At 33.0% G+C, this 72,089-nt stretch overlaps 3 protein-coding genes across 10 annotated transcripts in view; all 3 read right to left on the reverse strand.

The window, feature by feature from the left end:
* Positions 1–7,820: 7,820 nt before the first annotated feature.
* On the reverse strand, positions 7,821–18,448 carry LOC111049061 (protein stunted). Of its 2 annotated transcripts, XM_022335060.2 has the most exons (4): positions 18,214–18,398; positions 14,146–14,276; positions 10,563–10,582; positions 7,821–8,143 (listed from the first exon to the last, which is right to left on the reverse strand). In XM_022335060.2, exons 1-3 carry the CDS (start codon positions 18,240–18,242, stop codon positions 10,569–10,571), a joined length of 174 nt encoding a protein of 57 aa, XP_022190752.1. In that variant the 5' UTR covers positions 18,243–18,398; the 3' UTR covers positions 7,821–8,143; positions 10,563–10,568. The 2 variants fall into 2 exon arrangements, with proteins under 2 accessions (XP_022190752.1, XP_022190750.1); XM_022335058.2 differs by lacking the exon at positions 10,563–10,582 and having other exon boundaries at positions 18,214–18,448.
* Positions 18,449–27,575: 9,127 nt separating this feature from the next.
* On the reverse strand, positions 27,576–59,199 carry LOC111049059 (DNA ligase 1). 5 transcript variants are annotated; one of them, XR_005570554.1, is made up of 17 exons: positions 59,116–59,199; positions 58,285–58,373; positions 57,312–57,384; positions 57,025–57,152; positions 55,851–55,966; positions 53,817–54,004; positions 49,749–49,947; positions 45,490–45,665; positions 45,051–45,221; positions 44,593–44,763; positions 42,462–42,652; positions 41,245–41,766; positions 39,902–39,970; positions 38,686–38,810; positions 37,028–37,095; positions 36,065–36,231; positions 27,576–29,333 (listed from the first exon to the last, which is right to left on the reverse strand). XR_005570554.1 is itself a non-coding variant. In XM_022335054.2 (16 exons), the coding sequence occupies exons 3-16, from the start codon at positions 57,363–57,365 to the stop codon at positions 29,247–29,249; spliced, it is 2,364 nt and encodes a 787-aa protein (XP_022190746.2). In that variant the 5' UTR covers positions 57,366–57,384; positions 58,285–58,373; positions 59,116–59,199; the 3' UTR covers positions 27,576–29,246. The 5 variants fall into 5 exon arrangements, 3 of the variants coding, with proteins under 3 accessions (XP_022190746.2, XP_039277658.1, XP_039277659.1); XR_005570555.1 differs by having other exon boundaries at positions 37,028–37,171; XM_022335054.2 differs by lacking the exon at positions 37,028–37,095.
* Positions 59,200–62,690: 3,491 nt separating this feature from the next.
* The window catches only part of LOC111054847 (E3 ubiquitin-protein ligase TTC3-like), a 25,949-nt gene continuing 16,550 nt past the window's right edge, over positions 62,691–72,089 (reverse strand). For all 3 annotated transcript variants that reach the window (XM_039421726.1, XM_039421727.1, XM_039421728.1), the window contains 7 exons: positions 71,929–72,012; positions 71,318–71,467; positions 68,914–69,024; positions 68,217–68,407; positions 66,052–66,184; positions 64,320–64,447; positions 62,691–62,841 (listed from right to left, as the gene is read on the reverse strand). In XM_039421726.1, the coding sequence (XP_039277660.1) occupies positions 62,706–62,841; positions 64,320–64,447; positions 66,052–66,184; positions 68,217–68,407; positions 68,914–69,024; positions 71,318–71,467; positions 71,929–72,012 (933 nt within the window). In that variant the 3' untranslated portion in view covers positions 62,691–62,705. The remainder of the gene's footprint in view (positions 62,842–64,319; positions 64,448–66,051; positions 66,185–68,216; positions 68,408–68,913; positions 69,025–71,317; positions 71,468–71,928; positions 72,013–72,089) is intronic.

Raw genomic sequence — 72,089 nt, forward strand, 5'->3', positions numbered from 1 at the left:
CATGTAAAATAATGTTAATGATCTAGTTTTCTTTTAGTTTCAGGATAGAAAATTTAAATAATGCGATTTAAAAAATGATGTACTCGAGGGAGGCTTGAGACAATTATTGGTTTAGGGAGACTACTTGAGACACAGCCTCCCTTGTGACATGCTTACTGTTTCAAATCTCCCTCTAATTTTTCCTGTAAATGAATTGATTAAAATTAATCCTTCCAATTTGCTATTTGAAAATGTAGGCCTATGCAGAACTGCTGTGCCACTATTGCAGTCATGGAGAGTCACACTAATACCATATGATAAGGTAAAAAACACAGAAAGAACAATAGAATAGTAATCCTGTTACTGAGAAAGAAAGAAGTTACTGAAGTAGCCTTTATGAATAGTGACTTCTTCCTTACTTAATCTCAAATAATCATCAATTATTTCCCCAGTTTTAATTGTAATTCTTGTGAGAAGATTGGAGGCTACCTAAGTCAATCGATTTTTGTTTATAAGAAGAATTAAGTTTATATAAATTCATATTTTGAATGACTATTGCTAAATGTGAGACATTGATAATAATATCAGTACGGTAGCAAGTGTTTTTTCAATTTATTCCAATAAATATCTCAGTTTTGATAGAAATTGAGTTTTCTTTGTGATTTCAATTAGTGGCTCATTCCTCCTTTCATTTGTCCCTTTCCTTTCATTTTTTTACCTGTGGAGCCTTGAGATAAAAACATGAGGTCGGTGAATATTGAATAAAAGGAATTTAATGATTCATGTAACAGGAAGGAAATACACAAATGATACTAAAATGTTCACTGGAGAGCATCCAACGGATAAACAGTTGAATTTAGATATGGCATAAAACATGAAAAATGTCAAGCCTTCTCCCCTATATTATAATAATAAATTATAGTCTGCAGCCAATAGCAGCTATACAGCACTATGTTCCAAGAAATAATCTTATTCACGCACATAATCAAATTAAAATAATGTAATTTGATTGTATGGTGCGAGAAGTTGTGGTATTTCTCCATAATTGAATGAATTTCCTGTTATTTGAATAATCACAATCATTATCAGTCCAGCAGAAGATGTGGCAGGTACTGCCATGTTACCTGGTTCTGTAATTTGATTTTTCTTTGAACAAATAGTGGTATTGACAACATCAACGTCTTATTCTTTCAATTAAAATAATGTATTGGCCCTAGACTAGTAACTGTATTCTAAATTTGATTATTATTAATGAAGAAGATTGAAATGCAAGCAATGCAATGTGGATTTTGGACTACCTACTATAGTGAGGGCTACGTTATATGGCAGTGAAGAAAGATAGGAGAACAGCGTTGCCGATTCTCTGCCTTGCCACTGCCTTCTATAGAGGATAGCTGATACCGGTATATATGATGTAATATTAATTGTTCTTTCTTATTTCAATGAATCAATTATATTTCGTTTGTCAAGAAAATATTTTTTCAATAATTGAATAATAAATTTCCGTAATTGAGATTGAATATTTTGTTAATTCTATTTCTACATTGTTAAAAATCTGGTAACATTACAGAGCTAGGGAAGAACAGGGCTATCTGCTTTGTGTAATAAGCAAGGATAGCAACACCAATGTTAATAGAATAATGCTATTATAACGTGAACCTTACTATAGTCTCTTATACTAAGTATCTCAGATTTCTAATATACCAAAAGTTCTACTCCACATTCACATACTTTTCTTTATAAAACGTATAAACGTACTTTTCTTTATCTTCTCTCAACCTTACTCTGCTTTCAACTCGGGCTGACCAGTTGACAGTATAAGGTCCCAACGGGCGACTTAACGCGCTGAATTTATTTTACACGTCTTCAGAAAATACATGGCCTCTTATTTGGAGCGTCTATTTCGCTCATATAGTTTATTTACCCCATAAGAGACAATGTATCCGGGTGACGAACAAAAAAATTCAGGGCATTTAGTTAGGGCCTTAGAGAAGGCTGTGGTTTATAACTGCGTGAGGTCCACTGTTCACAGAACTACTATTATTTCTAAAACTCCCCAAACACTGGTCAATGCAACTATTTCCAAATATTACGTTCCAAATCAAATGTTGTGTGTATTTTTTTCAAAAGTTTTAATTATAATTTGTCCTTGTACACTCTGCCACGGGCGTAGCCACCATGAGAGACAATGGGGACGCGTACCCCCCTCACAAAATTTCAAATATAAAAAATATAAACGACTCTTGCAATTTAGCCCAATCAAATAGTACATCGGACCGAACAATAATCAAGGTAATTGATTTTATTGTTTTAATCGGTCCATTTGGGTATGAGTAAGAGTAATCTATGGTTTCCCACCAAAATTTCTGAAGGCATAACTTTTGGCAGCCTGAAAACCAAGAGATTTTGGTACTTTTTTTCAGTTTCTTCACGATATCTCCAAAAACCAATTGTTCAATCAATATTTTTGTTCTATTCTTTTTTGAAGATCATTAAATTCTCTACAATTTCCATACACTAAATGTTTCTCTATCTCCAATACGAAGCGAGTTCTATTGTGGATCTATTGAGTTATTGAGTTCAGCTTGTGGATCTATTAATAGAGTGGACCAGTATAAGTATCTTGGGGTCATGTTTGATTATCGTCTGAGTTGGGTTCCTCATATTCAGTGTTTAAAACAGAGACTGAGAAGATTGTTGTATGGGTTTTCCCAATTGAGCCATGTGCTGAATATCAGACTGTGCAGAAGGATCTATCATGCCTATGCACAGTCAGTATTGGAGTATGGCATTATTGTTTGGGGGGGAGTGTCATCTGCAGGTCTTGATCCTCTTGCTGTCACCCAGAGAACAATTTTAAAAACAATTTTGAAAAAGGAATCAAGATACCCCACAGCGCTGCTGTTCTCGGACTTCCCTGTGCTCAACATCAGACAACTATACATCAAAACATTACTCAGTTATATTAGGAAACATAAAGCAGATCTATTCACCAATATCGAACATAATTATCAAACACGACATAGGAACAACCATGGATATTATATACCTAGATTGATACACGGAACTGAACTCAAAACACCATACTATGTAGCTCAGATTTTATACAGGAATGTTCCAGATGATGTGAGGGAGGCCGAGAGCAGCAGCAATGTGATTTTTAAAAGCTCGTTGATGAAATGGCTCTTCATCATAGGCTGGATTGGAGCTGAGAGGCTAATTCACTCACCTTACACCTAGCAAGAGTAAATGCATTGGGGAATAACTTTATACATTAATATTTCGAAATGCTTAATTCATTAATACACTCATACCTTACGTTCAAGTATTTAGAGTTTCAAAACATAATAGAGGTTTATAAAACAATAAATTACCTCCGGTTTTTGGGTCCTCTTGCTCTCCCACTCTAGATATCAAGCTACACCCAACACTATATTATGTTATCACTTATAATTCACCTACTGTTATCTGAATCTTAGTTGTGTAATTTTAATTACACATATTGTAATTTATAGTAAATATAATACCATAATTATAACTACTTATTGAATAATACTGCTTGCAGGAACTGTCCCCCAATCTCAGACGCATAGTCTTACTGGGGGAATTCCACTCAATCAATATGTTCTTTCTACTGTTTTTTGTAAAAATGTGATTCTTATTTTGTTGAATATCAAATATATATGCCAAGTGGAAATATACGAATTGAATCGAATTGAATTGAGTTATAGCTTGTCGAAAAATGTTAATTTTTTTCAACTTTGCGAAAAATCGCTAAATCCATGATTTTTTCCCTTTTCACTTCTTATAAAGTGATATGAGGTATTTGTTGATCATAATTAGAGTATTACTAAGTTGTCAATACAATCACTAATGATAGAGTTGGAACAAAAATAGTTATTTGTATATCTAGAGTGAAAAGTACGACTTTTTCTCCCTGAGGGAAAAAGTTTGAAGCCCGAGGCGAAGCCGAGGGCAACAAATTTCCTGAGGGAGAAAAAGTATTTTTCGCTCGTGATGTACACAACATTTTTCCTCCATCTACATTTTTTTATAGAAACTGCAAATAAAATCATTCTAATAACTTACGTATTGGTGACAATGTTTCCTAACAACATAACCTAAAATCTAAAACCTAAAAACCGGTCGTCTGATTGGCACTGCCGATTGCGCTATCTATCAGCAAAAGTTGTAAGAATTATATCAGCTGGGCAGCTACCAAAAATGGCTGACTCCAGATCACGCGGTTCAGATTTGAATTGCAGATCAAAAATATTTGTTGGCTGGTATTTTGAATAGAATAAAATATTTTAAAAATTGTATAAATTTCTATCGTCTACTAATATTAAGAATATCATATCATACAAACATATATTTCATGAGTTGATCAAATTTCTGGTTGTGGTATTGATTTCAGTTGACTCAATGACATACACCTCTATTATGCTTTCTCATCTGAGCTTAGACCTTCTAACCTATTACCATGTAAGTTTTTAATATAGAGATGCTTCCCATGTTATTTAAATGGAGTCACTTTTCCTCCCTAGGGAGTTTTTCTGTTTTTTACTACCGAGAGCGAAAAAGTGACACTTTAGTATTATGTTTCAGGGAGTAAAGTTAGTACTTTAGACAGTAGGTGGAGGAAAAGGTATATTTTAGGGTGGTGATTTAATTTATGAGACTCATGATTTGGCGCTAACTTCTTTTGGGTGAATTCAGACCAACTACAGACCTATTGCTAAAAACGGTCAATGTTGGAAATAAAAGTGCACGTTATACAGTGTTATAGTGTGAAAATTATAAAGTATTCACTAGAGTAGATTTCATAACGTGCGATTTTTATTTCCAACAATGACTGTTTTAGCAATTAGCAGTTGGTGTGAATTCACCCAAAAGAAGTTAGCGCCAAATCATGAGTCTCATAAATTAAATCACCACCCTAAAATATACCTTTTTTGTTCCAACTCTATCATTAGTGATTGTATTGACAACTTAGTAATTCAAATTTTCCAACAATAATATCAAAGTTACACTCATTCGATGTTGTGCTACTAAGGTTCATTAGCACTGCATTGAATATAACGATATGATTATTCTGTTTTAATTTTTGTGATGGTTTCTTGATCCATTCCGAGCTGCTTTGTATTAACACACTTTTTTATGTATTTGAACAAGACATGCAGTCAATTTATTAAGTAATAATTAAAAACTTTTACTTACTGACTGAAGCACTTTCGACCGTCTAGCGATCATTTTCAACAGTGCAGACCGAAAAAAATATATTTTTTTAATTTTTGTTTTGCTTTATTTTTACAGTGGCACTGTTATCATCTCCTAGCGATTGCAGTCATCACCCTCGCTATTCTAGTACAGTTACAAACCGCACCACACAAAATGTATTAATTTATAAGGTTAGCACAAACCAATGTATAAAGATGTGGGTCGACCTATCATACTATTTAATGTTTTTCATTCTTAAATATTTTCCTGTCTTAATTTTATATTGTTTAATGTATTTATTTATTTATTCGGTTAGCACAAACAATACAATGATCGGAAAAAACAGGCTATTGTCCAAAACTTCAATTTCCTAATTTAGTTTCAAATTGTCCAAATATTATACATAGGTTATGTCCATTTCAATTTAAACACCAAATCACAATCTGAAAATATAAATTAGAATAAAACAAACAATTTTAAAACCGATTTATGTAATAAGAAAGATTAACGATAAGAAACGGTAGACTTGGATTTATTTAATGATCCTCTATCTATTTCTGATATTTAATTGCATATTACTGTGTCAGTCGTGTCCATACTGTGTGTAATTGTAATTAGCCAAGATTTCAAAGTACTCTCCATATAACGTCTCATACTTCTTGATTCTCTCACTAATTGTTTTGCGTAAAAGAACAGTTATAGATTATTCAGTCACAAGATATAGCTGTGGTTTCAAGCTTTTCTCGTGGCTAAAGCATCCATAATTGATTTATTTCTAATCTTGAATATTAATAGCATATTATTTTTGACTGTCCATTAATATAATCTAAAAGTCTCATGAAAATCAAAACGGAGAGAGTAGACATTTCTGAATTATTGAACTGATTAACTTGGAATTTCGCATAGATTCTGAATTTGTAGTAGAGGATGGTTGTACGTCATTATTAATCAATAAAATAATCCTTTATTATATTAATGGAAAATATTTTTTGAGATACGTGAAGAGAAGAGCCCTATCAAGTTGACACTTCTCCCAGTATGCTGGTGATGCCCCTTTAGAACAGTAAGTAGAGATGAGAATATTGAAATCATTTTCCATGCGTAAATCTATACGGTATATACTAGTTACTCCCTGGGTTGGAGAACTCACTCATGAACTGTTGTATTGTAATCTTTAAAACCCGCAATTTTTAATTATACATAATTGGTGAAAATTATGGAAACAGCTAAATATTTATTTTAAAAGAATAATTTGACAGTAGGTTTCATTGGGGATCCTATTTGAAATGAAAAATTACTCTGGCGCTTCAACATCTTTGATCCACCATTCATAAAAATGAAGCCAAATTCCTGGGACCTGAATGGTGGTAATTATAGCCTACATTTATATTTTTTTGAAAGCAATCTCTATTTTATTTTTTGTAACTGCTGAGACCTGAATGGTAGTCATATTTTTATCTCTGTCTTATTTTAGTTTTTCCTATTGGAAAATCTTTTTTCCTCTCTCTCTCTCAGGATTCGTCATCACTCTTTTGTTTTTGGCAGTAAAGTATTTTTTCTTGTAATCAACTTGATTCTGTATTGTAACTTGTATTTTGTTTTTAGTATTTATTTTGAATCGGACTTTTTGTGACTGCCACCAGCGATCAAAGACTTTTCTTTTGCTGGTGTTGCCTAAAACAATTTTTAGTTTTTTAGTTCTGGTAGTTAATTTTATTTTATTGTGATAAGTGTTGAGTTATTAACCTTTGATTTGTTGCGTTGTTAAATTCTTGAGATAAAGAATTGAATTGAATTTTTTTTTAATGAGGTGGTCATCTGAGACATGATTTCAATATAGAGTTCCAAGAGAAAATGAATGACGAAAACCACACATTGATATCTCAACCCGTATCAGTTTGTTGAAATCATAATTCAGTGCATGAATGTAAGCTGTCTGATCCAAGGTACCTAGAATACCTTTATTCGAAGTAGCCTATTTTTAATTTAATCTGTATGATAGCTCACAAATAGCTTCAGCTGTTTGAAGCTGATTGATCAATTCTTTCTAAAGTTATTGTGGAACATACAAACAGACGGACAAAGAATTTGACATTCAGCAAGTCAAAAGTGAGAGCTTGCTAACGCTTTATTGAGAGCTTGAAGCTTTATTAAATTCAAGTTTATACATTGCTCAGCTGGTTTCATCAATGTCAATTAATTTCATATTACGTTTTTCTCTCTAAAATTGTAATATTTTGTTGTAGTTCCATAGTACTTTCCTTTTCAGCTATCATTTCCGGCCGAAATTGAGAAACACAAGGCCGATGACCAATATTAATTAATGATCAGCCATGGCTAGAGTGTCATCTTCAAGAGGTTGGATGTTTGGTATTGCCATGACATTATATTCTAAGCATAAATTCTTATTTGTATGCTAAATAACAGTAATAAAATTGTTTTCATCGCCATGAATGCATTTATCATAACAATCTAGATCAACATTGAATCAGTATCTTGAATCTGATTAAGATTGATTTAAACTTGATTTGCTCTTTGAGGTTTTCTCTTATTTGAATGGGCGGTTATTACAATACTGGTGACAATGATACAATGTGCATCGATAGAATAATCTGACAAAATCATTTTAGTAGAACAATTTTATTTCAACAATTATAATAGACATGGCAGTCAGGAAACTGGAAAGTATACACAATACTCTATTGTACCGGCATTTTTAAATTATGAAGTGTGTATGAGATTTTTTCAGTTTTGTACCGCACAATATTGATGAGACCAAGAAAATTGACATGAAATAGCTTGGGTGTTTAGGCTACTAAATTGATGAGATGCATTTAAAACTAGGTAAATTAATCTTATCTCACAGAAGCTCCAACACTTTCAATATCTTTCATAACTAATTTCCACCCTGAACGCTCTTCTTACTTAGCAGCGGCTGCAGCTTCTGAAAAAAATTACAAAATTTTAGATAGAATATTAGAAATGGTAACTTCCAATTTTCACAGAAAAGTTTTTGTAATTACAGTATAAACATTAAATAATATTTAAGTTCAAATCCATCACTATGAATAAAACTAATAATTCAATAACAATTCAAAAATTAATGGGTCACATCTGTATAATTCGCTATAGATTGACTTGATTTTCTCAATTACGTACAATATAATAATTAGGCAGTACCTTGTTATATATGTGTAACTCTACACAAAAACTGTGAATTTAATGAAGAATTAATATACAGAGTAACACAAAAGTTACTAAAAAGGTGGTTAACTCCAGTCAACATTTTTTCTTGAAGCAGTATTAATTACAATATTCTGTATAAAATGACAAGTCATTGAGAATACCATAAAATATTTCCGTACCAAGAATCAGTTGCATAACTAGTGATGAGAAAGGTTTCTTTAATGATTTGAATGTGCAATGGAAGTTTTACGGCTCAGATTATGAAAAACTTTACAAAGTAATCAATCAAAAGAATTAAAACACACGCTAAAAATTGAACAATGCACACACGACTCACATTTTACTGATTAGTTCAATATTATTTGGAACTGTATTCTGAGTAACAGTTCTGTATCAGAACTGTATTCCAGTTTGTTGTATTGTGTGTATATTTTCATATGAACAACTTCATTGATAAAATGCGATTCTCAGGCAAACACAACGCTAACACAGGCAAACACTTGTTATGGTCACTCAAATTAGAAATAATTCGTTGCATTATTAGTGGTTTCAAACAATTTAGTTGATTAAATTTATAAAAGATCTGGAAGGGCAATTACTTCTTGTGACGACAGATACAATCTAGTTTCCATATATTATATTACAGTTTGAATTCTTTGTATTTTTAAGAATTTGTGTTGAATCGGACATAGCGGCTTGAACTTTCCAATCTTAGCTTAACATTTAAGCTGTCATGAGGCCTGTCTAAGCTGAGCTTGGACTTGAGAGATTGGAGCCCGGTTGCAAAAAGTCCTACACAGGAACTTGACAATACACTTATAAATAACGATTTTTGGAATCTTGGTTTATGCACTTCAAGATAGAAATAATATTGGAATATTTTCAAGGAAAACCCCAACATCATCAAGAGAAAAATCAAAAAGGTTGGGAATTAGAGCCAAATTACGTTATTACTATGGTTAGTTGACTACGGTGATCGCTCGACTGGATTCCACAATTTTTGAAATATGAGTTGCATCATATTAAGATGCGTACAGACCTGAGCGCCACAAACACGCGCATTTCACTTTTCATCAGCTGATGGTACGTTTATTGTATCTGTACCTTACTGTTTCTGTACAAATACAGATATAATCAGCTGATAAGAAGTGATATGCGCGTGTTCGTGGCGCCCAAGTCTTAGGCTAGTTTCACATTCATTCGGTTCGTTTCGTTTTCGGCAAATTCCGATAAGTGTGAAACGGTAATTCAGTTTGAATTCGGTACCGAATAGCAACCGCATAGCACCGAACGCCCCCTCGACACGAATAGGTTTCATCATATTCGAATTCGTTGCTAGGGAAACGGGAAAAAACAAAGTCTTTTACACACGCTTGCCTTTTTTTGTTTTTATTTTAAACTGATATCGTGATTATCTGCTTCAAAATTTTCCAAGTCAAAATCATATGGACAATTCATTTCTGTTAGATCACAGGAACATTTTTTTTTCTCAATGAATAGTTTGCTAAAAAATATGAGAGATATAAATTAAAACTCAGGGAGAGTTTTTATTTATTATTTTTATTTCTATTTTTCCACGAATATTACATGATTTCATCAATGGAGAGAAGAGATGGAGTTTATATAGCATGTGTCAAAACAAGAACAAATTTTCAATTCAAAAAAAATCATCTCTCTGAACACCCAAAATTAACATAATCAAAAAGAAACTATTCAAATAATTCACAATTTTTAATTAATTTTAAAATCTTGTTGTTCAAGAAATAACATATCACAATTTAACACAAGCTGTTATATTTAAATATACCAGCATGAGCTGTGAAAATCCAAACACAGCTCGGATTGTGAAGAAAATACCTGATTAGAACCGTACGAATTAAAACCTGACATGTATGAAAGCCTCATTCGTTTTCGGTAACGAGCCGAACCGAACCGAAAACGTACCGAACCGAATGAAACCGAAAGCGTGTGAAGCTAGCCTTACGCAGCTAAGGAAACCTAGAAACTGAGTTACTGTAAACAAATGGAGTATTAGCAAATCAAACACAGCAGTATATTGTAAATATTATTCAACCAGGAATTAATGAATACAATTATTTTGGAAAGAGGCATTCACTCTGACACACATAACACAACTCAAACGTAGCTTCTAGACAAAGCTTAGTTTTGTGACTTACTTAAATTTAGGCTTTCTCATCTGAAAATAACAACAATAGAAATAAGAATTGATACTGAAATTGAGTGATGAACCAGAGTCTCAAATCAAGCACCTGTACAAAGAAAGTCCCAACTTTGAATGGAGTTGAGGAAATGCATGGATAAAATGGCCCCAAATTATTACAAGGGTCTATTAAAAAAAATATAAGAATACAATAGTTATTTCATGTTCGATCATTCATGAGGTCCAGCTAAACCAGTGTTGCAACTGTAATATGGGGAATATTGAGAGGTTTGTATTGTAGTTTTTTGTGCCTTTCTTTCAGGTTGTTGAACTGATCAAAATTGGACTAAATTTTTCCAATATGTACTCACGTGAACCTTGTTCTTGATAATTGAATAATTTATTCATGCACAAAGTAAGCACCTAAATTTTGTGTTGCCATAAAAGATTTGCTAACTTGCTTCTTATCCATCCAAATTATTGTAGTCTTCTAGCATTTCCATAGTACTAGCTTGAATTTCGTAATGAAATTAATGCAAACGTATTTAGAAATGTATTTGAACCGTGTGACCCCACGACGTTTAACCTGAAATTATTAGGCCGGGCGCTCCACGTTTTTTCTTGCAAATCGGAAAATTTGAGTGGAAGAGCGGCAGTTCTAATCGAGTCGTCACCGCGAGAAGAACCGATGTAGTCGCAGAACAAGTCTCGGTCTCTAATTTAGGCTTCGGCCTAATTAGATGAAAAATCTCCTTATTATTTTATTTTGTATAAATTAGAAGCATGTATTCTGAAATATAGTACCGTAGTTGAAATATAATCGTGAGTGATTGTGAGTGCCGATTTATTTGTTATATTTTCAATTCAATGGTGAGTGCCAAAATTATTTTATTAAGCTCAAATAGATTGACCAGATAAATTGACCGAGGCCCTAAATTTATTGTAGAGTGAGTTAGCAAATTCTTGACTAAACATCAATTATGAATAATTGCGATAAAGTAGTAATTTGAGAAATATTATTTGAAATTAAATTTTTTAATGTTGTAATATTGAAACAAGTAATAGAATAAATAACCGGATTAATTACAGTGAATATTATAATTCGATGTAACAGAATTTCAAAGATGACCGATAATTGTATAATTCAACTAATAAATCAGTAGCATTCTACAAAATCTTTTATTTTACGTTCCTGGCTAAGTTACTTGTTTCTAAAACAGGTGTTGTTAAACAATAGTGAAGATATTGGCATTTGCATGAACGAATTCATCCAAAGCTCCCAACCGCTCTCCCTAGCCGTGGATTCAAATAATTTAAACAGTTGAGTGGAGATTTTCAAAGCAATTATTATTATATTTTCCCTTGTTACAAAATTGGGTCCTCTCACAAATAAAATCCCCCCTGGCTTCCCACCCGTTACAAATGAAGTCAGGTATGGGGTAGTGTTATTAATACCTCCACCCGTTACAATGAAGTCAGGTGTGGGTATTGGTTATATTAATATCTCCACCTATTACACAACAGGTTCAACTGCAGAGCCAATGACGTTATGCTCTAATCTATTTGTTGTTTGAGCTTGATCAGCTTGCTATTCAGTTAGTGTGTTAACTCAGAGAGCGGTCAGGCGTTCCAAGTTCCAGTAGTCTTAGGAGGATATAGATATATGGATATGTATAACTACAACCTCTTAAGACCGCTCTGACCGTTATCTGTGTGCAAACACCCCAAGATAGAAAACAGATGATAAATAAATAATCTGATAGGAATGGGTAATAATCCGTTACTTTCATTATATCACATAATTAAATTACAATATTATACCTTAATGTATCTATCTCATCAGGATCCAACAATTAACTGGACACTGCTGTATAATTTTCAAACTTTCTTCAAATTACAAATGAAAACTAACTATTCAAAAATACAGCATATTCACTTGTTTAGTTGAGAAGGAACAAATATTAGCCTATCTTTAGGAACTACTTATACCTAAATTTGGGAGGAACAATTTTGGGCTGAGCATGTTGCCCCTCCCCAATCATTTATATTATGATTTGTGCATATTTTAGATGTGAATAAATCAATATATGCCTACGCATAAATAAATTTAATACCTAAATAACAATTCGTTACTGGATGGCAGCTTCCAGTTTCTGTTACAGCTTTTATATGAAATGTTGCGGTCAGTATGAGAATCTTATAAATAGTACAGGTCTGATTTTCATGTCAGATGAGTTGAAATCTGATGAATCATGTTTATGGAGTTGTTCTAGTACTAGTTGTCCCATGGCAGTGAAGCAGGAATTTAATATTAGTTTCATGAGACAAATCGTGTACATTTTTGAATAGCCTTATCAAGTACGAACAGAAAATTTTATCTGTAGCAAGTAAGGTAACAGGAATTAATCATAAATAAGAGGTTTAAATCTAAATTGAAATAATAAGATTCTACATTACATAGTATACAGTGGAAAGACCAGTATTTCCTATTTCCTGTCGTATATTTTAGGGGAATAAACAGTTTAGCTGTCCCATTCACAATTATCCACCTCTACTTACGAAGATTGTTCCAAAATTAAATTACATACACTATTTATTTATAATCCTGTACATGGCAAGAAAATGCTGAAATTTTCAGGGAACTTTTTCCCAGGTTTAGTGGAGTTGCTGTTAAATTTTAATGCGGCTCCCATGATTCATAAGCAATCAATACGAAGCTACAACTCACTTCTACCGCCGATTGAAAAATGCGTAGTTTCTTCCGTTTTTAGCGGGAAAGAATAAAAAGGTGATACACCACGAGTTGTGTAGTGTGTATGGTGACGATTCAAGTCAAGACAAATTGTTTTTCGTTTGTATCAATCCCCTGTTGGAGAAAGAATAAAATAACACAACGAACAACGAGCGTCCGTCCAATCACGTGACGTACCCCAAGCATTGTCGAAGATGTCCGTAGACACCAACCATAGCCTTAGCGCTTGACATAATTCATCATCAAATCTCTACACATATTGAAATTAGTCAAACACACTACACAACTTTCTGTGAATTTTAGTCGCACTTTTATTTTTTACCGATAAAAAACTGATAACACTGGGTATTTTTCAATGAGCGGTAGAAGTGAGTGGTAGCTCCATATCGGATTGCTCGTAACTGTCGAATGGACCATGGCTGCCACATGAAAATTTTACAGCCCTTCCACTAAACCTAGAAGAAATTTTCCTGAAAATTTCAGCCTTTACCCGCCATGTACAGAGTTATAAAAAATATTGATATTGAATTCTGTAAAAGTCCTCGTATAATCTGAAAATGTATTTATATATTTCTACAAGAGAAGATTAAGTACCTATATTGATCATTTCAGTTATCTTATAGCATGATAGCCCAGAATTCTAATGAAATTAATAATTTTCAACTCGATAATAAGATGGATGTTCTTATGTGGATAATTTTTGGAATCACAATTCCATAAAATAATAGTCCCATTGAGTAGGTCAAGGCTTAGCATATTGCTTAGGATTTTCTGATTTTTTTATTTTTAATTTTCCGATAATTTGTTCGAAAAATACCTCAACTGATCATAGTCTAAGAAAACTTACTGGCTGGTCTTCCGTCTTTCCATGCTGTGAACCTGACGGTTGTTTCTTCTCTCTTAGCTGCATCAGCCTTGAATTCTGATTTCAGTGCTTGCCTCACGACACGGGCAGCAATATTTGAGTATTGGATGTAGCTGAAAAATACAAAAATAACATATATGTTACCGAATGTCTTATGAACATCCTATTATCTCAATAATGATAGAATTTATTCATTTAGTTTTAGCGGGAAAGAATAAAAAGGTGATACACCACGAGTTGGTGTATACAATGGGAATCGTCATTTTACAAAAAAAATTAAAAATAGCCTAGTCAATGCAATGAAATCCTTCATTGATCTCATAAAATAACAAGAGATCGTTAAAAAAAAACACAATTTATTTTGTTACATCCACATTTATTAGGGTACAAACACACTGGAAGCGGAGCGGAGCGTGGCGTGGAGTTGAGGAGCGTCGTGAACAATATAATGTTAAGTAATGAGCTAAAACACACTGGAAGCGTCTACTCGCAGAGCGGAGCGGAACGTTACGTCAAACTTTGGAGCAAGATGGTTTGTTTTTTGGAGCGTCTACGATCGGAGCGTCAAAGTGCGAGTGCCCTACTAATGTACATACTAGTGGTCTACTCTTTTACAAAATGCACTTGTTCTACAAAATTTTCCCACAATCTAGTACACTAGTATAATTTTAATGTTTGCCCAACTTTCCCTGCAATGTGTATTATTTGATTATTCAAATGAGAAAACTCACCTATTGCGTTTTGAAATCAAAAGTAAGACTATTCTAATCCATTTCATTCATATTTCTATGGAATATGGTTACCTTAGTGTTATTACAAGTCTTTCTTCAGCAGATATATTGGATTCCTTCAATTAGTGACTTGTTTTTCCAAATCACACTTCACTCTCGTCAAAATATAATCAAAGGTTGAAGTTGACATTCGCAAGTATTCAAAAAATACTCAAAAATTATATATTCAAAAAAGTACTCATTCTTTCTTAACACATAAAGCTTTCAGGAGCAGCCCATCAGCAACTCTTGAAGTTGCTCCTGGCTTACTGCCATTGAACATTTTTATTATGGCAGAGGCACAGAAATCAGCCTATCGACTGAAAGTTGCAGGCCAATGGAGAGAAGGCCTGTCTGGAACAGGCCACTGCACAATCGCCAAAGCTGTTGCTCACAGCCCTGTGCTTGAAATGACGTCAGATGTCATGAGCACGGAGTTGGTTTTTACTACACCTTTCTCTGTTAAATTCTACTCTAGAGAGGAGTGGAAGTCTGAGGAAGGGCCCTATCCCAAAAGAGGCAACCTTGTCTGGTATACAGACTGTTCTCTCATTGAAGGGAGATCTGGCTACGGGGTGTACAGTGATTCACCTAGAACACAAGTCTATGCAAGTCTGGGACAACACTGCACCATCTTTCTGGCAGAGATTTGGGGCATCATGGCTTGTGCCAACATAGGCATTGCCAGGCACTACTGCAATAAGCATATAGTAATCCTGTCAGACTGTCAGGCAGCCCTCAAGGCTCTTGACTCCAACGAAATCAAGTCCAAATTGGTGTGGGAGTGCCACAAAACGCTCAGCAGGCTTGCAACGCTCAACTCTGTGCATCTTGGTTGGGTACCTGGCCATGTAGGCATAGGATGTAATGAGCGTACAGATGAGCTTGCTAAGCGGGGTTCTAGTATGCCATTCCTTGGCCCAGAGCCGGGCTGTGGCATAAGTAAAACAACTGCCTGCCACACAATAAATAAATGGTCCAGGGACTTACACCACCAGCAATGGCAGGGTCACCCTGGCCAATCACTTGGCAAGAGACTGCTGGCAGACACAAGCCCTCGCTTCACCAGGTGGCTGGTGAGTCTGGGTAGAGGTCAGGTCAAGCAGGTAATTGCCCTGATAACTGGACATGGCCATTTCAGGAAACATCTCCACACAATTGGACTCAGAAATGAAAGCCAGATGTGTAGGCTTTGTAATCAGTCTGAAGAGACTGCTAAGCATATCATACTGAATTGCAGAAGTCTTGGAGCTAGAAGAAGGGCTCTTTTTGGCTGTAAGCAACCAGGTGAGGAATGGGATGTTGGTATAGGGAAGAAACTCCTGGATCTTGTAAAGGACACGGGAGTTGGTTTGCCTAACTAACATACTTTGGGACACACAATAAGCTTCGGTTGACGTGTTAGGTTCTTCGAATCCGTCTCTTCAAAACATAAATATAACACATTAAACAGATGGTTAATTTCATTAACCCACTCTCTCCTAGCAGGCTTAGCTAATATCCAATACTACAAATAATTATCCTCACAAACTAAAGTCCGTGCAAACATAGACAACGCCATTCTCTAGGCCCTTGACGCTTGACGCTCAGACGCTTCCTGTGTGTATCATGAACGCTCTGACCACGCCACGCCCCGCTCCGCTCTCAGTGTGTTTGTACCCTTAGACTTCTACATAGGACTGCAGTTTCGTGTTGAAACACGCACATATTCAGCTGTAGTGTGAAACGTTTTTGTACACGGAACTGCAGTCCTGTGTACAAGGCTAATAAATGTGGATATGACAAAAACAAAACTGAGTTTTTCAATCATAGAAAAATATCACAATATCAATTTTCAATCAACAAATTTTAGTGGCAAGAGATAAAAAATAAACAATCATAACAAATACACAATACTAGGTACATTAGTACATATTAATATCAATATTATTAAAATTTAATATCAGTGGTTGCAAGATTGATCTGATTTGAAGTTTAGTTTGTAAGAGTGGGTTTGTGATGGAGAGTTTCCGGAAGGTGTCGTGTACAGCCTTTTGGGAAAGGACACCTTTTCTCCATAGTGACTCACGAAGATGGGAGATAGATTTTCTCCTTGGTGACTCACCAAGATGGGAGGATAGGTATATTCATATCTTTACTTCAGATAGCATGATTCTCTCTAGGAAAATTCCAGTCTTACTCTTGAGGAACACTAGGGAGTTTGGTGCGTTTTCATCCAGAGTTGAGAATGGCTGTGCCGGGGACCCACGACAGTGCCGAGCGCCTCTCACATGGAAATCAAATTATAGCCATACTGGGAACACACAACAGTTTTCAATGCCTCCTGCATGTTTGGCTTTCAATTCAGAAATTGAGAGTCTCAGACATGGTGGTCTAAGGTTTATTTCAGAAAATGTTTAAAAAATTATGTTAATCTATACTTTTTCATGTCAGTTTACATAAAGGTTAGAATGTTATAAGATTAGTTTTCATAAACTTATATAAAAATTTGGTAAAATCCATGCTTCTAAATTACGGTACATCAATCAATCAATATTGATGAGCTTAACTCTATAAAATAATGTTAAATATGTTTTATAATACAACACTCAATTTACACAAAATTTCAGCCAAGCCAGTGCAGTGAGTAATTGATGGTGTTTAGTCTAGGCAATTTTTATCTCACTTTCCAAATCATTTTACTAAAAAACATAATTCTCTACCGCAAACAACCTTTTAAGTGGAGGATTATAACTTCTCTGAAAAAAGGGTTGGCAAAATATCGGAAAACCAAATTGTGCGCAATTGCAAACTTCTTATGCAAGCCCATAATATGATTGGCAGTGCATCTCCAGTACACTAGTTTCAAAAGCATTTGTGGTGCTGCCACCAATTTTGGGAAGATACAACACTTGGCCACCAATTTGGCAAACATCGCCTAATTGCTTTTTAATCACAACTCAAGCTCTTTTTATAAAATATATTTGATGACAGTTTAAAATATTATAAACTTTCAAATAGTTACATTTCGTTTTGTATAGTTATGCACCAGCTACATAAAACTTTGAAGGTTATGTTCACTTTCAAAGATTGGGTAAATAATTTTTTTTTCGAGTATTTTATGTGTACCTGGATTTGCATCAACTCTAAGTAAGAGTATAATTATCTGATAATTAATCAAGAAATATTATTTTTATTTGTGAGTTTATTCAAAATTAACATTCTCAATGTCAACTAGGGCACGGTTGGGTAAAGGGCCATAGAAGAATCTAAGCTCAACCAACAAACACCAAATACTCACTTAAGACCAGCCGCACGCCAAGCACTCATTTTATAAATCAAGTTTGGAAATTAAACTTGAATAAAAGAATTCAAAGATTGATTTAGTCAATCAAACAAAATGGTTTTCCAGTTTCAGTCCGGGCACAGCAGACAGCAGAGATGATCAGATGAACAGCCATACGCATGCGCTGCAGAAACAGTGTTGCCATTTTTTGAACGTATTTGAAGAGCTTTTCCAGAGCATTCTCTGGAAATTAAGTCAATCTACAGATTCTCAGTCATTGTTTGATTGTCCTCAAATGTTTTTGAAAGCATACAAAAATACATTGCAGTTTTTTATAAAAATCTGCATTTTATCAATATAGTTCAGTCAATTTATAGACATAAAAAAAGAGTGTGCTTGCAATTTATATTGTAGTTCTGATTTTGTTATATATTGTTTAAATACATGAGTGAAGTCCAAAACCAATTTTTTCATGCAGAATTTCCTTGTGTTAGATATGGTACGGAATGGCCCAAAAACATGCCTAAAATTTTCGGTACATTTTCCAGTTTTCAGCTATTTCCGCCAAATCCAGTAATCGGACAGAAAAATTTGCTTCTGCCTATTTTTTAGATTATAAAATTCTGAGTAAAATGAAATTATTCAGAACTCTCTATTTCTAATGAGTACTGAGTTATGATTTTTCAAAAATGAGTAAAATTTTATGAAAAAATCAATGTTGATAAATTTTAGTTTTATATAAACAATATCATCCGATTGTTACTATTAAATAGTCGATTGTTACATCTAAATTTTAGATGTATGATTGAAAATCCCTCTGGGCGTAATTTTGTGTTCTACAATCTGACGAGACCAGGAAGAGCACTGTATCTCATATAGATTTCCAGGTACACCTGTCTCTCTTCTATAGTGAGGTCCACGTTATAATGACAGTATTTGTTCAACTTTGGTTTTGCTATCCTTGTCTATCATTCGCCAAAGCCGGTGGTACTATCCTTTTCTAGGTCCACAACAATGCAAATTATGTTTTTGGCAGTGTAGAAATATAACTAATTAATGCAGAGAATCGGCATCGCTATTCTCCTATCTTTATCCACTGCCATTATAACGTGGACCTCACTATAGGAAATACTGATTACTAAAATCTAAGTGCATCTAACGGGTGATTCTCATAGAACTTATATCATCGGACAATGTAGTTGGTGATGATGGTTAAAGGTAAAAATTCTGTGTTTTTCAGACAGGTGTACCTGGAAATCTATATGAGATAGTGCACTCTTACTGGTCTCAGATTGTAGAGCACAAAAATACGGCAAGAGGAATTTTGTATTATACATCTAAATGGTAAAAATCGGATTAAATTGTTGATATAAAACTAAAATTCATCAAAATTTATTTTTTCATAAACTTTTACTCATTTTTGAAAAATCATAACTCAGTACTCCAGGGGTGCCCAGCCCCCCCAAGGCCAATGGCGCATGCCCCCCCCAATTCAAGTGTTATGCCCCCCCATCCATGTGTAATGACCCCCCCCCCAAAGTACCCCAACTCCCAACTCTTTAGTTTTTAACATTAGTCAGTGTATGACAATAAAATTCACATCTTAAGGTGCTTACAGATATACGCACCGCGAACATGAGCAATTCACTTTTAATCAGCTGATGCCAAGCTTTTTATATCTGTATTTTACCGTTTCTGTAAAAATACAGATATAATCAGCTGATTGAAAGTGAATTGCTCATGTTCGCGGCGCGTATATCTGTACGCACCTCTACATTCTAATCTTCCAAAGGACATTATTTACCTTTGGTCTTGTGAGGAATTCTTTCTGTTTTCATAATATTGTAAAAATATATACCATCGTTTCTTATCTCTTTAAAATAGAAATAAAGTATTTTTTTGATATTATTTTTGGGACTAGCAGTGCACCCGTTCTTGTTCGGGAGGACTAGAAAGAACTACCTACATGAAGAACTATCAGGAAAAACTACATGACACATATTTTAATAGGATATTAAAAGATAAGTAAGGGAGGCTTTGCTTTTCAAATGTTAAGATTACTTATAAAAAGTTGAATAATAATATCATTGATAATTCTTTATTGCAAAAGAATATTGCATAGCAATCTTGGTAAACATTCATACAAATTTGGAACGATTTTATTCATACAATATATAATGTCGGCAAGTTTAGGTACTGTATTCTAAATCTTATACTATTAAACGAGCAATTTCTGTTTTGATGTTTAAATTTTTAGATGTTTATATGTTTGTATTTCACCGGATCTCGAAAACGGCTCTAACGATTCTCACGAAATTCAGAACATAGTAGGTTTATAATATGAAAATTCGATTACACCAGGTCTCATCCTTGGGGAAACTCGATGAAGGACATTAAAAGAATTTATTCATCCTTGGAAAAACATCTGATAATTTCGGCGTCTGTTGATGATGGAAGTGAGTGAGCGAGTGCATGTGTGTGGGACTGAGACAAAATTATGACTCAGCTGTTGAACTTTTGTACATAATTCAATCAGGTACTTAGTGACAGTTGTACAAAAGCCGGTTAAATTTTAATCCTGATTAATTCCAGTAGAACCAATCAGATAAGCTATCTTTTTGAGATGGTCTTCTGTGATTTGGTTCACGTGACATGAATCAGGATTAAAATTTAACATGCTTTTGTGAGAGAAATTTTTGCATTCCTCTGCGAATTAATCTCAATCCACTGTGATTAGATAGAACCTTTCTGTATGAACTATGAATATTTATTATAATTTCTTCTTACGTAATAATTTGTATATGCTTTTGTAGGTACTCTAGAGCGGAGCTCGGTGCCCCGATATTTATCATGAATTGGAATAGGTTGTCACTGATGTTGTGTTGTTGGTAGTATTTACTTTTTAACATTACAGGAGTAAATAACACAAGTCGAACAAAATGTATCTTTAAATGGTTTGGTTTTTGGAATAAAGATATCATCTGAACAAGTACATTTTGTAAATTCTATCTATTAATACCAAATATCGGGGCACCGAGCTTTGCTCGTTATTTATTCATTGATAAACAGATTTATTTCATTGATAATCATTTCTTTAAAATGATTGGGGAAGTACTAACAGGCACAGCCCAAAACTGTTACTTACCCGAATTTTGATTTATTCACTACGAAAAATATATTTCGTCTGTGATTTATTCACAGACGAAATCATCATCTGTTTTTCCAAGGATGAATTATCCTTTTCATGTCCTTCAGGGAGTTTTCTCACGGATGAGACCTAGTGCAATCGAATTTTGATACCATAAACCTACTATATTCCGAATTTCGTGAAAATCGTTAGAGCCGTTTCCGAGATCCGTTGAACATAAATAACCAGATAGCCAGATAACCAGATATAGAAATAGAAAAATATAAACAGATGTACATAAATTGCTCGCTATTATAATAGGATAACAACTTATAGTCCAGTCAAATGGTCGTTTTTCAGGAAACAGCCCCGAAATAATTTTTTTCGATGGTCGTATATATATTTTGGGTCGCTGAATTCTAATCTGAAATTTGCTGACTCACCAGAAGGCGACTTCACCCCAAAATTTTGGATTTTTTTAAGTTTTCCATTTAATCTCGAGAACCTTGAATTTTTCGAGAAAAAGCATTCTCTATATAATATTAAAGATAATAAATTTCCAATGAATTGAGTGGTCGCGCAGGACTACTTTTTGGATTCTATATCTGAAGTGTTCCACAAGATACGCAACTTTGAATGTGCGAGAAATTTGTGATATTTTCCCCATTCTCACAGTCTGGCATATGCAACGTTGCGTATCTTGTGGAACACTTCAGATGCAAAATCCAAAAAGTGGTCGAGGTTGTGATGAATTTTCTCCTCTTTTCACTCCCATGAAATATAATTCTGTTTTCAATACGTACCGTTCTAAAGTTATATCTTTATTTTCTCATTTTTCTTGCGATTTTACTGTTATTAAAGAGTCTCTAAAATGAGTACAATGCATGATAGAAACTTGCGATTGGTCTTAAATGAGAGAAAATTTCATGCTCTATAAGCTGAGTTGCCCTAAATTGATCTTGCATTACTGTTATATCGAAAAACTGGCGAGACTGTGAAAATGAGGAAAATATCGCATATTTCTTGCAACAGCAAGGAAACTCAAACACAGGACCATTAAAAATTAAAATGAAGCAAAGGAAATCAGAATAATAGTGGATGATGGAGTTATAATTTATTTTTGTCAAAGATTTACCTTCAAACTCATAGGCTTAAAAATTACTAAAATCCCTGCATACAAAATATTATCAATTGTGCTTATGCTTTATATTGAGTTACACTTAGCAAAATATAACATTGTAAAGGTGAGAAAAATTAACTACATTAGGATATCTCTATTTAATACCTTGATTTTTTAATCATAATTCAAAATGTTGACATAAAATATACAAAAAATCATGCCCCCCCCAAAAATGTTGATGGCGCAAATTGCGCCATGCCCCCCCCTTGTGGGCACCCCTGCCTAATGTAGTTAATTTTCTCACCTTTACAATGTTATATTTTGCTAAGTGTAACTCAATATAAAGCATAAGCACAATTGATAATATTTTGTATGCAGGGATTTTAGTAATTTTTAAGCCTATGAGTTTGAAGGTAAATCTTGACAAAAATAAATTATAACTCCATCATCCACTATTATTCTGATTTCCTTTGCTTCATTTTAATTTTTAATGGTCCTGTGTTTGAGTTTCCTTGCTGTTGCAAGAAATATGCGATATTTTCCTCATTTTCACAGTCTCGCCAGTTTTTCGATATAACAGTAATGCAAGATCAATTTAGGGCAACTCAGCTTATAGAGCATGAAATTTTCTCTCATTTAAGACCAATCGCAAGTTTCTATCATGCATTGTACTCATTTTAGAGACTCTTTAATAACAGTAAAATCGCAAGAAAAATGAGAAAATAAAGATCATCATTCAATTGGCTGTAACTTTTGAACGGTACGTATTGAAAACAGAATTATATTTCATGGGAGTGAAAAGAGGAGAAAATTCATCACAACCTCGACCACTTTTTGGATTTTGCATCTGAAGTGTTCCACAAGATACGCAACGTTGCATATGCCAGACTGTGAGAATGGGGAAAATATCACAAATTTCTCGCACATTCAAAGTTGCGTATCTTGTGGAACACTTCAGATATAGAATCCAAAAAGTAGTCCTGCGCGACCACTCAATTCATTGGAAATTTATTATCTTTAATATTATATAGAGAATGCTTTTTCTCGAAAAATTCAAGGTTCTCGAGATTAAATGGAAAACTTAAAAAAATCCAAAATTTTGGGGTGAAGTCGCCTTCTGGTGAGTCAGCAAATTTCAGATTAGAATTCAGCGACCCAAAATATATATACGACCATCGAAAAAATTATTTCGGGGCTGTTTCCTGAAAAACGACCATTTGACTGGACTATAAGTTGTTATCCTATTATAATAGCGAGCAATTTATGTACATCTGTTTATATTTTTCTATTTCTATATCTGGTTATCTGGCTATCTGGTTATTTATGTTCAACGGATCTCGGAAACGGCTCTAACGATTTTCACGAAATTCGGAATATAGTAGGTTTATGGTATCAAAATTCGATTGCACTAGGTCTCATCCGTGAGAAAACTCCCTGAAGGACATGAAAAGGATAATTCATCCTTGGAAAAACAGATGATGATTTCGTCTGTGAATAAATCACAGACGAAATATATTTTTCGTAGTGAATAAATCAAAATTCGGGTAAGTAACAGTTTTGGGCTGTGCCTGTTAGTACTTCCCCAATCATTTTAAAGAAATGATTATCAATGAAATAAATCTGTTTATCAATGAATAAATAACGAGCAAAGCTCGGTGCCCCGATATTTGGTATTAATAGATAGAATTTACAAAATGTACTTGTTCAGATGATATCTTTATTCCAAAAACCAAACCATTTAAAGATACATTTTGTTCGACTTGTGTTATTTACTCCTGTAATGTTAAAAAGTAAATACTACCAACAACACAACATCAGTGACAACCTATTCCAATTCATGATAAATATCGGGGCACCGAGCTCCGCTCTAGAGTACCTACAAAAGCATATACAAATTATTACGTAAGAAGAAATTATAATAAATATTCATAGTTCATACAGAAAGGTTCTATCTAATCACAGTGGATTGAGATTAATTCGCAGAGGAATGCAAAAATTTCTCTCACAAAAGCATGTTAAATTTTAATCCTGATTCATGTCACGTGAACCAAATCACAGAAGACCATCTCAAAAAGATAGCTTATCTGATTGGTTCTACTGGAATTAATCAGGATTAAAATTTAACCGGCTTTTGTACAACTGTCACTAAGTACCTGATTGAATTATGTACAAAAGTTCAACAGCTGAGTCATAATTTTGTCTCAGTCCCACACACATGCACTCGCTCACTCACTTCCATCATCAACAGACGCCGAAATTATCAGATGTTTTTCCAAGGATGAATAAATTCTTTTAATGTCCTTCATCGAGTTTCCCCAGGGATGAGACCTGGTGTAATCGAATTTTCATATTATAAACCTACTATGTTCTGAATTTCGTGAGAATCGTTAGAGCCGTTTTCGAGATCCGGTGAAATACAAACATATAAACATCTAAAAATTTAAACATCAAAACAGAAATTGCTCGTTTAATAGTATAAGATTTAGAATACAGTACCTAAACTTGCCGACATTATATATTGTATGAATAAAATCGTTCCAAATTTGTATGAATGTTTACCAAGATTGCTATGCAATATTCTTTTGCAATAAAGAATTATCAATGATATTATTATTCAACTTTTTATAAGTAATCTTAACATTTGAAAAGCAAAGCCTCCCTTACTTATCTTTTAATATCCTATTAAAATATGTGTCATGTAGTTTTTCCTGATAGTTCTTCATGTAGGTAGTTCTTTCTAGTCCTCCCGAACAAGAACGGGTGCACTGCTAGTCCCAAAAATAATATCAAAAAATACTTTATTTCTATTTTAAAGAGATAAGAAACGATGGTATATATTTTTACAATATTATGAAAACAGAAAGAATTCCTCACAAGACCAAAGGTAAATAATGTCCTTTGGAAGATTAGAATGTAGAGGTGCGTACAGATATACGCGCCGCGAACATGAGCAATTCACTTTCAATCAGCTGATTATATCTGTATTTTTACAGAAACGGTAAAATACAGATATAAAAAGCTTGGCATCAGCTGATTAAAAGTGAATTGCTCATGTTCGCGGTGCGTATATCTGTAAGCACCTTAAGATGTGAATTTTATTGTCATACACTGACTAATGTTAAAAACTAAAGAGTTGGGAGTTGGGGTACTTTGGGGGGGGGGGTCATTACACATGGATGGGGGGCATAACACTTGAATTGGGGGGGGCATGCGCCATTGGCCTTGGGGGGGCTGGGCACCCCTGACATTAGGATATCTCTATTTAATACCTTGATTTTTTAATCATAATTCAAAATGTTGACATAAAATATACAAAAAATCATGCCCCCCCCAAAAATGTTGATGGCGCAAATTGCGCCATGCCCCCCCCTTGTGGGCACCCCTGCAGTACTCATTGGAGATAGAGAATTCAGAATGATCTCATTTTACTCAGAACTGTAACTATAGCCTAATCTAAAAAAAGGCAAGAGCAAATTTGTCTGCCCGATTTCTGGATTTGGCGGAAATAGCTGAAAAATGAAACCGAAAAAAACGAGTTTTTAGGCCATTCCGTACCAAGCACAAGGAAATTTTGCATGAAAAAGTTGGTTCTGAACTTCTCCCACGCATTCAAACAATATATGAAAAAAATCAGAACTACAATATAAATTGCAAGCACCAATGTATAGATTGCCTGGACTAATAATTGGAGAAATAGAAGCATACTCATTCTATGGCAAAAAAGTTTCCAGTTTATCACATTACTTTTTGTTGCGCTCATTACACTATAGTGAAGTTTAGTACGTTATAAAATGACATGGGTGTATCTGATTAACATTAGTGTCATTCCACAAAAGTAAGCAGATAGCGCTACTCTATTTACAAGCTCTGCAACTATACCAGATCGTTTTTTTACATAATGTAAAAATATAATTTATTGACAAATAGACGTATAAACTTGCCTGTAGCTGCTCACTGAACGCAACCAGCAAAGCACGCGTCAATGTGAATGTTCCTATGGCTCTTTCCAGTTTTTGTTTCTTATCAACCTTCAATTTCTAATTAGAGGGTACTGGTGATCTCAGAAGGACAGTTCTTCAAATTCTAGTCAAATATTCTGAGAACACTTTTCAAATGGTTTCCACTTTTTTAAATTTCAAGGGTTTTCAGTCTCTCACAGTAGCTCTATGACTAGATTGATGCCAGTTAAACCTCTGTCAGGTAGTTCTGTCCACTATCTGTATAATTCGAGGCTAAGTAGCCATCTAGAATAGGTATTTTGGACACACGTGCACAATAACAAAATCATTAAATTTAAAAACAAAACATTTTCCAGTATGAACTTCTACACCAATAACTTCTTACAATCATTAAAACTTTGCAGTTTTGAATTTTTTTTCTTGAGATTATTTATGTGCACTATCAAAATCCAATTCGCTACCGTATCCTATTTTTTTCTGAGTGGAGTAGGGTGCAGATTCTCGAAGGTCGTTAAATATTGGAAATATATTCAAATTGGTGAAAGTGATTACAATTCAAGAAATGTTTACGTGCTGCTGCACACATTATTATATGATGACCATCGATGGATGTTTCAGACAAACTTTCTTACATACTATAATCTTTAGTCCAAAATATTGACACTATCCCAAACGAGAATGTTGTTTTCAAGTTTTCACATTAATTTACGATCAAGACCACGACCACAAACACGATAATTCACTTGCAGCCAGGACCAAGATCTTAGACCTCTAACCCTTCCTATTTAGACCTGTTTTTTCTATACATTTCCAGCCTAGACATGAGTTCTACAGACTAAATTAATTGAAAAACAGCGATGTATGGATGCACTTTTTTAGAGCATTTATCCTTCAAAAGCTACAGTACCCGAGGAACTTGCATTACTTGAAAATGTTGTACTTTATGAATACAGAAAAGTAAAACTTTTCTACAAGACAAGTTTCAAACTCTCAAATTTTTGCAGCGTAAGATAATATCATGAAAGCATAAGATAAGATAGCAGTAGTACCAACTTTTTACATGAATTCATCTTTTCGAATTTAGAGAGATTTTCCAAAACGAATTACTAGTAAGATAAACCAATAGTGTAACTTCAATTTCGAAGGCATATAGGCAAATAAAAAACAAAACAACAATGTAGAAAATATAATGTATCCTTCGAATTAATGTTGAATACAAAAATGCAATTAAGTAATTCATTAGGAAGTATACAGAGAATAAACCGTACACGATGCAGAACGGTCTCAAATTGATACAATAATACATTCATTATGACAATTCTCTTGATAGCACAACTTACATTATTAAAATGAAACTGTAGCTCAATACACATTAGTACAATAATTATAATAATCACACAAATAGACAAGTTTGAAAAACGTTCACTTTTCGAGACATGAATAATTAATTTTTTTCAATTGGAAATTTCAGTTTCTGTTTTGTTGTAATTGAAATTTATTGTTTACAATTTTTACGAGTAATAACGATAAATGTAATAAGTTGTAAGAGGATTATTTGAGATTACCATAGTCAAGAAATAAATCTATACGTGTAAGTAGGCTACTGTATGAATAATTCCGAATAGACTGAACTTCAATTTTGTTACTTCACTATTAGCCTACAGCAGTTTCAACTCAGTTCCCAGGAAATTAATATTCTAATAAATTGGAAAGATTTTTATTGCATATTTTTCTCATTAGGCCTATTGCATTTGGAAACATAGAACATCAATATAGTTTCTATATAAACTCACAACACTCAATAAGCGATCAATTATCAAAGTTTTAAGGCTTGAGAAATTTCAAAATTAGTTAGATTATTCTAGCTAAATAGGAAGATATTTATTTTCGTATAAATTGTAGTAATAGTAGAATGATTTTCTTCATAGGAAGCGCCTGATCCCAACATAAGATCAAAATAGAAAGTAACTTATAATAGCTTATAATGTATTCTGTGTATTATTGGGATGATATTCATTATTAGTATTATTAGATAACTGATGTAGAAATAATATTATAGATATTTCTATAATACATTATAGTAATTGCAAAATGATTTTTCTTCATAGGAGGCGCCTAATACCACCATAAGATCAAAATAAAATGTAACTTATAATAGTTTATAACGAATTCTGTATATTATTGGGATGATATTCATTATTATTGGTTCCACTGATGTAGAAATAATAATTTTATGTTAAATAAATTGAATAAAAATTGTTTTATTCAGAATTCACCCTTTTCTCATGTTAGATTATGAAATGAGAATAGTAGAGAAAATAAAAAAACTTTCACAACTGAAAATATTCAATGATTGGAATATTGATAAATATAAAGACTAAAAATTGATAATACAAGCATACATCGAAAATAGTTTCTAATTGAATACTTGAAATTTATTGAGAAATGATTTTAGTTTCGATTGTGGCACAGATGGTGAAACATAAAATTCAACTTCCATAAAAATAAATCGAAAGTATTATCAACTCGTCAACTCTACAACTACAGTAACATTAAACTTAACTCTTATCCTCATGTAATAGTCAAACTTAACATAAATGCCAAGAAAAATAGTCAAAAATTAATTTCACTTATTCAGAGCTTCTAAATTCTCTTATATGATATAAAAATAAATGGTAGATTCCAAAAATAGTCTTAGAATTTATGCGTGGATACACATTATCATTCAAGTAATAAATGAATCGCATAAGTCTACTTTCATTATGAAACAGGAAGAACATAACTGAAGAACTAAAGATAATTAATAAGTAAATTGAATAATAGCAAATCTACTATCACATGATCACAGCGCAGGAAATTCATCCGGCATTTTGGTGAAAGTTGTGCACAGTGGGCAAATACTCTTCTCTTTAAGCCACTTCCGGATGCACTGAAACAAAAAAAAAACATAAATAATTCTCATTATTTCCAGAACTTTTTGACTCAGTAACTTAATTCATGTAAGGATTACTGAGGATAGCTGAGTTAACACTGCATTACAAGATTTTACAGATAACTCAGGATAGTGAGGCAGAGAGGACATGTAGGCCTACTGATCTGCACGTATTATATGCAATATTAATGAAATATAGAAAACAAAACAAAAATATAGAGTAAAAAACTTATAAACTTACATATTTTTTACTAGAGATATTTCGGCAGCTGAGCTGCCTTCTTCAATCTTAAAGACTGAAGTATGTATGTGTAATGACTGTCAACACCTACACAGTTATCTCAAGTAAAAATGTGTAAGATTATAAGTGTTTTCACTCTATATTATTTGAGTTTTGTTTTCAATATATTCTATTATAAAACTATATTATTATAGTAAAGTGTCTATTATGTAGGCTACTACATATTATAATATTATGTTATGTACCTACATATCTGATAGCCTATTCAACACAATGAACATGATCATAAATATGTAGTTCTTCTTAGAAGGCAACTTTACTACATTAGCAGTAAATTCATAAATATACTAGAAAGTGAATTTCCACTTAATAATTTCCGAAATAATAAACACAGAAAAAGAGCCATAGAGGCATGGCTAAACTTGAATTATTTCCAATCGTTGACTTTTATACAATAATCAACTTCATATTATAAATTATATTTTCGAACACTTCATACGCTAGATTCAAGTTTATATATTACATCCCTGATTAAGCTGATTTACGACTCACACTGGCGCACAAGGAATCTTCCTTTTGCCGGTGTTTTTGCCTCACCTACTGTACTTATGCATGTGATCATAAATTGAATCTTCATTTTAAAACTATTATTTATAATATAAAGGATATCATTTCGTTATTATATCGAATTAAATAAATGTATGTATCTTGGTTTAAGTGCAGTAGCATATACTTATATTTATTTTTGTAAAGCTTTTTTGTATTTTGTTTTTGGCAAATAAAATTCATTCATTCATTCATTAAAAAAATGATAAAACACTGGTAAATATAAATTATAAGAAGCGAAAATATGTACAGTGCTGATCATAATTATGTCTGATGCTTCGCTTCTTCATCCTGCTTCGCTGCGCCTGGTCATGGGTTCAAATCCCGCCAGAGGGCACAGTTATTGATCATCTCATTATATAATACACGCACAAGCAAACGCTTAGGCTTGTCGCAAATTGAGACGCGACTGACGACGTTACGCAGTTTGAATTTTAATAGCACTTGTAAAAGTAATGGATCAGCGTAAATTTGCAACACGAAATGATGCAACACGCGTGGCGCTTGGCAAAACGCATATTGGAACGAGACCAGCACTTGTGGCATGCGCTACCTAGCACGAGTTTTTGTAACTTTTGTAAGAGAATGGATCAGCACAAATCGGAAACACGTGCGATAGCAGTGCTATTTTGCAAGACACGACTCACGTGGTTTGTAGAAGAGGCATAGTTTAACGTGCCACATGCGTTCCTATGCGACCATGATTATACATAATATGATTGTATCACACAGAAATAATATCACAAATTATGTTAAAATCATGTTCATAATATGATGGGAGACACATGTCTATAGTGAGGTCCACGTTATAATGGCAGTGGATAAAGATAGAAGAGCAGCGTTGCCTGTTCTCTGCCTTAATTAATTATATTTCCATATTGTCAAAAACATATTTGGCATCTTTATGTAGCTAAAAAAGGATAGTACCACCTATTTAGTGGAATGATAGACAAGGATAGCAACATCAAAGTTAATCAAATACTGCCATTATAACGTGGACCGCACTATAGCAAGAAATATTTCACCCACAAAACTGTACAAAGCTACGCATTAGGCGCGATTCTGTACATTATTATCAACTTGATGTCAGGTCACAAGTGACAGCGTCGTCTCAGTATGAACATTATAATATGATCAAATATTTACTCGTCTAGCAGGCTATTCGTGGCACCTGCTCATGTCACGTTGTGTCACGTCTCAACACGTGCTTAGCTTGATATTCTGAACTAAACAAGTTGAGACTTGGACAAATATCCGTGTTGCCAAATTTCAATTTTTTCTTGCAAGCCCAAATGCCCAGATATCAGGAACTATTTATATCAAAATTTTGAAGAGGGACAGTGTTTGCCCTTTCCCAATCGTTTATATTGTTAGGGGTCGCTGGCAGGAAGTCTCGCTAGCCCAAGGAATGTTAGAAGTCACTGACCTATCGTCGCTATAGATTGTCAATATTGTCATATGGAAATATTGAATTTCGCAAAATTTGGCAACACGGATATTGTTTCAAAGTCTCTACTTGTTTTATTCAGAGTTCAAGAGGACATCATCATCTATAGTCGGTCCCGGCTGCCTAAAAATAAGTCGTTAGTCAGAGACCCTGAAATTGACCAGTTGCGACTTGAAAACTCTGACACAAGACCTGAGCCAGCCAGGTCACTCGATATTATTATTATCATCATCTATGATAATCAAAATTAGTAATTCATGCATGAGCACATACAGAGCAATTTATTAGCTTTGCTTAAATTGGCCGCCAACATATTCATTACTTTATGAAATCAAAAAATACACCTGGCGTCATTTATAGGGTTTTCAGAACTGATCCAACTAAAGTGCGAGATAAATTACTTTTAACATGAAGAGGAGAAACCCATTTCTCCCTCCACAGTTTGTAGCATAGACACAGACGGACATCCTGCGCACAATTGGAAGCGCCGTGTCATTTTGCTTCATGTTCTTGTGATGAAAACATCTCTGTAACATACACAAACCAATATACCTGCTGACCAGTACACTACTTGGAACATTGCCAGCAATAGCTGGAGGGGAGTGTTGCCGCGTCGCGTTACAAAGCTCTCTTACTCAGACACAAAAGAAGGAGAATGCTGCTAGGTAGTGGGAGTGATTAGTGGAAGATAGAGCATCGGACCTCTCCGTCTTCGAGAAAGAGCCGTGTTAAAAGTAATTTATCTCGCACTTTAGCTACCGCGGACATGTTCATCATAGAGGCAACTCAATTCTCAAACAAGAAAGAAAGCGATGCTTTGCTAAGTGAGCTAACAATCATTATGAAAATGATTATTTATTAGACTTATTATGTGCTTGAATTTGGATTTTCCTGCTGGATTTATCATTTATCAAAAGAAATGAAGAAAAGTCACATTAAATTTTCTTCATGTTTATACTCTGCGGAAGCAATTTGTCTAGTTAATGGGTGTTCATGAGCGTGTTTATATACTGCTGTGTGGGCCGCACCAGCTGTCAATGCTGCCAACATTCTGCCTTGCTGCACTGTGCTTTCTCAGATATCTCTGTACTTTTTCAAATTCTGAAGAGTGTTGGAAGCAGTGACATCCACCTCCACCTCCACCTTTTTATTGGAAGCATGAAAGCCGCAAACTAAGATTAGAATTTTCGCGTCACAGGTTTTGGCCGATGGGAGCCACAGAATATGAGCCGAATACTTTGAAGAATGATTTAATTATTTAATTTATTATCGAATTCAATTACCGTACTTAATTCACATTAGTATTCCATGTACAGCCAAGTGGAGGTTAAAAAAACATAACCATCGTATTTATTCGAAGTTATCAGTAAATTTTATCTATAAATTAACTAGACGCATGAAAGTTTGTGTCCATGAAATTATAAAACGTATGTTGGTGGCGAACAATTAGGTTTATCACTCCAGGTTTCAGGATCGCTGGGATTTTTTCAGGTGCAGGTGTAAATGAAAAAATAAACAAAAGTAAAAAGTGATAATTTTTTGAAGTAATTTCTATGTCTCTCTTACTGGTCAATCATTTGCATTTTTCCATATAAGTTCCAAAAAAGTGAATTTTTAGCAGACGCTAAGTTGAAGCAAAATCTAAATTAGTGGAATGCATGGTATTGATGGAAATGGTACAGATGAATGTTGTTGATTGAAAACAGCACAATACTTCTACAACATTTTCTCTTGAATTAATGTGGACAAATGATAACTTGTTTAGAGTTGAAACATTTTTAAAGGTCCATTTGTTGACATGGTTATCATACAATGTATTGGTATAAAATTTTTGGCAGTGGGAAATAACAATCGTTTTTCAATACACAAAACTCACTAAAATATTTGGAGTCATTTACAATAGCCCTGTAGTCTGCTGACAGCTGGACTAACCAGGCCAAACATCAATTGGAAAAGCAAGAGCTATTCTAAAACAAAGGATTGAATTCCAAAAAAATGGTTTTATAGAATAACCGAGCTAAGTTCCTACTAATCTTCCATGAATCAACGGTAGAATAGGGATACAAGATTAAATTTAATCAACCTTCATTTACTCTCTTTAGAGATGTGAACATCGATCTAGGTGTTTATTTAGTTTACTGTAGTAAACTAATACAGTAGTTTACTATTTTACAGTTTACTTTTTCCAAGCAAATAATGCATCCATAAATTCAAGAGAATTTTCATAATCGAATTACCTAAAGCATTCCTAAAAGAAGGTTCCTAAAAGAAAAAACATTTTTCCCACATCAAGTCTTCCGCAAATTATACAACAAACTAAGTAGGAAACATCCAACCTCAATTTCACCCGAAAATTGTTGAAAAATAGTAAGGTTTTGACATCACAATATCAAATCAAGACCATTCATTTGAAATATTCAGAAATTCTTCAATTTAAACTTACATAATCATCTCCTCCAATCACCCAAATCAGAAAAAACATGCCGCTTTTCACCATTTTAAACGACGATTAGTGAACAATCCAATTACTGAAGACGAGTTTAATAACAAATTGGACACAATCTTAATAATATAGACACACAGCTGAACAGAATGAATACACACCAAATCTAATAGGCAACCTTCACCTCACGATAGAAAAAAACTCAAAATATCAATAGCCAGGATGACAACAAGACATGGCATGCTTTTACACCGACATACCTCAACCATAAAAAACAAAAAGAAGTCTTACATTTCTGATAACTAAATACAGAACATCTTTTGGTCCCCTATTTTACTTGCCACTATAATATTTTTCATTTTATTATCTATTGAATATTCACTAAATAGCACAATAGATGGAAACAAAAACAACCTTCGAATCAAACATATTTAATCATACATTCTAATCAATCAGTTCAAATTGAGGTTGAGTTTTTCTGATGGTAAACTTTTATATTTTACCAATTCCAATTCAGCCCAAACTTATTCTTGATCCATTGTTCACATGGATATACGAATGCATGGATATACAATAAACGAAGATTAAAAGCGCAATAATTAGCAAGCTCAGCGGAATAGCTACAATGAACTGTGAGTGTGGGTGTGTGTGAGAAACAATAAAGTGGGAAATTTCTGAAAAATATTCAGAGAACATTAATAGAGCTCTCACATATCCCACGCATATTCTCCATATTCTAACAGGTCACAAATGTACGAATATGAACTATAACCCAGAAATCGTTCACGTCACTTAAGAAATTACAAAAAAAACTAGAAAAATCTGAAAACTACAGCCACAACAAAGAACGAAACACACTAAAAAAATGAAAAGCAGTCCTTTCCTATCGCACTTATTCAAACACTACATTCAAAATTTTAGGTCCGTTTGAATGATAAAATTGATTAATATGCATTCTGAACTATCTATTCGAAAACATCGCTGCGTTTTCTACCCATACCTAATTAAAAGTGCATTAAAATTTGCAGTTTCCAACTGACCATTTTTGCTTGAACTTATTTTTACTGTTTGTGGCTTGAAATTATAACAAATTCACAAGTGAGAATATGATAAATTTTTCGGAAAATTAGAAATTTCAGGGATTTTTGTTTTTGATAAGACTATTTAAAAGTATGATTCGAAATCCTCCTGGACGTAATTTTGTGCCCTTCAACCTGAGACCAGATAAATCACTTTATCTAATAGATTTTTAGGTTTTTCCACCTAATAACAATGTTCCTTGAATTTCAAAAAACATCCAATTTTCAGCTTCAACATCATCATTAACTTCATGTTCTATTATAATCACCCGTTGGATGCACTAAATTTCAGTATTTCCAAGTGGAGAGGAGCGCATAAGGATACCTCGAGAATCAATGTCTTCACTTTTCTATACTCTTGCATTATCACCGTTAAATTTGACTCTTGTATCTGATATTGCTTGTTCAGTTCATATGATTGATTGATTCAAACCAAACTAATTTCAAATGATAGGACTAATTTGAAAAAAAACCGAAGACGAGATGTTACTGCTGTTATGTAGTAAGTTACATGTTGTTTGTTAGATTCTTTCTTATATGTCTTTCTATGTATCTTGACTAATTGTCCAATGCTGGACATCCACAAACTTAATCTACGCTTGAAGACATCAATTCTGACACTCTCGATGTGAAAGAAATTCATTGTAGACTTCGTTGAGTTTACTAAAGAGTGTGCTAAGCACGTAAGATCAAATACTCAGTACCCAACACCACTGCCGTGGCTCTTCACCCATGCGGCCTACAGTTTAACTATTTGAGCAGTAAATGCATAGGTTCAACGTTCAATATGTTAGGTTAATATTCTCTTGTGGTCCTTGTTTAAAAAATGAATTTAAAACACCTAATTAGAAGAGATTGGACATGGAGATGTTTCATCATCACGTACGAAATGTTTAATAGCTAAGTACAGACCTCTGTATGAAAATAATGATGACATTCAAGAGTGGTGAGATGTTTCCTATCTATTTCTTCAGAGCAAATGATGCAGTCTTCAAGCTCGATATTTCCGGACCAACTATTATCAGTCGGTTTGCTTTGACACCAGCCAACCTTCGTAAACTTTTCCAAGCCCAGAGTAGCTAGAAGAAAACCGCTCTTTAATAAAATTAAACAAATAACTAAAAGCTGAAATTGTGCAACAATCTTTCACAAAAAATACTCTAATCATAATACGTACTTTGTGTATTTTATGCAATCGCTTTTCCACGTTTGTCTTTGGCGCGTTAAGCATCAGTTTATGACATTTACACTGTCTGTTATGAGGTTTAAACATATATTGTATAACATGCTAATATCGGAGAAAAGGAAATTATTTAAAACACTAGAGTGGTTTCATGACGAATAACGTTCTAGTGCAGTGCAGTAAAGGCCACATAAGGTGCACCAGCGTCTGTTCTTGATCGCAACAGCTATTTCAACCCGCCAATTCCGCACAGTTATTACAAAAGGCATCCAGAAAGATGTGAATAATTTTGCATATATAGCCGCTGCGAGCGGAATTCCACACAGGTGCGACAATAACCTTGTAGGCTATCTTCAGATCTTCAGACTATTCGAGTGAACTATTTTATGCCACAGCGTTTTTCTTGAGATAATTGAAAATCCAGTCAATTGTAAGATTAGATCAGTGATTCGGTTTCTGAAAGCCACAGGTTAAAACGAGAAGAAATTAATCAACAAATTTCTCATATGTGTGAGCAGAATACAATGAGTTATTCTATGGCTAATACTGTAGAAGAGTATTAACAATCCACCAATGGAATGCTTAGAAGCGGCCATTTTGTGTTTCATCACAGATCACATTTCTCGCCCCACACTGCAAATCTGATTCACCAACTTCTGATTAAATTTGGATCGAAAATTTGGAGAACCCACCGTTTAGTGCAGACGATCTTGCTCCGAAAGACTCTTCTTCCAGTTTTTGTGCGTAAAATCGAACTTTTCTGGCAGAAAATGACACCGATAAGATTACAATTTCAATTTGTAATTTCAAGATTAAAGAGCATGTAACAATATGTCCTATGACAAAGGAATAGAAAATTAGTGCAGTGCTAATTCATAATTAAATCCAAAAACATCAAACATGTGAGAAATGAAGTCTATAAAGTGAGATCCAAAGTCAATGGAAATGATAGGACGCCATTGTTGCCACGTTTACCCCACCGCCTTCTAAGGTGGATGGCTGTGATTCACGTTATCCCCGTGTATCTTTTACAGCATTATTTTTTGTTGATTTATAACTAAATATAGTATATTTACCAAAAATACTCATTTAAATATTGTTTGCTTGCCACCACTGAGCATACAGAAAAAAATAATTATCTTCATTGATCAATCACGTGATACTCATCAAAGAGAAGCATGTGAATCTCATAAATTATTATGGAAACAGCTTAATATTTCTATTACAAGAATGATTCATTTATTTATTTCGAAAAAATCAAACTTTAACAGTAGGTTTGTTTGATTGGGATCTTATTCGAATATAAGAAAAAATTAAATAAAAATACTAAGAAATTGTCAAAAACCAAAGATTTATTGATACTTAGAAAGACCGGTTTCGGTTGTTACACCATTGTCAATCTCTGATAAACTCTCAATTTCTTAGTATTTTTATTTAATATTAATAATTACCACAATATCAACTTCTCAACTACAAAAAAAAACTTTTTTGTGGATCCAAAATTTTGGTCCAGCAACTTAGATCCGCCATATTGAATCAAATTTTTTTTTAATGAGAAGGAGGTCATGTAATACACTATTTTGATAGAGAATTTCAAGAGAAGATGAAGGTGAAAACCGCTATCAATATATCAGACCCTTTCGAAGAAATTCACATTTAAAGGTGAATAAAAATAAATCATAAAAAAATTAAGAGTACTTTAGAAATCTTGCAGATCAAACTTTGTTATTCAATGTGTTAAAAATGTAAGTAGATGTTACTAAAAGTGTCCACTAACACTTTAATAGTAAAATTTGATAGTTTAAATCTTTTTGGATTATCAATGTACTAATTTAAGACATGTTTGTATGATTTATTAGTATTATAAATGTCCACGAAACGGTTTGAGATATCGATGCGCGGTTTTTGCCATTCATTTTCTCTTGAAATTCTGTATCGAAATCATGATTGTATCACATGACCATATTCATATTTTTGAAAAAATGAAGTTCAATTATTCAATAGGGTGGTGCCAAATTTTTGATCCACAGAAAAATAGCTTTTCAATTTTATTAGGATTCCCAATCAAACCTACTGTCAAATTATCCTAAGCAGTCGCCATAATTTACGCCAACTCCTGTATAACAGGAATGGAGGACAATTTTATCACGAAACAAGATTCAGATCTTATCACCATATACCACTACAACACCAAAGTGATAATTACAGATCCCAAGTCAAAAGTAGACACATTTGAGTTTTTTAAAACCTTTTAAAGCATTCAACACAAAATCATCAACACTTAAGCATCATTCAATGAACCCTTTAAATGAAATTATGTAAACAAATTGAATAATATTATTAGACTTACATGGTTTTCTAGAGCGCTCGTCTAATAAAATGCGAACTCTTGCGGAGATTTCAGTCATTGGCAATCCAGTAAGAGAGTTATTATTACGAACTCTTACAATTCGCATACATTCCTCAACTTCGCTTCTGTAAAATACAATTTTACAATTAGAAAATCATTGCTGATAATAAATTGTTGTTGATCTGGTAGACCGTTACAAAGTTTTATATGTAAATATAATCCGACATAAAAATAGCCCTGATCTTCTATTGAGATTATCAGACTGTTGATACAATTTAAATTCAAATTTAATTGCAAAATGAAATTAGTTACAAACATCTAGAATGAAACATAAATTGTATAAAATGAGACATCATACAAAACTGCACTGTAAAATAATTATATTGAAGCTTGGGCCTCCAGAGGAACAAATACAGGCAGATTGCCAGATTGTGTGAAATTTAAACCATATACTATTTAGCCTAAATGTAAATTTGTATCCCCCAATATTATTAAACTAATTCCTAGCATTTATTTTTGTCCAATAAGTAAATTATTCATGTCAGGATAACAAAATAACAGCGAGAGTAATTCCTTCCTTTTAGTTTTTGGGTATTTTTCATCCAATCATTAGTTTCTTCTCAATTAAAGAATGTTCGACAATGTCAAATCAATTTAACCAAAACACTTGTTCCCCTAATTCAGTGGAAATATCCTCTCAATTTCAGAAAAATTGAACTCTGTAGATTCCGCATATGTTTCCCATAATATGAACGATATAAAATTAATTTTAAAACATTTTGGAATACAGCTTATTTGAACAATATTTTTTCTTCGTTATTGAAAGCTTTAATATTTCTTTTATAATATTTCCATGAATCATGACCAATAAAATATATTTTCAAGCTTATTTATATAGCTCTATATCCCCAGCCCCAATTTAATAACGAGTCATTTTCAAGTCTGTAATTCTCTATTCTAAATTTTGCAATAATCGTATTCTTGAATATTAGGCAATTATAAAAATTTTTGAGTTTCTTATATTAGTTTTTAAATCGTTATTAATACATTTATTTTCTTCATTTTAGTTTTTTGTATGGATATAATGGAAAATGCTTACCATCTATTATAAAGAATACCACAAAAATTGCATGATTAGAAAAATACCGAACACCAAATATGAATCATAAACTGATTTATCGAGTTCTGACAAATAGTAATTTAAGCAAATACTCACTCAGTCCAAACGGGGTTTAGTTTTACAAGTGAATCCCTCAGGAGATTGAATTTCTTCTTTCTCACGATACTGTAAAACCAATCAAAAGATTAAAATTTGTTGCATCACTGCGTTTGCAAGAGTGAATTGTTTCTCAACATTATATCACTCGTGGATTTGTTTTTTTTTCATTTATTGAATAGCAGAAATATTTCTATTACTATCATTATTCCAATATTGTGGTTAAGGTGGGTTCCGACCACCAACGAATAATTTTGACATCAAGCGGCCACCCGTCCAACGCGAGTGCTGAGCGCACATTCTTCATCTATAATCTGTTAATTTAAAGGATAGACATAACATTTGCGCTTGTGTAAGTATAAAAGCTATACTCATATTAGCTATTAAAAGTCAAAAGAGCAAACTTTATATTGTTGATTATCCTCTCGATGAACACACTGTAGTCGTATCGTTCCTCTAAAAAGCTTCTACATGGTTAACTCAACTTATAAGAACTAACAACTTACAAGAACTTATAAAAGTTCTTCTACAAGGATTCCAAAGAATCACTTCATTATCATTATTTTCTGCTGCTGCATCTCATAGCAATGTAATTGTCGTATTGGACTGATGAGAAGATCCCTAATTGGGCGGACGGAGGTAGAAGAAAAGCCAACTGCGCATGCCTGACTGCTGTACTCCTAATGATAAAATTAAGGAATGCTAGCTAGTTGACTCAAATGTTATTGCAATGCTTAGTAGCGTTTTGATGCTGTGGGAGGGGTAAATCGGGATCAAGTCCTGGACTGTAATGAATTTCTGTAGATACAAGGGTAGCTGTATCCTTCAAGATAAACCATCACAAGTTGATTTGAAAGGAAATGTGACAATTCAAACCTTACTTACAAAAAGGGATTACATACATTTTTAATTAAATACTGTATACAGATGGAAATTACTGAGATATTTCAATTATTCAAATGCTAATTAATTATTATTAAACGAAAATCCAAATTAAATGTTGTAATTCACCCCGAAGACTTCTGCTACTGCAAATATTGACAACAGGGTAAACAGCTAGATGGGAATTCGATGAGCGCAACTATTCAAAAATTATTTCTCATTCCCGGGCTGACAAATAATAATCTGAATAGTTGCGCTCATCGAATTTCCATCTAGCTGTTTATCCTGTTGTCAATATTTGCAGTAGCAGAAGTCTTCGGGGTGAATTACAACATTAAATTTGGATTTTCGTTTAATAATAATAAATAAAATACTGTAGGTAGTTTCATATAAAACTGGCTGAGTAGATTTTTTATATTTATCAATACATGATTAGAAATTATAATGTTGGCTAAATGTACCTGGTAGTCGACGATCCGACGTCCGACTTGGAGTGACTGGAATGTCTGCTGGAGGTTTCCCAATTGCCTTCGTCTTGTGGCTCGACATAATTGGAAAGGACGAATGCCTCACTTTGGGCGACTTCATCCTGAGTCGACTCGGATGAGGACAGACCATTCATCAAGTGGTTGGAGTATACGCTATCATCAACATACACTTGTGCACTTTCCTCAAAATCTTCTTCAACATTTTCCTCAATATCTTCTTCAAAATCTTCTGGAACGTCTTCTTCAACATCTTCTTCAAAATCTTCTGCAACGTCTTCCTCAACATGTTCCTCAACATCATCCTCAACATTTTCGTCACTCTCTGATCTACTTGCCTCTTCCAGTTCAATTTTGTTTGTTGAATAATTGTTATTTAATGTTCTTGTCACTGATGATTCAGACTGGCGCAATTTCAACATTGCATTTTCTTTTTCCAACATAACTACAGCCTGTTCCAGTTTTGATTGATTCTGTTCATAAACGCTGCATTTCTCCCTGCAACAACAGGTGAAAAATAAACAATGATTCAATTTACCATATATTATTATTATTATTGTAAATTTAATAGTTAAGATTCATTCGTTAAGAAAGTATTTTCTTCTCATGTTTTCTGGCCACTTACAGTATAGTATCATAGAGAAACAATAGTGTAAGTAGATATCCCATGGTATAGGGCGTTTATGTTTACTGTTATCTCAAGCCGATTACTGACGATTATTGTCGATTTTTACTGTTTAGATGGGGTGAGAGTGTATGAACGGCACAATATGAGAGACTATTAGCGTCACACAGCTTTACGGGAAAGAACTACGTGGACTATCGGCTTGAGATAACAGTAAAAGTTGCGACATAAACGTCCTATACCATGGGATATCTACTTATGCTATTGTTTCTCTATGATAGTATTCGTTAACATGAATTGGAACCTCTACAATGAAAACTGAATTGAGGTCTCACAAAAAATAAGTTAGACCACTTTTGATCTTAAGGGAAGTTTATATTGTCTTATAAGAGATAGAATTATCTCAAATAATTTATTTATTTATAATTAAAATAATTGCATGAGACATATTAATTTATTCTTTGTTCAAGTCTAGTATACAGGTGGTCTTGATCCTCAGAACAGCAAACATTTGAGGAGACAGAAATGAAAATAGCGGAATGTTATAGAATCTAACTACACAACTCACTTGCAATTCATCAACAGTGTTTCTACGTAATTCTGAAGGAGTGCTAGTTTTTCCAGACAGGATTTTTCTGTCAGATCCATTTCTTTTGTCAGCTCAGCTTCCTTCTTTTGAAATAAAGTTGCTTGGTTAGTCAATTTTTTACTCAGTTTTTCTTTCTGATCCAACAGCTTGCCATTTTCAATTTCCAACTTCTGCAGAGAAAAAATAATCAATGTGATTTACCGTAAAAAGAAACAAAAACAGTAATTAAGGTTAGTTAGAAATTCAATTGATTTTGACAAACCAAAGTTGTTCTTGGGGAAAATTGAAATTTCCCATTAGTTATCCTGTTATGACTTTTTTTGTTTCACTAGAGTAATCATAAATCTCATGAATTAATCAATATTTCCAAATTTAAATGTTTGGAAAAGTAGATGTCAGATTGGTGGGAAAATCAAATGAAATAATTAGAAAAATTTTTATTGGTAGCGCTTATTGAGATACTTTTATTGAAAACTTGTTCAAAAATCGAAGAAATACCTAGGTAACTATATTAATAGATTAATATTTAAATGTAGGACGCTCATTTTAACATGAGCAAGAGACTCAATTACTTGGAAATTCTATCAAATCAGACACAAGCAGCAAAAGAATGAGCTGAAAACCTAATATAATAGCAAAGAAGAGATTGAAATTGAAATTTATTTTCCAAATAATTTTATAGTCATTTCTACAATCACAAAATAATAGGTTACAGTACAGACAGTAATTAAATTAACAAAAGTACAACATTTCAGAAGTATAAAGTACAATAAAATTAACAAGAACATGTGATAATATTAAGCAAAGTAATAAAATTTTGGTTCTACTCGCAAAAGTAACACTTGAACGCCAGGAGTGAGTTCAATTAAAAAGTAATTATATAATATTATGTACATGTACAAGAAAAAACGAGTACACACATTATACATGTATGTTCAAAGTAAAATTCTGCAGGCGAACAAGAGAACTTTTGCTTTCATTTTATTTGATTTATTTATTTAACAAGCGAACCTGATGTAAAAACATTGGTACACAAAATACTAAGGCAATCCTTGTGTTATTTTTGTCCCAAATTTAAGTGATGATACAGTCCAAAAAGTAGGTCAAGCTAGATTTCCTTGTCCAATTTTCAGTGTAAACACATAATAAGCATGAAGTTTTGAATCTATATAGATTAAAACTCAAATTAAATAACGAGATCGCACTCAATAAGCACTAAAAACTGTAAAATATCGGGCTCCTTTGAAAAATGTTGATCCAAAGATTAAAAAAAACTCATGCATGATGAGAAGAAACAAATTGACCGGAAAACTTTTTTGTAAATAGAAAGCCAGAAGAATAAAGATCTATATCACATAAGTAATATCCTATGCCGATACCACACTCTTGCCAAGTCGCTTGCCAAATGGCCAATACTATGACGAGAGTGTGGATGAGATATACTTGTGTTACTCGGCTCGCCACTCGCCTTCGCTCGTCACGACAAAAATCGGAGCGAAGGCAAGGGAAACCGAGCGGTGGCATAGTAGCATCCACCTTCTCGCGCTCGTGTGTACATTTGAAGACACTTGGCAAGAGTGTGGCGCTGGAATTAAATGTAACCTTCACACAGAATGGTAACGTGAATTTGATGGAATACTAATTAATATGCTGCTGCAAATGCATGAGGAACTTGAGAATTGCATAGATTCCAATGAAGGACATATTTAGCAGATGTAATAATAATAAAATGATTTTTACAGGAAATGGAAACTATTTCACTTTCAATAAAATAATATTTAAAACAAAATACTATTAATAAAAGTAATAAATTTTCTTGATGGATTACTCACTTATTGAAATCAACCTGTTTCACTGAATGACCGTATATCAATATTTTCTTTCCTATCAAATATACAGGCTGAAAAACCTAGCGAATTGAATGATCGTGCGAATTCACATTCTCCGAAAGATTTGATAAAACAAACTTTGAAACCAATCATTTTATGATTATTTGTTATTATCATTGTTCAATAGATAAATTAGACTAACTTTGAAACCTTCTAGAAACCAGCCCATATACGATACATGGTGGCTAGGCTAAGATGAGAAGATTGGCAAATAGACTTACCTGATTCAACGAACTGATTTTCGATAATTCAACTTCAAGGGCATCGATTTTTTCATTTTTCTCATAAAGATTTTCATTGAATAGGTCAATTTTTTTCTTCAAGTTTTCAATCACATTCTTTGCCGAGTTCTCTTCATCATCATCGGTCTGAACTGATTGCTCAAGCATAATCTGTTGAATTCAAAAACATTTCATTAATTATAATGGATAGATGGAATGAAATTTAATTTTCAAACTGAAGCTTCAAAAATATTTTAAATATGTAATTTCCAAGACCCATACAAAATAAAATAATATGAGAAGAAATGTACAAATTTCAAAGACCTAATATTATTTGTATTAATTCAATTTTCAAATACAATAAAAATAATGTTGAAACCTTGAAACCTTCTAGAAATCAGCCCATATACGATACATGGTGGCTAGGCTAAGATGAGAAGATTGGCAAATAGACTTACCTGATTCAACGAACTGATTTTCGATAATTCAACTTTAAGGGCATCGATTTTTTCATTTTTCTCATAAAGATTTTCATTGAATAGGTCAATTTTTTTCTTCAAGTTTTCAATCACATTCTTTGCCGAGTTCTCTTCATCATCATCGGTCTGAACTGATTGCTCAAGCATAATCTGTTGAATTCAAAAACATTTCATTAATTATAATGGATAGATGGAATGAAATTTAATTTTCAAACTGAAGCTTCAAAAATATTTTAAATATGTAATTTCCAAGACCCATACAAAATAAAATAATATGAGAAGAAATGTACAAATTTCAAAGACCTAATATTATTTGTATTAATTCAATTTTCAAATACAATAAAAATAATGTTCCTATTTCCAAACGTTTTCTAAATTCACGAATATAATGACAATTGGTAACTTCAGGCTCCTATACCTTTTCAGGAATTATTACATCATTGCTTTTTTCATCAGTGCAGACAAGGGTTTCATCAGACTCTGTTGAATATTGTTCTGAACATTCTCCATTTTGTACAGGACTCTTCGGTGTGCATGATAAGTCTTCATTATTGGCTGAAGCAACCGGACAATCGTTCTGAATATCTTTCTTGTCTGGAAATATAAAAAACTTCATGAAAACACGAAATGGATGTTTTGGCCAACTTCAAAACGACATGGCACTGTGCTTTGTCGTGGATGAACAGTAAAATTTATTTGAACAGAACATCAATTTTCAAGACTATTATCTAACAAGACGCGCATTTAAAATTTCACTCGACCAGTTTTTTCATTTTTTATTTAATTATTATTTTACAAAGGCGTTTTTCTAGTAGTTTTAAGCCTAGGTGATGATAATGGGACGAATGATAATACAATGAAGGTAGAGTTATGAATGAATACAAATTATAGGCTATGCTGTCCACTTGAATTGATGAGTCCACTTTTCAGTCCAGAAATAAATAAACTAGAAATTTTGAATTTTATTTGATTAAAAACCGCATATAATAGAATGATTACATTCAATAAACTCTCAGAACTTTTGATAGTCTGTTACGATGAATTCTGTTAGGATAAGGATAAATTTCTTAGTAGGTACATGGCTAACCGTAGTCGGAAAACCCTTCAAACCTCCCCTTTCTTTGCACCAAAGTTTTTTATTTAGTATATTATGATTTGTGTTGTTGTTTTGCATGTATTCATTTGTATTGTACCTATCTTGTATTTGTAAATGATTGAATAAATTGAAATGGAAAATCGAAAAATTGAAATTCAATTATTATCATTACACACACGTTTCAATGTGATAAATGACATAAGATGATGACAGTCATAGGTACGCACTAGTGGGAACAAGATACAACAAGCTATTAGAAGTAACTTTTAAAAGCATTTAACATGTGATATTTTGCAGTTTTTCTATTTGGATACTATCAAGTTACCAGAATAAATCTCTGAGAAATATTTTTTTCTTATATTACTTTTTGAGATATGAGTGTCAAAAATTAATTTTTGATATATTTAAATTTACAATAATAACTATTGAGAATTTACATATTAATTATTGATAGAGATAAATTAGTAAATTTCAGAGGATACATTCTTCAAGTTATTGTTTATTCATCGACGTACTAAATTTCTCAGAATATCAATTTTAAAGGAAATTATTGCAATTTGGTGTTTGATATTATTCAGATGAAAAAAAAGCATTGAGAAATGTTCCCAAAAGCTCAATTTGTTCTACCTCAACTTTTGCACACTTAAGGGTACGAACAGAATGGTCAGCTCGATATGTAGCTTTCAGTGTATAGTAAGGTCTACTTTATAATGGCAGTAGAAAAAGATAGAAGAACAGCATGGCCGATTCTTTGCCTTGCCACTGCCTTCTAAATGGAAGATAGTTGTTGAGACCGGCAACTCTGATGTAAATGTTCATTCTTTTCAAAAATGATAAATTATATTTTATTCGTCAAGAAAGTATATTTTTCAAGTATTGAATAATACATTATCATAATTGAGATTGAATATTTGTCAATTTTAATATATTTCTAAATTGTTAGAAAAACGATATGGCAATGTTGCGTAGCTAGAAAAGGATAGCGATATATGCTTTGCCGAATGATAGACAAGGATAGTAATACCAATGTTAATCTAATACTGCTATTATAACGTGGACCTTAATATAGGTCTCGCTTGCGACCGACCTTCTATATCACATATAAATATATATCTACATCAATATATCAATAACTCCAACTGCCGATTGCACAAAAGCCGGTTAAATTTTAATCGAGATTAATTCCACGAGGGCCAATCAGAGAAGCCGTTTATCAAAAAAGGCCTTCTTTGATTGGTTCTCGTAAAAACTAATCACGGTTAAAATTCAACCGGCTTTTGTGCAACCAGGCCCAAATGTTTTAATCATTGCCAGTTGTTTAGTGGCACGATCGAGATTAAAATCGATACCGCGACTTACTCGTTCTGTTCGCACCTCAAGTGCTGATATTCATCCGAAAGATTTTTCTGTCAACATAATAGTCAATTGATTCTGATTTCGATATTGAAACAATCATGGACCGTCGAACTGCTATAAAAGCATTTTCATCATCTTGAATGGCACCTGCTGCAGCAACCACTCTTGCCACAAGGTCTTCTTCGTTTTCTACTGGCGTGCTGTAAACAAGGTCTTTCATATGGCCCCAGAAAAAAAAATCTAAAGGGTTGAGGTCAGGTGAACGTGCGGGCCACGGTACTGGTCCACCCCGCCCAATCCACCGCTGACGATAGGTCATGTTCAGAAAGTCCGTAACAACATTTCCAAAATGAGCAGGGGCACCATCATGTTGAAACCAAATATTATATCTGTTTGCAAGAGGCACATCTTCCAAAAGTTCTGGTAGTATGTCTCTTAAAAAAGTAATGTACGTGGGAGAATTCAGACGATTAGGAAGAATGTATGGTCCAATCACGCGATTACCTAAGATACCCGTCCAAACATTCAGCGAAAATCTATGCTGATAACCACGCACTTTGACCTCATGAGGATTGTCTAAGGCCCAGATGTGACTGTTGCGAGAGTTGAAGATTCCTTCTCTTGTAAAGCTGGACTCATCGGTAAATAACACATTTTCTAGAAAATTTGGTTGGATAATGTCTTGCTGAAGAAACCAACGGGCACAGTTTACTCTTGGCTCATAGTCGCGTTCAACCAATGAGTGAACTTTTTGAAAGCGGAAGGGGTGAAGTCTTTCCTTGTTTAGTACACGCCACACAGAAGAAGCACTTGAATTGATTTGCTTTGCAACTGCTCTCGTACTCGTTCTAGGATTGAAATCGAATTTCTGCAATACTTCCTCTTCAAAAGCAACATTTCGAACTGCTCGAGGCCTACCAGCAATTACCCTGTTCCGTTCAAATGAACCAACTTCTCTCAGCCGATTGTGAGTTCTTGTGAACACCTTGTCGGAAGGGAGACGGCGGTTTGGAAATGCAGCTGCATACATTCTTCTTGCTTCGGTCGCATTGCCAATAGCTGCTCCATACATGAAGTGAATATCGGTGTACTCCAGCGAACTAAATTCCATTACAATAATTAAATATTTGTGTAGAAGCAACGTAAGAAAATATTGAAACTGGAAATTTAAGATAGAAATAAGACCTAGGAAACGTGAGACTAAGAAATAGGAAGCACTACATTGGTTCTTTACTTTTAATGAAACAACAATACTTTTACAAGACAAACATTATCATCTGAAAACCATTGTAAAATCATCTGTTTGCCCATATGGAGCCATACCGAGTTTCAAAGCTTCATCTTAAATACATCTGGAATTAAAAAATTAATATTGATCTTTAAATGGTGAAAAGTAGTCATGCAAGCAGTACGAAAAAAATAAATTTCTCTGTTATTCTTCGACCAATCTTAATAAATTAGGTATCATTGGAATCGTGAAAAAATTTGCTAACTTTTTTGTCTCTTGTAAATTTTCTGTAAAATGGACGGTTTTCGAGATATTCGCCATCAAAAATTGAAAATGGCCGCCATTTTGAAAAATTTCAACGAAAAATTTTTTTTTTATTTTTTATAGTTGAGTCTTTATAGCATAAATATTCATGCCAAATTTCAGATCAATACAACATTTCGTTCTTGAGATAAAAATTTTTAAGTGAAAAAAACAAAATGGCAGCTATAAGGATAACCGCTGAGTTTTGGACACTTCAAATATGACATTTGTAGTCTCCTAGCATCCAGGTACAATACCCTAAAATTCTCGACACTACTTCTGAAACACCCTGTATATCTACATCAATATATCAATAACTCCAACTGCCGATTGCACAAAAGCCGGTTAAATTTTAATCGAGATTAATTCCACGAGGGCCAATCAGAGAAGCCGTTTATCAAAAAGGCCTTCTTTGATTGGTTCTCGTAAAAACTAATCACGGTTAAAATTCAACCGGCTTTTGTGCAACCAGGCCCAAATGTTTTAATCATTGCCAGTTGTTTAGTGGCACGATCGAGATTAAAATCGATACCGCGACTTACTCGTTCTGTTCGCACCTCAAGTGCTGATTTTCATCCGAAAGATTTTTCTGTCAACATAATAGTCAATTGATTCTGATTTCGATATTGAAACAATCATCCAGGAGTAACTGAACAGTTTCAGTGGAAGCAGCTAAATTTTCAATCATACTTACCATCTGGTGACTTGTCCATATCGATCGATTTCACTTCAATCTGGTCGTCATCCACTTCGGACTGGCAATACTCACTATCGGAGCTTTCGTCACACACAGAGGATTCCACATCAGACATTTCAGCCGATTCCGAATAATCAATGTCCTCTTCCACTTCATCCTCATCAGTATCATGTTCGAATTTGCCATTGTTTTCGTTCTGTAGGATTGAAAAAATACATAATAGGCTAATATAATGCACCAATTTAATTGATTCTGATTGATTCGATTTTGAAACTTCTTTATTGTCCAATAAGTTTATAATAATATGAACAATTTTATTATTATTCACAACAATAAAACCCAAACGTATATTATCGTCTGTATGAGGAACTAAATAAATAAATTTGAAACAGAAAAATAGCTCCAGAAAACATCAACTTCCGGCCTGAAAAATAAATACGAACTAAAAATAAATGTTAATGATTTCTCTGATTGCCAATGAATTGAACCAAGAGGAGCTTACTTACAAACATATACATAATTATTATAAAATAAATTGAAACAGATTACACACGACATAGATAGATTAAAAACACTTGAAGACTTACATTATAATCGGAAATTTTCGAGGAACTTTATAATTTTCCGATTATAATGTAAGTGTTTTTTAATCCATCTATGTCGTGGTAATCTGCTTCAATTTATATTATAAAACTTGAAAGTGTTTTCTGTTATGTGCTACATAATTGTTATATTATAATTGAATAAAAACACAAACATGTTGTCAAATCATACAAACTGTGAAAATGTGACCGGTGTGGTCACGAAACCATGGTCGTGTACCAAATAAAACAGTGTAGAATTTGACAACATATTTGTGTTCTTATTCAATTATAGAACGGTTCTACAATATTGACAATGACTCAGTCGAATTGTTATATTATACATACAAAAGTTGCTAATAATAAACTTAGTCCTTATTATAATACCCCACTATGATGATATTTGTCGGGGTGATCATAATATTCTATCTTTCAATACATCTCTAAACACAACCCTTATACAATCATGACGATTCCTATCAAATTTCTGATTCAAGTACTATATAAAAAGGATTTCATGTAGATATTCAAAGCCATAATAGTTTCTAATCCGTGAATAAGTTGTATGTAACATAATACAGATTGATAGGTCGAGATCAGTATAGTCACGCGGCGCCGCGCTCAATTCGTTTACCAACCAATATTTTCACTTTTCCACGTTTGCTTTTGCATGCAAAGTTTTTTTCGCCCCACTTGGATGTAATGAGCTGGTTTTCGTGCGTCATCTGGAGGCCGAAAATGATTGTTTTCTGACCAGGCCGGTAAAAGTTTTACGGCCCTAGGGCTGTAAAATAACCTTGAAGTCAACTGATTCTGATTTGATGTGAACGTGTTTACAAAATGGTTCATGAAACGGAATCAGTTTATGCTTCTAGAATTGAATAAGTATTCTGCAATAAGATACTATCATTTCATTTGAATGAATAAAATAGAACTTCTAACCTAAACTTCCGAAGTCAACGACAACAAGCATTGTTGACGTTGACATTCAGATTGGCCAAATTTCAAGTGTGCTAAAACAGCTGATCAAAAAACTTTCCATTATTTGTGTTTATTATTCTAGAATCAAAACATTTATAATAATTATCATCTTATTGTCATTTGGAAGAATAAAAAGTATAAACTCAACCTCTTACATAATTGAACATAATCTTTTAGGTTATTTAGACAAATCAGAAAAAAAAAATACTTGGACAATTTTCCTGATATTCAGATTACCTCAGATTTGCTAGAGCTATGACCTTCCTGTTTTGCTTTCGAAAGTGCCTAATAAACAATTATTCTCATATTTATATTGTTTATTTTTCTGTGTGGCGAAAAATAACGTTCTCACCATGGGCAAAAAATGTTTTTCCGGCTCTCAATCTTTTCTAGACCTCGGCCTACGGCCTCGGACTTGAAAACCGATTTCGAGCCGGAAAAATCCCATTTTCGGCCCTAGGTGCGAAATATACTATTAAGGGAATCCTATATTCATTCACCATCAGTGGTATTTCTCTTTCAACCAAATTATTTTTATGCATTTAAAAAATAGATTGTTTATGACAGGACAGAGTTAGTAAAAAATTCAATTTAAAAGAATGTAACTCTAATTCCAAAAATATAAAGCTAAAAAGTTAGATAGCATTCGAACATGTCGTAGAAACAAGAAACGTCATTGACAGCACAAAAACTGGATTGAATCTTGCAAAATAGCTGTAACTTGAACGGTCTACAGTAAAATGCTGCAGGTGTCTGATGTTGGAGACGCAAGTCCTTTCTGAGAACGTGCTTTCCGGGACAAAACCGCTTCAAATAATTTTAAGTAACAGCTAGTATATTAAGTTTCAGGACAATCGGACTGAGTTTTTAATAACTGGAACAAAAATAGTACCAAGGTGAGCGCAGCGTTCACCCGTCGACTAAAACGAAAACTCGAAAATTATATTTCAAGTGAATAACCTAGATGTTGCCATTCATTGATGTTGTTGAGATCTATTGATTCGTATAAAGTTCAATTATAGTAGACAACAATTATAGTAGGGGAATAAACAGTTTAGCTGTCCCATTCTCAATTATCCACCTCTACTTTCGAAGATTGTTCCAAAATTAAATTACCTACACTATTTATTTATAATCCTGTACATGGCAAGAAAATGCTGAAATTTTCAGGGAACTTTTTCCCAGGTTTAGTGGAGTTGCTGTTAAATTTTCATGCGGCTCCCATGATTCATCAGTTACGAGCAATCCAATACGAAGCTACCACTCACTTCTACCGCCGATTGAAAAAATCTGGTGTGGCGCACTCACACAACTTTCCTTGCCGTTATGAAAATTGATCACCTGACTCTAATGTTCTCGCGCATCTCAAGTCTACAATTCAAAGATATGAGACAGCTGGTGATAGGACAATAATGCTGGAGACACACGAGGTCTGCTATCTCTTCGTTGTGAATGATTTAATAGAACCAACAGTTGCCAACAGTTTGCAATTTAATAATCACATTTTCTCGAATTTCAAGCTTATTTTCAATTTTAGGTGAAAATGTTACTGAACATTAATTGCAGAGATTTTCATGCTCAATATTTTCCACTTGAAATTTTTTGTTTAAATTGTATATGAAGGCTGATAATTGAGAATCTAAAATTAAACTTTGCGTAGATGGGGCGGAGCTCCTGAAATTTTACAGATATGGGACTTGTTGCAGTTGATAGAGCTTATCGATGACTATTTCAGGTATAACTTTAATCAAAATCGTTGGAGCCGTTTTCGAGAAAATCGCAAAAGACCCTGTTTTTGACAACATTTTCGCCATTTTAGCCGCCATCTTGGATTGCATTTGATCGGAAATGTTCGTGTCGGATCCTTATAGTGTAAGGACCTTACGTTCCAAATTACAAGTCATTCCGTTGACTCGGAGATGAGATATCGTGTACACAGACGCACATACACTCATACACACACACACACACACACACACACACACACACACACACATACATACCAATACCCAAAAACCACTTTTTCGGACTCAGGGGACCTTGAAACGTATAGAAATTTAGAAATTGGGGTACCTTAATTTTTTCGCAATATTTAAAGCAATACTTTCCTTACCTATGGTAATAGGGCTAGGAAAGTAAAAATCGATGCGATAAGTTGGATTGGGCTACCTTAGAAAAGTTTGTTGTGAATTTTACGATTATTAATTAATTTGTAACTTTAAAATGAATTTCATTTAAATATTTTGATTAGAAATATCATTCTGCATATTAAGAGAGAGTATGGTTGTGTTTTTTACTATTCACCTGAAATTGTTTCATGAAAAATTCTAAAACGTTCATAAAACAATTTGAGAAGACACATCCCAGGAGGTGAGACGTCTGTCTAGTTTGAGTTTGCGGAGATCCTTTGCAAAGCACGGATACATAAAGTTAAGTAATAAATCACTTCACTCAAGAGTATGATTACTAAAATATTAAAGTAAAATTTTTATATTGAACTTACAATTTCTTTGGAATCGTTCTTATCTTCAGATTCATTGACGTTCTGCAGAAAGCCCTCTATCATGAAAACCATACTCTGTTCAAGAGATTCTTCGGTTTCTTTGTATGCTTCTGGCAAATCTTCTGAAGTGCACATCAGGTCATCCAAAAGTGCGAAAAGTGTCGATTGTAAGAGAAAATCAACTATACCTGAACAAATTATTCGATTCACTTTAGTTCATGAAGGAAGGTTGGAAAATCACATAAAGACTTGAGGCCTCTCAGAATTTGGATTTTAATATCTACTTATACTGTACAATTATCAATTTCTAATTGTTGAGTGAAATTTAACTGCACCACAATTGTTCTCAAGTTTGAATGTAAATAATTGCTCACATAAACCGATGTTAATACCTATTTACACATGTTGTTTTTGAAAAAGTAACACCTGTACAAGGATTGTTTGATTAGAGATAAAATGCAAATAATAAGCCTTCATGCTAAATCATCAATGAACTCTTTATAAATTCAAAACCAATGTATGTATTAACACAATAGGTAACTGAGTTATCGAAATTCCAAATTAGTGTCATCAAATACCCGGAAGTCATCTGCACAGCGAATATTGGAAATACAGATGCGTCCAAAAAATGTATAAATAGTCTACAGATGGATTTTTTATGTGAAAATTAATAATAATAATAATTAATGTATATAGAATTTGACAGTTAATATGTTGGTACTGATACGTTTGCATGCGACAAACAGTTACTACTCATACCACACTAACTGTTGACAGAAAACATCGAACTACAATTCCAAGTAAGGCTCAATTGGCAAATAACAGACGTCGTGCAGAGTCTTGGCGCGGCATGGCAAGGTCACTTTCTTGCCCCCGCGTCACGTATGACGTCATCCACACGCCAAGTCTGACGTCTGTGTGTCAATTGGGCCTTACTTGGTATTGTAGTTAGTATCAAGAATAATAAAATAATTATACAAGGTGCGCCAGAGAAACTTACTTATTTGAAAGGAAAATAAAAACAAAAGTACTTTAGACATTGTTTCAATCTTTTTCTTAAATGAGAGTATAATTATTTCACTTTTTTTCATGCAGTCTTGAAAATGACATCAGATCAATGGTGAGCCCCATTGCGCATACACTAATAAAGTCGATTTTTGAAATTTCGTTGCAGTATATCAATCAGTATATTAGCAACGGCGTTGCGAATGTTGTGCTTGAGGTGTGCTATGGTCCGTGGTCGATCGACATAAACCAGGAATTTCAAATAACCCCATAAAAAATCGCATTGAGGAACCGCATGTGGAAATGAGCCTTGTCAAATGACCGCGTCTTCAGGCAGGTTGTCAATCAGCATATCACATGCATTTTGACGGGCAACAAAATCGCGTTCAGTCAATTCTTGAACAATAGCCAATTTATAGGGATGAAGTTGAAGGTCTTCATGGAAAATTCGTCGAACAGTGGAGTCAGAAATTGACATAGCAGCTGCGTGTTTGTGAGCCGAACGCCGGGGAGAATGCACAACTGACTGCCTCACTCTTTCGATATTTTCTGCAGTTCTGATGGTTCGTTGAAGTCCATTTCTGGGTTTAGCGACACTTCCACACTCCTGAAATAAGTTAACCCCCGACAGAATCGAATTATGGCCAGGAACGAGTCTGTGGGGAGGAATTTCAAATCGAACGCGGATAGTGATCGACCATTAGAAAAAAAACTGTTAACTGCGAAGGCCCGCTGCTCTCTAGACCGGAGCATGATGGCTATTTACTTGAGGGAGGATAAATTTGACAACTTCCTCCTCCAGATGCGCTCCCTCCTGCCCCTCTGCACGACCAAAAATGAAATGAAATTCATTTCAAAAAATTAACGACCAATTCAAAGCACAGTGAATTTTTTCAAGTAAGTTTCTCTGACGCACCTTGTATAAGGGTAATTAGAATAGGTCATATAAGGATATAATTATATAAGGAATCAAAATATAGATATTAAGAAGAACATTCTTATGTAATGAAGTATAAATTCAACGCTCACCTTGACCCTTCAAGCTATTCCTTGTTTCACATGAGAATTCGTCATCATCGTTCCAGTGTTCTTCTATCGCATCTATAGGTAGGAATGTCTCTTTTCTGAGAAGCTTATAAAACTTCCTGTAGATACAAAAACTTGATTAAATTAATTGATCCAAGCTAGGATTGACGTTTAAATTAAATTTTGAAAACTGGAAGTTGGTTTTTGTTAACTATTTAAACAAATCTCTCATTCTCAATCATAACTTTCTCATACTCAGTGTTTCAGAGAAACGGGGAATTTTGAAAGTTGGATAATTTCAAGAAAAACGAATCTTTAAATAAAGTTTTTCATGTAATTTAATAGTAAAAATAATGCCATTTTAGAATAATATAGTAACATTTATTTTTTGAATATGACATCTTGCAGGTGTGTTCCTTTTCTACGCAAACATTCCTGTAGTCTCTTCATCACATTGTCCATGTTTGAGGTAACATTACAACTGGAATTATAAAAATCGCTTCTCGAATCTTGGCTTTCAATTCTTCCGTTGTTGCAGAATAGAAAGCCAAGATTCGAGAAGCGATTTCAAATTCCAGTTGTAATGTTACGTCAGACCATGGACAATGTGATGAAGAGACTACAGGAATGTTTTCGTACAAAAGGAACACACCTGCAAGATGTCATCTTCAAAAAGTAAATGTTTCGGTATTTATTCTAAAACGGCATTATTTTTACTATTTAATGATATGAAAAACTTAATTTAAAGATTTATTTTTCTTGAAATTATCCAACTTTCAAAATTTCCCGTTTCTCTGAAACACCCTGTACGTCCTTTCACAATGTGGATGTGAAATTGAAAAAGATTGACGTATGTTGATCGATCCTAATACAGGATTCTAACATACAATAATAATGACTATAATTTGAAAATATTTACAACTGACTGATTCAATTAGGCACACTCTGTGCAGTAACAATTCTACACACAGGCAGAAATGATAACATATTCCAAAAACATATAATAGTAAGCTTCAAAAAACGATTTTGACATAATTGTAAAACTCAAAAAGCTTGCTCAAATTGAACAGAACTATTAACAAGGAGTATCAACAATTCCTACTTGAATAATATTTAAACAAAATTCAAAGTTAAAGACAAGCGTTGCATTAGTATACCAAACATTAATATCACTTACATTCTTATGATAGTCATTTGGTCATTTTGATCAGGAACAAATAGTGGATTGTCAACCCTCTTCTGAACAAATGAATTGCATATTTCTTTCTCGTCAGATCGACCGTAGAATGCTTCGTTGGGATTCCACTAAACAAAGAAGTTATTCCAATTATAGTCAGTCAATGAAAGATCCTGTTTTTCAAAAAATCTTTTAATATTACTGTACAATAGCCATAATGAAAATAAAAAAATAGATTACAAAATAAAAATTATTTTATTTCAAAATAATTATAATGTTATACTCACACTATTGAAGGCGCATCCGAAATTGATAGCTCTCAAATTTATAAGTTGAGCCATTTTCCCATTGAATACTTCCCTTATAAAACAAAAACAAAACAAATAAGAGTGAAGAATAGATTAATTATTATTCTGAAATTATCAGTAAGCGAAAATAGAAAACAATATTCATTGAAATGTAAAGATGAGCGAAGATTCGCGAGCTTTTAAATAAATGCAATGGAAATGTATAAAAATAAAATAATAGTCAAGATTACTAGAAATATACAAATTTTGTTTCTTGGAAACATTTAAAAAATATTTATCAAATCTGGATAGTTAGAAGAAGATAGTTTAAAGTTAAGAACTTGTTCGAGTTGGGCGTGTAACGTAACTTAGTAATAATGAGTTCAGAGACCAATCATGTTTTGCATCTAGCCTAGTTTGAACAGAGATACATATGAGCTTCATAATATAACCGTACATGATAAGCTTCGTATCAAATACTTAGAACTCTTTATCTGCGTAAGCAGGAGAATAACGTTTTGCTTAATTTAAATTTGGAACTAGTTTGACTGGAATTAGTTGTCACTTGAGACTTGGTTGGCGAAAGATCTTTCTATCGAGAGTTTCCAAAAATATACTAATTTTGAGCATCTAGTGATCAGATTAAACAAAAATGCAACATTTTCTCCTTGAGGAGAACTATCGCGAAATCGAGAGAACCATATTCCCATCGTGTAGAAGTTACTCCCACTACGCACACAACATTTTAGTCCAATTTAATCTTTATAACATGAATATGGAAATTTTTCCGACTTTCTCATTATATTCGAATTCGTTTAGCCCATTGAAAATTAAATCAATATGTCAAGTCTCATGGGACTAAATTTAAGTTATAATCGAAGTCTTATCCCTCAGTGTTTATACGAGATGGTAGATGGAGAAAAACATAAGTTGAATAGAAGTCTTCAACAAAAAAAATGATTCTCATACTTACTCTGTCTCTTTCTTTTGTGCAATGGAGCTCTTCTGGTCGGCGCTTTTTTTGTCTGACACTGATTTCTTTCTAACAGTGGGCTTCCTAACCTATAAATAAATCAAAAATATAAAATAATTATATTGAAAAGTGGTTGATCTAGCGGACTGCGCCGAAAAAAGGGTGTCAGATTCTGAGTACGCCTGTTGAACATCTGATTGGCAATTCCACTCCTCTCCGTGGCATGCTTTCAAAATCAGTGAAAATACTGACCAGCTCAAGTTTTAAATACATCATAGATCAGAGCTTTTATTCCATTTCGTTGTGAACAATATCATTTTATTATACAAGTATAATAAGAAGTATTCAAAAATTTTGCACATACATTAAAACTCTATCCAAGTAGTTCTCGCCAAAATAAATTATATGGAAAACGTAAGAAAATACTATAATGAAAGATTTTAGTTTTATAAATTCAGGGTATTTGAAAGCATATTACTTTTGATTTTCGTTCTAGAATTGAAATGTGCTTATTAGCATTTGATCAATATTGAATATGAAATTTATAACATCAATTATCACAAATAATATTTTGTGTGGTTATAAAGTTGTTATCCAGGGGAATATATTCAGTCAAAAAATATAGTTTCTTAAAATATATTTGAAATCACTAATCATTTGAAATCACATTAATCTGATGAGGAAAATATTTGGAGAAACCAGTAACAAACACCTCAAAGACTTATAACACAGAACCAAAAAAGCCGTTTAACAGTTCCTTATATTTTACAATTGAGAAAGAGCTGATCAATTATGAAGTTGACAATATAATTTTTAAAAAACCTTACATACCTTGGGAATTTTCTCTTTGGGTTTCTTCTCCTCTGGTTTATTTTCTTCTTTCTTCTTATTAGTTTTGGACAATTATTGAAAAATCGTTCTATTGGCGTTATTAAACTACTATAGGCCTATAGGATATTTTAAAAGTCATTAATGCTACAGCATCAAACCATCAATCAACAACCTAATAAAATTCTTGAAAAAAGATCGAATGGATGATGTAAATAATATGATTTTATAACTACACAAACCTATAGCATCAATAACAAAGCTCTTTATCTTGCAATAACCTACTTTCATATCTTTGCTCTTATTTTAGGAAACTTGCATAATAATCTAAATTGTAAATCAGGTACTTAACAATATCAACTATCAAATTTCTATAATTAGTCCTATTTCTATAATTATTTCGATTAATTTCTATTTCTTTCTATTCAAATGTATTTGACTTAATACTTGATTTTCATTTTTTGTTTTTTTGAAACTTACATGCCATTCGAGTGGAATGATAACGATCGCAGCTGTCTACTGCCCTCCTCGATTCAGCTTAAAGAAACCAGATTACTGTGATTTTTTAAGAAATTTCACAGGAAAATTCATCATCGGTGGAGACTTCAACTCGAAGAATACTAGATGGGGCTCGAGACTAACCACAACCAAAGGGAAGGAATTACAACTGGCCGTTGATGAATACAACTGCGAAGTACATTCGACAAGGAAGCCAACTTACTGGCCAACAGATAGAGCTAAGATCCCAGACCTGTTAGACTTCTTCATCACAAAGTACATATCACCCAACACTATAGAGGTTGAGGAAGAATTTGATCTTAACTCCGATCATTCACCAATTGTCCTTACAATCCATAGCTCTGCTGTGAAAAACCCGGAGCACCACAACTAATAAATAAATATACAGACATAGAATCATTAAAGCACATGATAGAAATAAAATTGATTTAGACACATCTCTACAAACGACTGAAGAGCTGGAAAATGAAGTACAAGAGTTTGTAACGAGCATTCAACAATCTGCATGGGAAAACACTCCCCCACTTCAGAGTAAAATTAAAGGTAATTGCTACCCTCAAGTAGTAAGAGAGCTGATAGCAGAAAGAAGAAGAACTAGAAGAATCTGGCAAACGACAAGAGATCCAAGAAGTAAAATAGAACTGAATAGAATTACACAGAACTTGAGAGGAGCAATACATGAAATAAAACAGCAAGAGATTAACACTTACCTGGAGGAACTAAGTAATGAGGCCAGTACCAACTACTCACTATGGAGAGCGACAAAGAAAATAAAGAGACCAGTGGAACAAGTGGCACCAATAAGAAAAGAAGATGGAACATGGGCTCACAGCAGTAAGGAAAAAGTGGTTTTGTTTGCAAACCATCTTGAGAAAACATTTACTCCTCATGATGATAGAGTGCTCAATGATGGATAATGTAATCATACAGCCAACACTTTTGGATAATATCCCTCCAACATTGCCAAGAGAAGTTAAAAAAGAAATAAATAATATGGCAAAGAAGAAATCACCCGGATATGACCTCATAACAGGAGAAATACTTCAACATCTTCCTAGAAAAGCAATTGTGAAATTGAGTCATATTTTCAATGCAGCTTTCCGTTTAAAGTACGTGCCAAGTTTATGGAAAGTAGCCGAAGTAATAATGCTACCTAAGCCCGGAAAGTCACTAAATGAAGTAACCTCTTATAGACCAATATCACTCTTACCGGTACTATCAAAACTTTTTGAAAGATTACTGTTGGCAAGATTAAAACCAATTCTACAGGATAAACAACTTATACCTTCTCACCAGCTTGGATTCCGTAGTAAACATTCAACAATTGATCGAGTACACAGAATAACAGATGTAATAGAAAGATGCCTTGAGGAGAAAAAGGTATGTTCTACTGTCTTCTTGGATATTGCCCAAGCTTTCGACAAGGTTTGGCATGAAGGCTTGTGCCATAAATTAGAACAAGTCCTACCCGCAGCATATAGCCAATTATTGAAGTCCTACCTGGACGAGAGATATTTCAGAGTGAAGCTGGATGATGAATATTCTACACTAAGGCAAATTAAAGCTGGTGTACCCCAAGGAAGTGTGCTAGGGCCAGTTTTGTATACACTGTACACTAGTGACATTCCAAAGCCAGCAGGAGTCACTATAGCTACATTTGCAGATGATACTGCTATTCTCTCAGTCGCAGAAGATATTGAGGAATCTACAGAAAAGTTACAAAGCGCAGTTAATGAAGTAAACACATGGACAAATCATTGGCTAATTAAACTAAATGATACCAAGTCTGTACATGTGAATTTTACTAATAAAAGAATTCAATATATTCCAGTATATATAAATGAGAAAGTCATTCCACATGCTAATACTGCCAAATATTTGGGTATGACGCTGGATGTCAAGCTCAAATGGAAAGCACACGTCAAGAAGAAAAGGGAAGAACTAGGAATTAAATTCAAAAAGATGTATTGGTTGCTGGGAAGAGGATCCAGGCTGTCCATATACAACAAAATTCTACTATATAAACAGCTACTGAAACAGTATGGACTTATGGCATTCAACTTTGGGGCTGTACTAAACCATCCAATGTACAAATTATCCAACGATTTCAAAATAAGGTACTAAGAAATATTGTTGACGCTCCTTGGTACATCAGAAATGCTGATCTTCATCGCGACCTTCAATTGGAGACAGTCACGAAAGTTATTGAGCACTTTGCGGCCAAGCATGAAAAGAGACTCCACCAGCACGACAATATAGAGGCAATCCAGCTGCTTGATGTTGATAATCTGGTCAGGAGGCTCAAAAGAACAAAACCGCATGAGTTAGTGAAGTGAAATTTGTGTTGTGAATTGATGGCTTGAAGCTGGTGTTAGTGATAGTGAAATGTTCATCCCTTCAAACCAAACAAATTATTATTGGCCTACTAACTTGATTGTATGAAACTATTTTATAGGATACAACTAGACTAAGTAATTGTAGTCAAAAACTAGACAAACTGAATCATAGGATGAGGTTTGAAAAAGTCTATTTAGTAAAATTAGGATAAAATAAATAGCTTATTAGTCTCAGACTAGGTGCTAATTTTTATATAATAAAAAAAAAATTGTTGTTTCAACTTTTATATCTGAATAGTTTTTGTTATTGCTTTTAAATTCTACTTTATTTATTCGTATATAATTATATTTAATTTACTTCTGCTTACCCATTCTTTTCGTATACTGTATTGTTAATATTATTAAGTAGTGTAAGTTGTATACACTGAATTGCTGTACTGTATCTTTATTCTTTATTGATTAATACAATAAATACATCATCAAAATGATAGGGAAATAAAAAATAAGGTAACCTTGTGCTATTTCTCTCCCAAATTTAGATAAGGTTTAAAAGACCGAAATAGGTTAAGTTTTGTAGTTATTCACTTCACCAAATTTTCTGTCCTTAATTATTTTCACAACGTAGATTTTATTTTAGTTGCATGGTTAATTGATTTTAAATAGTATTGATGACTGATTTGGGCATAATGTCTTTAGACTTCCTTGTTATTATAATATATAAATAATAAAGGAATAAATTCAAGAGAATACCTTATCAGCAATTTTCTCGAATTCAGACATACGTTCACGATATGCTTTCCAACAATGCAGATGATACTGAATATGACACTTTTCTTCACACGTTATTGTCACATAGCCAACGAAATCTGGATCCCTAGAAACAAGAAACAATTCATTTTCGAGTTCACTGCAAATTAAGGTAACATTAAATCAATCACTAGGTTCTACTACCTTGGCCAATCCAATTTTTACAGAATCATATAGATTGAATATGTTTTGTTCAATAATATAGAAATATTATTAACAGTTATACAATACGATAAAAAATATTATCAAGTACCCTTGATATAATATATTCTTTATTTACTCATTATTAGTAGCCCTAGAAAGAAAAGTGAGCAATACAATAATACAGCAGATTATAGAAAATTAATTACATAAAGATTGCATATAGAGAAAATAGACAACAAATTAAATGCGAGTCATGTAAATAAAAATATGAACATTTCAAACAATTATTAACAGTTATACAATACGATAAAAAATATTATCAAGTACCCTTGATATAATATACCCTTTATTTACTTATTATTAGTAGCCCTAGAAAGAAAAGTGAGCAATACAATAATACAGCAGATTATAGAAAATTAATTACATAAAGATTGCATGTAGAAAAAATAGACAACAAATTAAATACGAGTCATGTAAATAAAAATATGAACATTTCAAACAATTCAATTTGTTACTTCAATTTTAATACAATAATTCAATTTAATTCTTCCACTTGCTATATGATAGAGTGTGGACATGTGTCTATTTGCTTTTCATGCTGGAAAATTGAGTCTTGAATTTCAAGATTTATTTGAAATACTTAATTATGCAGTTCAGATAGCTCCGCAAATTAATGCACCTTGAAGCCAATTTTTTTTTTACCTCTAGCTTTTTCAAAGTAAGATTTCAAGTCCCTAATTTTAAATTCAAAATTCAGCATACTGATTTAGTAACATGTCGACATATTCTCTTAACATTTACAAACACACAAAATAATACTCATAGAAAAAACTGGCACATGACTAGTCCAGTTCTTCCCATTGTAACCCCATGGTAGTGGACGTGCCTCTGCATCATGAAATTATAATATCAAAATGTATTGTTCGAAATGTTATTAAACAGCACTCACTGTAATATTTATACCCGTCATACTGAGCATTAACTATTTGATAGGTCAGATTTTTATTGCAATTATTTGAAAATAGCTTGCTTGATTGGTATTTTCAAATATAAATTTCTTTGGAATAAAACATACATATATATTATCGTCGTGTGGGATTCGCCATTTATTTCATATTAAAATCGTTTATCGGGTGGTCACTTACTACTTATTTTAATAATGAAAACAACATTAAAAATTGCGGATCCAAGATAGCTGACCAAATTCTTAAAGCCACAGAAAAATATTATTTTTAATTTGGGTAAGATGCAAAGCCACACCGACCATCAAGTTACCATTATGTGTGAAATATTAAGTCGTACTCATATTCATCATGCACTCTGTATAATAACATATAAATAATGCATTATAAAACCACAAATTTAAATAAACAACAGGAATATCAAATCATTTGTACTTACGTGAGAAATATTTGTTCGGAAGGAAGAATATGAGAGCTTACTTCAAGACATTGAATGTAACGACAGACTGCTGTGGGTACAATGAGAAGACCTGATTTTGCTTGCGTTATCAGGTCGTTTATTGCTTGCTGGAAATCAATAATAAAGATTAATTTCAAACAATAATTAATCTAATTTATTCACAATATGAACTTCATTCAAATAACTTTTTATCGATTGCTTATCTAGTTCAAATATTGTTATCAACTTTGGGTTGAGGCACGCATATCAAAATGAGTATAATTCAAATTTGAAAGAAGAGTTTATTAGTTATTAAAAATGGAATTTTTTTCAACTGTACTTGTTATAACAGGGTAGACTTTGGAAAATATTAGTGAAACCTATCGTGAAAAATGTTTTATTGAAGTAAGTAGTACCAGTTTCCTTTTTCAAGACAAGACCGACCGATTTCGGCTACTTATGCCATCTCAACTGTGCTCAAGATTAATTATATTAGTAACTAAACAAATATTCTAATTCTTCATTTGATAGGTATCAACGTTCTTTAGCAGGTTGAATAAAAAAGGATACTGGTTATTTCAATAAAAAACTTTCAAGTATCTCTATGAAATTGAATCAATTTCATTTTATTAGAATAAAATAGCAAAAATTTATAAAATAAATTGAAGTCAACTGAAGAATTATACAAAATATCGATACTATCATACTAATATTAAGAAAATAAATTGCAAAGTTGAATAAATCCATCAAATTTTGTACATTCAACTCAATAAGAAGGTAACAAATCAAGCTTCTATCCTTCCTAATTTCAATAAATATTCAAATGGAGGTCAACATTTTTCTAATTATTAAAAGAAAGGTATCAATAAAAAATAATAATGATACAAAATATTATTCACAAGGTGGAATAGTCTACACTCTATTTCAATTATTGATCCGAATCATTTGAATTACCGTCAACCGAGGGTGGCTTTGCCTAACGCGAGGTGACTTTGTCCCACTTCGCGTGAAAATATTCAAATCCGTTCATCTCTGAACTCTGTTATCCGTAATTGATGTACTGCTTAACCCATTTTGTGATTTCGTATTGAAAAACCATTTCCAAAAGACTCCTAATATCGGTGATTACCTTTTATTTTCCCCTTTTTATGATATTTCAATTGGTATATCCATAATATCTATAGTTGAACTGGTTTGGATTCTGTTACTAGTTAAATACAATAAGGTCACTTTTGGATGAAGTTTGTGGTTGTTTTGTCTCGATATAAGAATTATGATATTATGCTGAATATGATGCAAATACATTGACGAATATTATGTATTCTAATAAAACAAAATATCCACCTTTCTTGGAATTAAACGTTCTGAATGAACGTTCATTTGTTGCTGATTCTGCAGCTGCAGCCAACATGCCTCAACGCTACGAAAGATATTTGGGCAGCTTTCTTTGAAATAATTTTCAAAAAATTGCTATTTTTTAAGTAGATTTAATTTGCTTTTAATGTTTTCATTCATTTTGAAGGTTTACAGTTGGTTTCACTTTAAAGGCTTGCAGTTGGTTTCACTTTATTTAACTCTTGAAAATGAACTTGAATCCATATATTTTTCAAACTAAGATAAAATCACCCTAACCCGTGAGTAACATTGTCCCTTATTCTGAAAAAATATATCTTTATTGGAGTAAAGAAAAACATTTACTTTTTAAATCGGAAAATAATACAATAAATTTTACCTGTAAACCCTCCTTGGTGGTCTCTTTAATAATGACCGTCGTAGAAGGCCAACAATATTCTTTGAAAGGAAAAGACCTTCTATATGAAAGGAGTTCATTGCATGAATCTAATTCTTCTAATGCGGCTTTAAACCTGAAAAAAATTATATGGATAATTTTTTATTTTCAGAAAGCCGTGGAAGACATATTTTTTACTATTGTGAATATAGTGAGACACATTTTCGACTGACATCATTGATTGTATGAGAAGTATTGATATTATTTATAAGGATTGCAGTTGAAGTTTGAAGTGGATTTTACGAAACTTATTTTTGAAATTCGCAATTATCAATACTTAGACATTGCCCATGCATATTTACGCTTATTCCTTGAAATCCCTTGGAACAAGACCGGTTCCTTCAATTATCCATAGACGTATTCACCTCAGAAATACTGAATCTAACAGGTTCAACAGCCGATAATTTTTACATAAAATTCGCAACAAAAAATGTTCAGTAAAATTTTTTATATCGACCTTAGTTTTCGAGATGCTTATTTTTTTCGATATTTTTGAAAAACGTCAATAACTAAAGAACTATCAATCAAAATCCAATTATAACGACATGGTTGAGAAAAGGACGAAATTTCTAATAAGATTCATATAATTTGTTCCTTTGACGTTTTTGAACTTTTAATGAGCACTCAAACTGTTTGAAATTTATTTTTTATTGAGAATACATTACATGAGAAGAATAATACAAATCGAAGAGATTTACTGCTCAAAGTCAAAACAAACCTCGTAAGCATCAAAATTATGTAACAGAGAATGTTGTTATTTAGAAATAGGAACTTGATATTAAAATTTGAAACAAAACTGAATTGAGAAAACAGAAAAAGTTTATTTAAAAAAAGAAAGGGGAAAAAATGAAGAAGATATTGAATGGTCCGCAAAATTATGTAACAGTTGAAATTGAAGAGCTTGTATACATAAACCAGAATTTTCGTAAATTACCACTGAATTGGCCAAGAATCGGACTTTGTACGGACTATTGTACAGGCGCAATTTTCTTTGAAGGAAACAATTTGTTTTGCAGTTCTAAATCTATCTAGTGTAAATAACATAATTATTCAACCTTGGTTCATTTGATGGAACAAAGAACTGATGGAAAGAAAAGTTGAAAAAAAATTATGAACATCTGTATGAGTATTTAGAATCTTATGGAGCACAATTAATTAGTATTCTGTCTTTTTTTAAATTTGTCTTTGAACTCAACGAATGTACTTTTTTCAACTTTGAACGCACGAAAACAGTTCAAAAACGTAAAACAAAGGAAGAAATATATGATTCTTATTGGAAATTTTTTTCCTCTTTTCAACCATATATTAAGAAATTGGATTTTGACTGATAGTTTTCTAGTTATTGACGTTTTTCAAAAATACCGAAGAACCTATAATTATATGTATCTCGAAAATTAAGGTCGATATTGGAAAATTTTACTGAGCATTCTTTTGTTGCAAATGTAATGTAAAATCTATGGTCTTCGGCTGTTACACATTTCCTAAGACATTTTGTTTATGGGATAGATAATTAACTTATAAATGAAATTTTTACGACGAGATGTCTGAAAATTCGCTAAATCAAGAACTCAATAGAACTAAATCTCAAGGCAACTAGCCCTTAAAATAAAGGATCTTCCGGACAATATCAGTATAACCATTTGCAGCTTCAACCTATTTTGTGAGAATGAGAATTTCATCATTTTGTTCATTTATTATTTTTACAAGAATGGTGGTGATTGAGGGAGTCTTAAGCATACGCTTATGATGATAATAATGTACCGCATCAATTTCCATTTGGGCCCCGAAGTTCTCAGCCATGAAGAAGTGATTGTAAACCAGTATTAAGTTGAAGGTTATAACTATTGGCCCAAATGATAGCTCTATCATGAGTTCTCACTACACTAAGTAACAGAACAGGTAATCAAAGATAGTACGACTCGGTTGTTTTTGCTTTCAAAACCTACTAGGTCAAATTGATTTTAAAAAGCTATTTTACTGATCAATAGTGTGCATTAAATTTGTAACTATATTAATATATAGAAATAAATATTATGCATAATGTACAGAAATAAATATGCAAATTTGAGACAATAGAAACACACCACAAACTAGAGCAGTTTACTCACCTATTCATTTTCAAATATGCTAAACTTCTAATATAATAAAAAGCAGGCATGATTTGGAATTCTCCAACTTCGTCAATCGCCTTCAAATCATGTATTGTTTGTTGTAAATTTTCGAAAGTATTCGTTTTTATTCTCATCAGGTTAAGAATATATGTGATTACAAGACAATGTTTATCTTGCAGTCCTAAATACTGGAAAAGATAATAACCACAAATTAAAACCTTAAAATGGCTGAATATCTTGACATACATGGATACGCGAATTTGTACTTTATATTAATAATGGGAAATTTTTAGAGCATTCTCAAATTTTAAAAAATATTCAAGGAAAACAGGATTTGCAAATACTGAAATTTTATCGATTTTACTGGAATAACATTTAAATATTTATTTACAAATACTGAAATTGTATCGGTTTGACTGGAATAACATTTAAATAATTATTTATCAAGGGAAAATGTTTGATGTGATATTGAACATTACCTTATTGGACTTTATTAAGAAACAGGTGAAGTTTTAAACTAGTACTTTTTTCATTCCACAAATGTAGTGATTTGCTTGTGAACAATAATAATTGAATTTAGTTCATATGTTAAAGTTACATTCTTCAAATCTTCACATTCTTTTACACAGCTAATAGTTTTTCAAAAACATCAAAATTGCATTGCACAAGTTACTGTATTTACACAAATACTTACTTTCAACGGCACTTCCTCTCTAATTTTCAAAGCTTTCCTATAGCATTCTAGAGCTTTTGTAAATGATTCTTTTTGTGCTTCCTCATATCCTTCCTTCAAAAATGCTTCAAACTAGAAATCACAGAAACGCATAATCGGAATAAGAATGTTAGTTTTCGATAACTTTAATTGTGAAATGATCTAAATATAAAAAGGATGCAGAAAATTCATAATTTTATACAACAGTTAAATTAAGAATACATTCAACCTTTGAAATCAAATTCGGTGGACACAATTTGTAGGTAATTAGCAACACGACAGGTAGAAATAATTATTCTTATGGTAATATTGATCTCTTTGATCTCTTATGGAAATCTCTTTGAAAAATATACAGCCAGTTTATCATCCTTCCTTTATCAGAATGAAATATACGGAACATAAGTGAGGGTAAAGAAAATACTCAATAAACGTTTAAATTTTATGAGCATTGACTAGAGTTCAAATGATCATAGGCGAGCACACTTAAGATAAGACCCAAGCATCAGCATACGGGCTTAAATGACGTAGACAAAAAATGTCTCAGTACAAACTACAGAATGATGTTCATGTGAGAAGCATTATATATGTATTTATAGGTAGCTCAATCTTGCCCAACAAAATGAGAGCTTGTCTTCTGTCTCTAGATATAATATTATATTATATAATATATAATATATATTATATATTATATTATATAATATATAATATATATTATATTATATAATATATAATATATATTATATATTATATTATATAATATATAATACACGATATAATTTCTACATTTTTTTTTTAATTAAAAATTTTCATTTTAAAGCTCTATTTATTCGCTATTTTTATTCATGTACTGAAATGTCTTACTATTCCAGGAATGATCAAAGAATCAATTATTACTCATTATAAGGGTACAATTTCGTTATTTTTTAATACTTGATATATATTTGATACATAAAGCGTTCTATATATTTATTTTACTAGAATGAATTTCTCGAAAGTTCACGCCTGTCCCTCTGGTTTTTAAATGGGTACAAATAGAGGCCAATTTTAAAAGCTAGTAGTTGTTCGAACCACTGGAAAGAGATTATTGTGGAGAGAATACCTTGACAGTACACACATTCGCACGCACAAGCGTGAACGCTTTTGGTCTGAGGGGTTGTCGCGTTCTTGCATTTTTGATTTCCTGTAAACAATAGCCAAAACATACAGTTCCTTGGGTCGATCATTCACAGAAATTGTATGGAAAACAGGATCTCCTTTGCTGGATGATGACATAATCTTTCTACTTGTGCTTGAGTAATGAGATGTGATGAGATGAACAAACTAATATGCGCTCGGTTCAAAACTTGGAATCTATTAACGTAAATATGTAAAATGAACAATCTTTATACCAATGGAAAGAGAAAGTTTCAAAGTTTTTTAAAATACCTTACAAGTGTTCAATGTAGCCTCCAACTGCTGCACGATCTGCGGAACCGTATCACTGCTGCCGTGCACTCAATAACACCAGATACGCTTTCTCGCGTGTGGGACGAGTTTGGCTACCGCGTAGATGTTTGCCGTGCAGCAGCCGGAGGCCACATTCAACACTAGTAAGGTATTAAAAAACTTCGAAACTTTCTCTTTCCATTGGTATAAAGATTGTCCATTTTTCATTTTTACTTAGATAAATACTGAGTTTTTAAAATGGGTCCATCATTTAGAATAACCCTGTAGTGTGGAGATATGGACCTAAATATTGTAGTTTTTTGGTGTTTGTTTTAGGTCTTGTCTTTCAGGTTATTGAACTGAAATGAACTTAGATTTTTACTGTGAATTTTTAGTGGAGCCCACTAAATCAAGGATTCAAAAGAGATTTAATAGAAGTATAACATCAGTAATATTACAGAAGATAAAAATGCCTCCACCAGTTACATTGAGTGGTACAATAGACCGCAAGAATGTCTATCGAACCATTTGGCATTTATATTCTACAGATAAGATTTTTATTTTGGATGATAAACTTAGTCATGGGACAAAAACTTAAATCCATTTATGCTTACAATTAAAATGTCATATTACATGGAAAACTTGATTAATAATAAAAATGAATAACGGGGCCTATTGCATGTTGAAATACCCTAAAAAAACATCATGAACAGGGCCCAGGAGAAATAAATTTGATGAAAGGACAGAATTCACCAAAAAATATTCATTTTCTTGTAAGCTCCCTAGTTTTTTGAAAGTAAAACTTGAGTAACACAACAGGAAATATGTGGAAAAGATTATAGAATGATCAAGATTCATCATTGTACATAGATAATAACAGATAATAATTCTAACAGTCAAGTATTTTTTATTGAAATGGAATTTGTCATGTATAAATGTAATTAAACCATAAATAGCCTACCTCTTTCTTTTGACCAGAGTATACTTCATGAGAAGATTTTTCAGCAAGTGCAAGAAATTGGTCATTCTTTATATCTTGAAAGTCCACTGGTTTTTTTTTAATTTCTTGAGAATCAACTGGTTTTTTCTGAGTACTTTCAGTTTTAGAAGGCTGAAAATATAAAACAGATTACAATTACTATTTAATTGTAATAGTATTTTCACTTCACTAGACATAATAAAATACAATTTAATACTGTTCAGTTCAAGTGAAAGTAGTTTTCGGTTATTATAGATCATCTTTGAAGCCGAAAAGTCAAAAACTATGAGGCTGTTATGGTATTTGGTTGAATAAGCAGAATGTCATGTCCTCAGACCATGAGGGATTGATTTTGAAAAAATAAATAATTTACCAGGTGGTAGGGGAATAAAAGAAGCTAGTAATTATTGGATATTTTATATTGAACACTGCATCTCACGAGTTCGGAAAAATCACTCATTATTCATAAATCCAACAGGGTTTATTCATAGCATTTCGTTATTGCTTCAAACAATTGCATTCTTAATTAGACTGAATGAAATGCATATAATTTAATCAATGTATTTAGAAATTGGGCTTCAAACAAGCATTACCGCACTGGTTGTAGCTGTATCTCCGTTGGTTGGGGCAGGTTCAGCCTCTTCATTATTTTCCATTTTTTTCTTTTCTTTCGTTTTCTGGAAATAAAAATCAATAATTGATAAACATTATTGACATTCGCATAAAAATATTAGCAGTATGACAACGCCAAACT

This window comes from Nilaparvata lugens, chromosome 2 (assembly GCF_014356525.2).
Source record: "Nilaparvata lugens isolate BPH chromosome 2, ASM1435652v1, whole genome shotgun sequence".
Classification (NCBI taxonomy): Eukaryota; Metazoa; Arthropoda; class Insecta; order Hemiptera; family Delphacidae; genus Nilaparvata; species Nilaparvata lugens.

What these genes read in the sequence shown, in the direction of transcription:
- LOC111049061 (XM_022335058.2), bottom strand. Translation starts at nt 18,242, where the DNA reads ATGAGTGCTTGGCGTGCGGCTGGTCTTAA. An exon ending in TGGCGTGCGGCTGGTCTTAA is followed by an intron (nt 14,277 to 18,213) that starts GTGAGTATTTGG and finishes TGTATTTTTCAG; the next exon opens with CTACATCCAATACTCAAATA. An exon ending in GAAAGACGGAAGACCAGCCA is followed by an intron (nt 8,144 to 14,145) that starts GTAAGTTTTCTT and finishes AATTTTTTTCAG; the next exon opens with AAGCTGCAGCCGCTGCTAAG.
- LOC111049059 (XM_022335054.2), bottom strand. Translation starts at nt 57,365, where the DNA reads ATGGCTCAACTTATAAATTTGAGAGCTATCAATTTCGGATGCGCCTTC. An exon ending in GAATAGCTTGAAGGGTCAAG is followed by an intron (nt 54,005 to 55,850) that starts GTGAGCGTTGAA and finishes TAATTTGTTCAG; the next exon opens with GTATAGTTGATTTTCTCTTA. An exon ending in GTCGGATCGTCGACTACCAG is followed by an intron (nt 39,971 to 41,244) that starts GTACATTTAGCC and finishes TTGGTTTTACAG; the next exon opens with TATCGTGAGAAAGAAGAAAT.